The sequence below is a fragment of the Dama dama genome, chromosome 29 (assembly GCF_033118175.1).
Source record: "Dama dama isolate Ldn47 chromosome 29, ASM3311817v1, whole genome shotgun sequence".
In the NCBI taxonomy this organism is placed as follows: Eukaryota; Metazoa; Chordata; class Mammalia; order Artiodactyla; family Cervidae; genus Dama; species Dama dama.
In genome coordinates this window covers 22,898,251-22,970,339 of record NC_083709.1, presented here as the reverse complement: position 1 = coordinate 22,970,339, position 72,089 = coordinate 22,898,251, and the positions used below count along the sequence as shown (strand labels likewise).

Genomic DNA, 72,089 nt, shown 5'->3' with positions numbered 1-72,089 from the left:
CTTTGTTGGCAAAGTAATGCCTCTGCTTTTTAATATGCTGTCTAGGTTGGTCATAACTTTTCTTCCAAGGAGTAAAGTGAAAGTGAAAGTGAAGTCGCTCAGCTGTGTCCAACTCTTTGTGACCCCGTGGACTGTAGCCCACCAGGCTCCTCTGGTCGTGGGATTCTCCAGGCAAGAATACTGGAGTGGGTTGCCATTTTCTTCTCCAGGGGATCTTCCTGACCCAGGGATCAAACCCAGGTCTCCCACATTGCAGGCAGACCCTTTAACCTCTGAGCCACCAGGCCCCAAGGAGTAAGCATCTTTCAATTTCATGGCTGCAGTCACCATCTGCAGTGATTTTGGAACTCCAAAAAGTAAAGTCTGTCACTGTTTCCACTATTTCTCCACCTATTTGCTGTGAAGTGATGGGATCAGATGCCACGATCTTAGTTTTCTGAATGTTGAGCTTTAAGCCAGCTTTTTCACTCTCCTCTTTCACTTTCGTCAAGAGGCTTTATATATAAGTTTCTCTTCACTTTCTGCCATAAGGGTAGTGTCATCTGCATATCTGAGGTTATTGATATTTCTCCCAGAAATTTTGATTCTGTCTTGTGCTTCATTCAGCCTGGCATTTCTCATGATGTACTCTGTATATAAGTTAAATAAGCAGTGTGACAATATACAGCCTTGATGTGTTCCTTTGCCTAACTGGAACCAGTCTGTTGCTCCATGTCCAGTTCTGGCTGTTGCTTCTTGACCTGCATACAGATTTCTCAGGAGGCAGGTCAGGTGGTCTGGTATTCCCATCTCATGAAGAATTTTCCACAGTTTGTTGTGATCCACACAGTCAAAGGCTTTGGCATAGTCAATAAATCAGATTGAATATATTATTTGCAGCCAAAGATGGAGAAGCTCTATATAGTCAGAGAAAACAAGACCAGGAGCTGACTGTGGCTCAGATTATGAACTCATTTGAATGGTAGTCTCAGTCAATTAACTCCCTTTTTGAACATTTTGTATGTTCACCATAATAGAATAGATTAGAGATCACAAAACAAATAGGCATACTCCTATACACTGGGATCCTTGAGAATTTTGAAAACTGCAGACTATCCCCCAGAAAAAATGTAATGATCTATCTATACTCTATTTAATGCTACTTCAGAAATGCATCGTAAGGCTAATGGACTTCCAGTTGGAAAAAAAAAAAAAAAAATGATTATAGAAAACTTCACACATGACAGAGTATCTGGTACTTAACTTGGACTTTTACAACTAGAAATTTGATAAAACATATAAAATAACTGTTTTACAGATATTTCACAACAGACATCATAGTACTATAATCCTTGAGAGAAGAAATAATAAAAACGAGAATATAATTGCCCTAGCTTTCTGCCTAGACAGGCAAGATCTGCCTTTTCAGATCATGTCACAGGCAGGAGAAACCAAAGCACTCCAGTCTTGTTGAATTGAGGAGACAGATGTTGAAGTCTGAGGAGGTCAATGTAGGTGGAATTTAGGAGTAAAGTACTAAAAGAAAAAGTTACATAAATAATACTTCAGAAATATACAAAGGATCCCTTGAATTTTTGGAGGAATCTCAGGCAGCAGACATGTAGGATTTAATTCCACTAAACTGTGCCAAAAAAAAAAAAGAAAAAGTTTCTGGATGCCTGTAAATCTAAACAATTTATAAAGCTCTTGCAAGCCACAGATGTTGAGTATAAACCACCACAATGGAGAGACCTTGTTGCATATTTGGGGCATAGAGCAGAGACCCAAGGAAAGTCACGCCTTGGTAATAGGGACAAATAAGCTCTACAGTAAGACTACTATAAACCCACCTATTAGAAAAAAAAAACAAACACCTTGTAAATGATGCAATGACTAAACTGTGCTCCAGAATAAAGTCAAGTACTGTAAAAGGAAGAGAAAAAACTCCAGACACACATCAATTCATTTTCAGTGTCTGAAATTGTCAATTTCAAATGTCTGCTACAAAATATGCTTAAAAATTATTTTAAAAATTTGATGTTCATTAAAACAGCAAACTTTTTATTTATTTTATTCATTAAAGTAGTAAACTTTTTTAAAAAGCAGTAAACTATGTGATACTAAACTGCTTATAATAATAAGCAATTAAATTATAAAAATAAGGGCAAAAAGCAAAATATGAAAATTATATACCATGCAAACTAATCATAAGACAGCTGCAATGGCTATATTACTATCAGAATGATCAAAGAGAAATTGGTAAATTCTTTAATGAAAGAGTTTGTAAGTCATCAACAAGATATAACAATGCTAAAAATGCATATATCCAATAACAGAGCTTCAAAAATAAATGAAAACTCAACCCAGGAAGTATACGTAAGCATATCCACAATTACAGGAGATTTTAAAACTCTCAAAATTGATTGAAAGATCAACCAATAAGTTAGTAAGAATATACAAGATTTCCATAACTCAAATAAATGGACCAGGCTGACATTTACATAACAACCAAGGGGTTATGGAGCTGGAGTAATTATATCCATCAGCCTTTGGTCAAGAGCTACCCAGGTACGCAAATTCTTCAACAATTCTGGCCTTTTGTGCTTGAAGGCAAAGAGGGTTCCAATAGCCCAGGAGGACAAACCCTTATTAAAGGTATGCTGGTGCCCTCAATTGGAAGTGAAAGCCCAGCAAAAGACTTCGGGGTGAGAAAATAATATATACAGTGAAAGGAGAAGACACTGGCAGTTTCAGAAATGGGATGAGCAGAACCGAGATAACCTCTGGGAAAGAAAGAAAGAAAGGTGCTTATGATGACCAACAGAAGAGAAATCAAGATCCACAAAGAACAGAGTAAGCTGGGAAAACATGAGCATATTTGTTACAGATTAAGGGCAAATGTGTAGAATGTTTATAATGAGAGCTTACAGATAATAGGAGAGCAATTGTGATTCACAAAAACATTAAAATCTAAAGCACACAGAATAATGCTATGATGGACTGAGACAGTGGAAGGAAAAATGTGAGAATGAAGTAGAAAGAAAAACTAGTGAATTACTGGGTATTTACTGTGAAGCACTGGCGGAGGGCATGGCAACCCTATCCAGTATTCTTGCCTAGAGAATCCCATGGTCAGAGGAGCCAGGCAGGCTACGGTTCAGCGGAGTCACAAAGAGTCAGATACAACTGAAGCGACTTAGTACACACACACCATGAAGCACACATCAGACCAGGAACTTTGGATGTATTAACATTGTCACTCCTTAATCTTTCAAGATACATAATAATAACATTCCTGTTTTCCAGATTAAAATTTTGAAATAAACAGAATACAAAGAGTTAAACTGAATCACTCTGGTTGCAGAGTCAAAGGCTTAGCCTACCTCCCCTCATGAATTACATTTTGTCTTAATGCTTCAAACTGGATCTAATTCCTAAGGAGGAAGCCTTGGTGAGCTATCAGAGTAAATTGCTGTAGCGATGACAGGGTCAAAGTCCTAGCAAGAAAGGGCATCAGAGGAGCAGAAGGCTGACCTAAATTTCTCACAGTGGGGTAGTTACTTGGAAAGAAATAGGAAAAGTAAAATGAATGTGAGGAAGGAGATAAAGTGTGAAAAATGGGGATTTTTACATTGAAGCCTGCTTCGTGAGCTTGAAGCACTCGAGACTCAATAGTAAAACAATGCTAACCTCATTTTAAATTTGAGGGACACCTGGTTTGCAGGAGAACGGTACCTTGGAATAGATTAAAAGAGTCTCAGAAAACAATGATTAATACTGCTTGAATGACAAAATCTAAAATATATGAACCAAGTGGAACAGAATTCCTCAGGCTTGGAAGAGTCTTCAGGTTCCATATAAGTCATGGTGAGGCTTCGGTGAGCCCTAAAATCAGCTCTACTGCTCTGCATAGTAGTGTTTCTCATCACCTACTAAACTGCATGCTAAGTCTTTCCTCCAAGCACAATTTAAGACTGTTCTAACAGGAGGTGTGTAAGAGTAATACAGAAGCAGGTCCCTTGAATATTATGATCATAGGCATAATATTTTTTTTTTTTTTTTTGACTGGTAGGGACTGCTCTGCATAGCACACTTCATTCTATCATTCTCACTCTTTGTGTCCTATTCTAAACCCCCTTCACTGCTTTGAGTCTTCACATTGTGACTATAATCTGTTTATATGTGTTTTCACTTAGTGTGTCCTAGAGCTAACTGCAGTCTCTTTCTGTCCAATCAGTTTGGATTTCCTAATGCAAACTTAATTGCTTATTTGTATTTAATCCTTGTCTTCCCCTTTCCTATTGCTATGAAACAGCCATGCTAGGAAATGGCCTTCCCCAAATATTTGTCTGCTCACCAACAATGCCTCTTACCATGTATAAGCTGCCAGGGCACTCAAAACAGATATATGCCAATTTCATTCTTGGAATATCTCACATAGCAGTTACATAGAATAATATATCCTAGATATTTAAATTATTAATACTATATTTTTTAGTGCATAAACATGAAGATGTGACTACTAATAAAACTATAAATTTAGAGAAAATAATTTATTGACATCCAAGGCTATCCATAATGGGAAAAAGGGTATGAAATGGAAATATACTAATTTATAATACTTTTTTCTACTTCTAGGAATAAAATTGATTAAGAGAGTCAATGTAACACATAATTACAAGTAACATTCAGCTACAGGGAAAGAGTACACCAAAGTGAGATTAACAGTACGGATTTTAAACTGCTAAAGTGGGAAGTAAACACGCTTGCACAAACACACACACTTATTTTTGAAAGTTCCAAAAGAGAATAATATTAAGCACTAATACTAAACAATTTAAAGCTTAAGGTTTAATGATATACATAACACAATAAAGAGAAAAAATATATTAAGCACTGATTCTAAACATTTTTAAATTCAGTTTTAATTATGTATATATAAAAAACTGGAAATGTTTCTTATACTGAAATTTAAGCACCAGTATGAATGAATAATGTAACTTGGAAACTACATGCATTATGGATAGTTTTGAAATATAAAAGCATGAATCCTTCTGGATATATCAAATCGTTAATTAAAATTTTGGAAAAAAAGTATGATTAATGGAAGTTATAACAGGAAAAGGTATATGGAAACACAGAATTCAGGATTCCTAAAAATAGGGGAAACACAAATCTAAAAAGAAAGTTACTGTTTACAAGTGAACTTTGTTTTAAAGAAATGTTTGCTGACTACATACATCAAGTGTATCCAATATAGATCTTTTTAGTAATAATGTATGGGGTGGGAAAGAAAACAATAACTGACTAACAATAATTCAAATAAAGGATACTTGTCTAAATATCTAAAGATATCAAAGGATAAAGTACCAAGTGGATTCTCAGGGTTCTTAGGGTTCACAATACAATCCTTTAAAACAATTAGAACTATAGACATTACTTTGTCAACAAAGGTCTGTCTAGTCAAGGCTATGGTTTTTCCAGTGGTCATGTATGGATGTGCGAGTTGGACTATAAAGACAGCTGAGTGCAGAAGAATTGATGCTTTTGAACTGTGGTGTTGGAGAAGACTCTTGAGAGTCCCTTGGACTGCAAGGAGACCCAACCAGTCCATCCTAAAAGAAATCAGTCCTGAATATTCACTGGAAGGACTGATGTGGAAGCTGAAACTCCAATACTTTGGCCACCTGATGCGAAGAGCTGCCTCATTGGAAAAGACCCTGATGCTGGGAAAGATTGAATGAAGGAGGAGAAGGGGACGACAGAGGATGAGATAGTTGGATGGCATCACTGATTCAATGCACATGGGTTTGGGTGGACTCACGGAGTTGGTGATGGACAGGGAGACCTGGCGTGCTGCAGTTCATGGGGTCGCAAAGAGTTGGACACGACTGAGTGTCTGAACTGAACTGATAGAACACGTAACTCTAATGTTCAGTTCAGTCCCTCAGTCGTGTCCGACTCTTTGTGACCCCATGGACTGCAGCACGCCAGGCCTCCTTGTCCATCACCAACTCCCGGAGCTTACTCAAACTCATTTCCATTGAGTGCTGATGCCATCTAACCACCCTATCCTCTGTAGTCCTGTTCTCCGCCTGCTTTCAATCTTTCCCAGCATCAGGGTCTTTTCCAATGAGTCAGTTCTTCACATCAGGTGGCCAAAGTATTGTTCTGATGACCAAACTCTGATGTTCAACTTTAGTTAAAAAGTATTTTTTAATGTAATTAACCCATCTTACTAGGTAACACAGTACTTGCTAGTGACTCAGTCCATTTTTTTTTCCTTCCAGTAAATAAATTTATATTTTGGTATTAACATTTAGTCATCTATTGTACCATTTTATCCACATACACATATCAGCTTGACTCTACAAAAAAACTGAGGTTGTGACACTAATAACATTAATAGGAGGTTTGGAAACCCATTCCAAAGCTAGGAGTGTCCTGGAAATCATCTTTTCTGTGTCATAGACTCCACAGTTCAACACAAGGCTAATATTAAGAGACCTCCATAAAATATGTCTATTGGCTGTATCTTTTTTCCTTAGAAATACCAAAGAACAAAGATGACTTACTACAGTGGGTTAATTGTGTCTCCCCAAGGGATATGTTGAAGTCATAACTTCTAAGGCCTGTGAAAAAGATGAGATCATATGTAGAAATGGGGTCTTTGCTGATACAATCTAGTTAAGATGTCATACTGGATTATAGTGGGCTCCAAATGCAAGTACTGGTGTCCTTATAGGAGATACAGAGACACACATGCAGAAGGATGACAGCTATTTGAAGGCAGACAGAAAGTGGAGAGATGCACTTACAAGGGGAAGAATGCCAACAACTACCACAAGCCAGGAAGGAGGAAAGTGGTAACTTTCTAAGAAAATGTAGCAGAAGCATGGCCTTGCTGACACCTTCCTTTTGAACTTCTGGCTCCCAGAACTGTGGGAGAATGCATTTCTGTATTTTTAAAAACTAAGTTGTGGGAATTTGTTATGGCAATCCTAGGAAACTAATATATACTTGCGACAAACATCTTTGTATTTCTTTGTGTTTTCACCAAAGAATCACATTAGGTCAGAACTTCACTGGTCTTTTGATGTGAGGGAGATAATGCATCATCTTCTTGGATATTTAGTGTCTTAGAAAGGACATGAGCCTAGAGTTTGACGGACTTAAATTTGGTAAGTCTGAGATCCATGGCAACTTGAGCACTGTGTCATTTCTTTTGACCTTTGACAACATGATGCCTCAGTTTCTTTTTTTAACAAAAGGAGGGGCCAATAAATTCTACATTATAAGCTTGAAATATTATTCTTTGTGATAACAGATAATATATGGCATATAAGTAGTTCTTATCTCTTAAAGTGGCTTTGATTTTACTAGGTTACCTTCTCTTTTAGAATATGCAGGGATATATGGCAATAGGGCACATTTCCACATTGATTTCCAGGATAAAATTGACAGCCAAAATCATTTCAGCATTATTTTCTTATTCTCTATGCCCTGTGACAGTTCAATTTGAGGTTCATGTGAGGACTCCAACTCTTATTTTTCTTTATTGAAGAAAATAGGTCCTTTAATCATTTTAGTAAGTCATTCTCATTTGGCCATTCTATAGTCTTTGTACAAAAGTACAGGAACCAATATTCCTCTAAAGTGCTAAAAAGAAATATAAATTAGATGTGGCAGTGATTCTCACCTATAGATACAAAATATACAACATGAAGTTTCCAATTATCATGGTAACACTGTGAAAAGTCTCAAAATGAGAATTCAAAAAAGGCCTAAGAAGAAAGTTATATATGTATATTAATTTTAATCTGGGAATAATTTTTATAATTTTACTTTGTTGAAGAATTAATTATCTGACAGCAGTTCTGTTAAATGTAGCTAATATAAGTAGCCCAGAATAACCTTGTGTGTGTGTGTGTGTGTACTTGTGTGAATGGACACAGTATTTGAGAAAATCCTACTCATGCTTTCTCCACATTAACCCATTAGAGGCCAGATAAATAGAGTAGATTTAAGCAACAGAAATGCTTTATTATAAATATTTTACAACTAGTTCATTATAAAGGTGAGAAGAGAAGAAATGGAAAGAATTTGATAACAATTAAAATAAATTTAACCTACATGGAAAAGGTATGTGCATACTTTGAACTCTGCTTTTATAATTTTCATGCAATATAAGTATAAACATATGTTTTACTATTAATAAACTTCTCTAAAATGGATCTTTATTAATATACCAATAATAATAGTATATCCTTTACACATAGATGAGAGCATAATTCATAAATATAAAACTCAAATAATTTTCACAAAGTAAACATGCTTATGTAACCAGCAATAAGGTAATGACATAGATTTTACCAGTACCCTGAAGTCCCCATGATAACTTTTTTCTTTCACTACACCTCTGTGGAAGGTAATTACTCTCTTGCCTTTCACCTGTTTTCAAAGATGAATGTAATTCCACATAAATGGAATTATACAGGATGTACCTTATGGTGTCTAGCTTCTTTGGTCCAGCTGCACATTTGTGGGATTCATCTTGATTGCTGACTTAGAAATAGTTTGTTCATTATTAATAATTTATGACATTCTATCATTTAAACACAATGCTATTCATACGGCTGTTTCTGGGTTTCCAATTTTCTGCCGTAATGAATAGTGCTACTGTGAACATTATTAGTGAATCTGTTGTGCTGCGCCGAGTTGCTTTAGTCGTGTCCGACTCTTTGGACCCCATGGACTTAGCCTGTCAGACTCCTCTGTCCATGAGATTCTCCAGGCAAGAATCCTGGCATGGGTTACCATGTTCTCCTCCAGGGGATCTGGCTGACCCGGGGACAGAACCTATGTCTCCTGTGGCTCTTGCATTGCAGGCAAATTCCTTACTGCTGAGCCACTAGGGAAGCTTACTAGTGAATATGCATTGGTAATTCTCATTAGGAAATGTCTAGGTGTCTGATTTTAACACAACTACTCATTTCCCTTGGCTTCTTTCTGTGTTCTTATATTTAACATGTGCATCTAGTAATGAATTTATAGTTAAGCTTTTTTAAAGATGTCTGCAAATCTTTGTCTTTGAATTTTTACTTCATTTACACTAATAGGATTCCTTTCATATTCAGCTTTATCCTACTAGTTTATATTTCATTTAAATAGTTTTTCCCTCTTTCTTGCTTCTTGTAGATGATTCGACTTTAAAAGTATGTCCTGCATCTATTTAGCCTGATAATTTACATATTTTAGTATCTATTACGGTTTTCTCAAGTGTGGGAACTGAAACCTATGTCCAGGCTCAGGAAGGAGAAGAGATATGGTTTCTTGATGCAAAGTAGTCTCTGCCACAATGGTGAGGATGAACAGCTCACAGACTGCTAAGCAAAGCTTGAAAACACAGTGTGGGACTTCCTAGCAACACAAAATTCTAAACTATACATATTCAAACTTATATTAAGTTCTAGAATAATTATGAGTTGAGTCGCAGTAGCTGAAAAGAGAATCCATACATGACATTTTGTATTATTTACTTCATATTCAAAAGTATGTTTTATAAATAAAAAGTGATGATACTCTGATTATAAAAGTATTACACAAAGTAATTTAAAAAATTCTCCTTCATTTCACAGTATGATACAGCCATTGCTAATATTCTTTTCTATTACCTACCTATTTTTATTCACATTGTATATACTGTTTATGTTTTACAGTATTAGAATTGGCATAGTAAAAGACATCAAGCTGAACCATAAGAAAATGTTGATATTCAGCACTTTTGAATGATAAAGATGGCTATTTCATATAGCTTAAGGTCACAAATAGTAAAAATAAAGTGTAAATTATATTTATCAGTCAGAAAATTAAATTATTCATGCTTGCCTTTATAATGTTGTAATTAAAACATATGAGGTAGAATAATTAAATTAACATTTGTTAATTCATATTCTTTTATAAACAAGGTTTCTGAGATCATTCTATATTTGTTTTCAACAGTATGAATGAAGGAATTAATTGATAAACATGCATCAATAAATCTCTTTAAATTACTAAATGTAAAGAAAAATATATATTTATTGTGAAGATAATTGGAAAACAACAATTGGATGGGAAGGCCAACTAGAAATAAGCAATTTTTAATGTATATCAAAGCTATTTAAAACTTAAAAATAGCACTTTTACTGGAACATAGTGACTAAGCCTTCAAAAAACTGCTATTTTACAGATAATGATATTTGTGTGTAATGAACATGTTGAAATGTGAAGGGTAAGATAGATGAGCTAATTCTATGCCATTAAAATTGTTGCTTCACCCAAAAGTTAATGATCTTCAAACTTGACAAAGGTAGTAGCTATTTCATTAAGTACTTAATGTTTTCCTAATTTTATGGAATATAGTAGGATGATACGTTATTTTCTCTTATGAGATAAAAGATAGCAAATTACTACCTTAAACAACCTTAATATATTAATTTAGTATCAGTTACTGAAAGACACAATTCACTGAATTAGTACTATTTCACTCAACAAGAGTGTCAATGCTTCAACAAGAATTAGACTTTATTGAAATTTTGTTAAGCTTCCTTTTCTTTCTTAAGTTTCTGTCTAATGTACTGAAGTGGAAATTTTCCATCTTGCTTGGTTGTTTCTGCAAAGTCCTCGTTCTATCATTTCCTTTTCTGAAAAATTATATTTTTAAAATGACAGCAACAAAACAAAGCAAACATCTGGCAGAACTTGAGGTTGTGTATTTTTATCATAAGTATTTTTGTATTTTAGCTATAAAGAAAAAAATACATGAGTGCATACATATATGATGACTTGATAATATATTTCAGAAATTTTGGAGACCTAATAAAGCACAGTCTTTCAGTTAACAGAGGAAAATAGTACATGTCACAGAGCTTCAATGACCTGATCTAGTTTCATTTCTTTGTGACTAGTTCCCTGTCATCTTGGCTTCCCCATTCCAGAAATTTATTGACTTAGGTTTCTTTGTATCTTCAGTTCTCTGCTGGGCACAGTTTTTAAAATTATTTTTAGTGGATTATCCAGTTGGCACTGTTAGTTGAGGAATGATGGTCCCTTATATCTTTCTACAACTGACCCAGAAATGGAAGCCTTATTCACATTATATTTTTGTTTTCATCACAAGTGTTAATCTGATACTAACTATTTGATCCTAGTCAGAAACAAACGTTGTTAACTTATTAAATGGATTTTTCCTTCTAATATAAACTTTGTTTACATTTTAAATACCACATGGTAACTTTAGTTCTTTATGAACATCACTTATTGCTATATTGGATAACCTTTGTCTTCCGTATAGTCTAACCTATTTGTCCTTTTACTTACATTTCACTGTATCTTAAGTTACTCTTATATCTACAATTTAAAGTCTTCCACTTGATTTGTTACTCCAGAAGAACTTTTTAGTTGTATAGCAATGTTCTCTTTTCTTAGGCCAAGTACTTAAACTCTCATAATCTAGATTTAACATTTTATTTTTGATACTATATGTAGGTTGAATCATCATCCTTGTTTCTTTACTCCTTTCCAAGCCCTTTGCCTTTTATAACTTGCAGTATGTTTCATAGACATACAGTATACTCTGAACCACATGATATATTTGGTCATGTGACTTGATTCTTCAAATAGTGTATTAGTAGGCAATGCCAAGAAAGGGCTGGAGATTTGCATGCACATTTGGGTTTGCTCTCTTTTGTGTCTGCCTTTGCCATGAAAGGAGCTCACTCTGGCCAGCTTGCTAGTTCAGGGAGAGTAGAGGAGACTGGGAGCCAACCAGTACTGAACCCTGAATTACCTAGCCAATGTCAATTTATATCAGCAAAGCCACTGCAAGTGATCTGAAGACAACTGATATATACATGATTACTATTTCTTGCCACTGCATATGTCTGTGTGTGTGACTGGTAGTAAACACTGATTGATACACTGATTACATACACAAACTGAATGAATTCATGTTCTCATTATTTTCAACTTTAGCATGGGGACAGCCAAATATAAATTTTCTATTTTCTGTGATGATTTAATTCAACAATTGATTCTATTTGTACTGATGACTTCCTCTCTTTTCTTGCCTCATTTCCTTTTCAAGAAGAATTTATCTTTCAACGTTGTTGTATTCCCTTTTTCTTTTTTCCCTCCATTTTGTTAAAGAAGGGAAGTATGTCAAAAATTACCTAATTTTGGTTGACTGTCCCACTGTTTTGTGAGAACTGTGTTAGCGTCTCCATAGAATCATAGTTAAAAGGTTGAAGAGTGCATACTGTGTTTATTGTAATGTAGTCTGAGGGAAAGGAAAGATCAGCTAAAGCAATGGTCAGTTTTGGTTGGTAGACCTGCTATGTATTCTTTAAGCTCTGATTTTATTAAATGGGCCATATAGGATATATTAGACCTAATAAAAGTATTTTTTTATTCTAATTTTAGGGAAGCCCATTAGACTTTAAAGCCTGGGAACAAGTCATCTTTGGCTACTTTTCCCTGAATTTTAAGTGCCTTTTGTACATCAGCATTCATTCTTCACTCAAACTCAAAACAAGAACATGAAAGTAATAAGTGGGTCTTTGACTTTGTTTACCATTGGAGGAGAGGCGCCTGGGGGAAGGAGAGTTTGAATGTCCCTAAATTTCCACTTCCTTCTAAGACAGTCTCCAATTTTCTTTTTTGTTCTTCCAATGGTTCATGTTGCTTAGGTTTCTTTATTGTTGGGGATAGTCTGCAAGTTTCCCTTGTACTTACTATTGATCTAAATAGCATTAACTTGAAGAATCAATTCTATGATAATTGTTAGATAAATCTACTCTTTGTATTTTTATTATTTTCATATTGAACTGCTTTCCTTCTCTGCTAATTTTAGGAAACTGTTGTTTAAGATTATGCCTCTTTCTTGCTTTCTGTTGTTTAAGATTTGTTAGGCTTTTATTAATTTGTTTGCATTTAGTTACTTACTGTAAAACAATATACTACTATTGGACTTCATCATATCACCTTGAATTTCTGCATACTACTTAGACTTTTCAATTGCTTTTGCAATTAAAACTGAAATTAAAACTTCCTATCATATTTAATGATTTACATGTTCATTCACCAACATTTCCAATTCAGGCTCTAGTATTAAATTTGGAATATAAATCTTTCAATTGTTGGTTTATTTGATACACAGTATACATTTCAATTTTCATTAGTCTTTCATTCCAAATGATTTTTTGCCTTGTATTTCTTTTTACTATGTTAATAGATATTTTTATCTTTGTAGGGTAAGAATGCTTCGCTAAAGTCATTTTTCATAAATGGTAACTACTTTAAACATGTTCAATGTCTTTTCTGTGGCAGCAGGTCAAATTAGGACTACACATATTTGTGTTTCATTTTCTATAATTCTTAAGTTTTGTGTCATTTACAACTGAAACTATATTCCATTCTCTCTATGACTATTTTTTAAATCTGTTTTAGTATGCATTCTTTTCTGTCTCCTCTGCTGAATTCTAGTTAAAACAGGTGGTTACTTTTTCAGACTGAAGGTCTCAAATCTCCAGAACAGTGCATTAGAAAGCTTCAGAAGCATAGTTAATTGAATAATTGAGCCAACTGTACTAATTTCTAAGCCCCGTATTTGTACCTGTTGAAAATTCTCACAAGTGCACATTAGATGAAAAATGCAAGCTCTGCATAGATACAAAAGGAATCTCCAGTCCCTGATGTATTTTTGATTCTCTACAGCAAGAACATAAGTGAATTTGCAAATAATCTTCTTAAATTAATTGATTTACTAATAACATATAATGCTCTCTTTCAAACAATGAACAACTATGAATGCTATGGTGGGAATCACAATCATACCAAAACATAGTTTAATAACAAACACTTTAGGCTTTTCTTACCTACAAAAATACTCAGGTAGATTTTATACCAGATGTTAAGTCTGTTGCCAAAATACACACATTCAAGGAAATAAAACTTTAAAATGACTATAAAGAGAAAAGAATGCTGAGTGGGGCTGTGTGTTAGTGTTCAGCTGTGCCCCACTCTTTGCAACCTCATGGACAGCAGCCCACCAGGCTCCTCTGTCCACTGGATTTTCCAGGCAAGGATACTGGAATGGTTTGCTATTTCCTTCTCCAAGTGGGGGTAAATTATATAATAGAGTTAATACTGACCACTTAATATTCTGCTGTATAGTGATTTAATTTAGATTATTAAGGGAAAAATAAGAAGTGTGATACATTTTTAGTATTTAAAATTTGTATTCAACTATTATTATTTTAATGTTTATATTTTTGTTTGTAACCTAAAATCATATTCCAGTTGATCAATAAAAGTGAAATATGACTTGAGATGTATAAAAGAGAACGTATTTGTAATGTTGCCAAAATGCCAAGGATAGAGTAAATCTTCAAATTTCCCAAAAGATAATACGACAAATAGCTCCAGATATTTAATGAGACCACACTAATACTGTTGTTTCTCCAGAAATGCAAAGGTTAATGTAATAGTGGGGCAAAAATAATAGTTTATTTAAAAGATTGCATATAATTGAGTTGATGAGCTATTTGTTCAGTTTCAAAGCACCTTCTTATACTTCAGTTTGGTTACTGTGGCTGAGACTAGGAAACCATTTCTGCTTAGTCAACTGACATCCTGTGAGGTAAGTCATTAAATATAGTACCCTTAATTTTATACACTACTAGAAAAGAATATTTCACAGTCTACCTGGAAAACCAATGTGGTCCCTTGGTAGATTAGGATTCTAATTTGCAGAAACTCTATTCTATGAGGAGAGACAACAGAAGAAGGAGGATGTGACATTTCAACTGAATATGAATCTTAGAAACACATCATGGACTCAAAGGGAGCAAGGGGTGAAACTGCTTCATGAAGTTATCTTCCTCTCATTTGTCCATTCCCCTTTGAAATCATTCATCCTCACAAAGAGGACCTAACTTGTATATGTCTAAAGTCAAATAAGAAGCAGAGATTGCATACTGAGCAATTGTTAGATATAAGGAGGAGGTAAGGTTTTTAGCAGATATGTGGAAATAGAAAAGAATGAGCGTTCGCTTTTAAAAAAATCTTTTTTCTTTTCTATTTTTTTGGCCACACCTCACAGAAAGCAGGATCTGTGACATGCAGGATCTTAGTTCCCCAACTAGTGATAGAACTTGCACCTGCTGCAATGAAAGTGCAGCAACTTAACCACTGAACTACAAGGGAAGTCCAGCATTCATGGTTGTAACTGTTATCTTTGGAGGGAAAGGTGGCTTCTATTTTCCTCTTAATGGAGTGTATAAAGGTCAGCAACCATCGGAATGCATAAGCCTGAAAATACAGGTGTAGTAATACCATGTTTTCTAATAACTTTGACTCCTTTCCCTCTAGATTTTATCATTCATTAAATTGGGGGGGGGGGAGATCCTTTAAACACACACACACAGAAAGAGTCAATACAATTTTTAGAAGTGATGAAATTATTTCTCAGCAACTCAGTTACTGAAAATACCCTGTAGTGACTTTATTAGCCTATATTGTCCCTGGTTATCAATCCATTTGCTTCTGTGCAATAAGAAGCCTTGCAAAACTCAAAATACTAAATTAATTATTTCTAATATTTACAATTTAAAAAAATTCTATCATTTTGTCTCGACATGGGTCCATTGTTCCCCTTAGTGTTTCTCTTTGCTTTGTCCTTTTTAGAAAGGTCCCCCTGAGACACTATCAAAAATTATCATACTTAAATGACTGTCTTAATTTTTTCCTTCATCTGGTGTTATGCAAGATAAAAGAGGCTAGTGAAAAAGAGTGTAACAAAATTAAAATGTATTTCTACTAAAACTTTTTCTTTTTTTAATCACAGGTCACCAAGTAAAGGAGTGAGAGAAAGTCAAGTCCATTCTTCCCACGAGGCATTTTTTGAGAACTCTTTTTATGCCAGACACCATGTTAGACTGTTTTGTCAAAATAAATGAGATATACTTCTTTTGTTTGATAACTGTAATTTAGGTAGGAATCTACTGTGCTAGCAGATAAATACAGTAATGCTACTGCTATATTAACAATGAAGACATAGGAGTAAAGCCAGCTCAGAACTTGAGATAAAACTTTACTAATTACCAAAAAATGATCTGATAATATTTTTAGGAGTTTAAGATGATTAAGTAGTTAGGCAGTAGATGATTAATGGAGGCTGTTAAGTCAGTCTTACCAAACTAGAATTCTGTTTGGCCATTCACAAGCTGTAAGATAATGGACACACTACTCTCTTTAAGAATATTTCTCTGGCTGTGAATTCAAAGTGATTATGGAACCAATTTTTTTGTACTTTTATAAATATCAACTTCTTCTTGCCACAATTTGAAACTGAAAACTGATGGTACAGCTTTATATCTTTCCAACTAAATGACGGGCAAATGCCACTCAATTATTGCTATGGTGTTTCTTGACATTTTTTTAATCTAAGTTGCAGTTCTGCAACTTGTTTTTCAACTAAATTCTTCCTCTGTACTAGAAATACCACATGACAAACAGTCTTTTTATTTTGGCAACACAATAATACAGCATTGTACCTGAAATTTTGTATTATCAAAGAAATAAACTTGCATATTATTAAACTATCACATTTGTCACATTCTGGGCTTTCCTTGGTTAAAACTGTGTCAGGGGAGATAGCCTGTTTCTCGTGTGAGGAAAAAAAAAAAAGCTCTCCACCTTCAATCTTTAAAAAAAAACATGAAAAATTATCAGAGTATAAAAATGATGCCTCTCAAAGACCTTCTGTTCAAAGAATATCCATATTATCACTTCAGTCTATGATGGCATTGGGTCTCTTTTTCCTTTCTGGGTCAAAATAAATTTTGATTTTCAAAAATATTTTACTGAATGAAACAAATAGAGAGCAAGGGGATGACATTAGTCAAGTTTTCACTCTTTCATATTCCATCTGGTCTCTAATCTTTTGTTTGAGGTGGAAATCTTTCATCTCTAATAGTCCAGAATTTTGTGTTTGGCCAGTTTACTCAGAGATGAGGACAAAGACGATGTCTTGTCTTTTTGTCCTTGGCTTGTCTTTGTCATTTTGCTACAGAGTGACCTCAGATTTGTTATTTGCTACAAATTGACCTCTGATATTATACTTTAGGGGCCAGGCATTGAAGACTAGCTCGGGAGTGTTTCTCAAATGTTTTACTATTTATTCAGGTTGGAAATTACAGGCATATTATGACATCTAAACACACACACACACACACCCTTATTTACACTTTTTCAGATGTTTATTTGTATTTTCCTTAATCTACTATAAAAAAGAAAGTAAAGTTTTCAGTGAGAAATTTGGAAACTTTCACATGACTTGTTAATATTTATATATCTTAATTTCAGATATTTAGATATTGAGAATTCAAATTATCCACAGGAAAGAGGCAAGTTTTCATTCCACTGGAGCTCAGAGACTTTAGCACACTTGATCTAAGAACAAAAGCAAAAATCAGGTAGTCTGTTTTCCTTCCCAGGAGAGAACAAGGCATTACCCAAAGTATCTGTTACAACACAGATTCATTTCCCAAAGATATTCCATAGCAACTGGACAATCTAAATCAGAAAAATCAATATAAATTTAAATTACCTGACCTCTGCTGCAAAGATTAAATATTCTTTTCTCATGTTAATATATATATATATATTTAATGGATAAGCAAGAAACAACACGAAAATCATCACCATAATGTCATGAAGCTAATAGTATATTTTAGAGTTAACAGACAGATCATTATGATATACTACATGCTAGGGTAGAAAGACTACAGAGTATTAAAGTAGCATATAGAAAGTACCAGCTGTAAAAGTAAAGTACACTACTATTTCAGACAGGAGAAACCTATACGTAATGGGACAGACTTTAAAGAAAGTGTGATGCAGTTAGAGATGTAAAGAACATTTAGTATGATTCCATTTTGTAAATGAGATGGTATTTAGAGGTAAACAGAAAAGATACAATGAGTTGAGAACATCTTATAGGATATCATTAGAATCTGGGGCTTTTACCTTAGCACAGTAGGGAATCATTTCAAAGGTTTTATAGAAGAGAGTGACACGGTTATATTTGCATTTACAAAGATCATTCTGATCTCAGTGTGAAGTATGTGTTAGAGGGAAGTAAAACTAGAGATAGTGGGATTGTTTAGAAAGCTGTTGAGTTAGTCCAGGGACATAAATGGTTTACTGTTTTCAGATACATATATGGGAGATGAATAAGTGGGCCTTTGTAATTTATTGATATGATTTGTGATAGAAAAAACTATATGAATGAAAGTAACATAAAGATGGTAATCAATCCTAGAACTTCTGAAAAGGGAAATTCCACTCATTTTTGTAATTGTGATTCATAAAGATTGTAAAATATACAATTGCACCTGGCAAAAAGTTGCTAGACTTGTGGGTTTGAACATCAGTAGAACTATTATAATTGATGTTTACAGCTTGATTAGAGGTCATCAGGGTATAGATAATTGCTGAAGCCACCATGTTACTGAGTGATTATATCCAGGAAATGTAAGATGGAAATAAAGCTTGAAAAGAACTGTGAAGATCAATATTTAAAACAGGTATTTAGGAAATGAAGCCTAGAAAAGGGCACTGGGAAAGGAGAAACAAAAAAACATGGACTGATAGCCAGAATTACATAATTAGTTATGCCAGTGAAAAAGAAAGTTCTGAAGAAGTGGTAAAGAGTTAAAATTGCTAGACAGATCAGGTAGGAGTAGTACAGAAAGAAGTTAATCAGATGTACTAATCAAGAGGACTCTGTTGTCTTAGAGCAATGTGAGTTAAGTACAATAAATCAGATTCTATCAGTTTCGGTGGAGGTGTTAGGTAGTTAGAATAGGAAACAGAAGTCCAAAATGGCGGTAGCTAAAAGACAAGGAAGGGAAAAGCCCGTGAAAATAGAACAAAGGAAAGTCAGAGGACCGGAGTGAGGACCTCAGGTAGAACAAACAGCACTCCTGGCTAAGCCCAATTTGCATAGGGCAGGCCCAGGGGCAGGAAAAAATACATAAAAGGAGGAGCCAAAGCGCGTTCTCTCTCTCCCCGCCCCCCCTCCCATGCGCTGGGGCCTTCTTCTCTTTGCTTCTTTGGGTGGACATGCCCTCACGCCTCGAAGATGGATTTTCCTGCTATTATCTAAATAAAATAGAGCTGTAACTAGGAGCTGTAACTCTGATTTGTCTAAGAGCTATAATACGGTCTGTTCGAGACCTGAGAGCTATAACACGGTCTGTCCAAGACCCAAGAGCTGTGACACGCTGAGGGCTTTAATGTCCATTACTCCAAATCTTTGTTGTGATGGAGACACAACCTAGGAGCATACACTCGCCTGACAGAAGTAAGTGAGTATTTAGAGCAAATATAAACAGTTAGGAGTTAGTACAGTAGTTGTTGTCAACTACAAATTGACACTTACCAAGAGCATTGCCAATGACTGAACAATAAAGACATTTGCCATCTGCCACTATGGAGATTGAACCCCATGCTGCTATAGCTGTTGATCTTCAAAAATCCCTGATGGAGGTCAGGGTGGAGTGAAGCACTCTGTGCTCCAGGGAATCTGGTGGGACAGGTCTTTAGATAGCTGGATGTTTTTAGGAACAGATTTTATGATCTCAATCCTTGCATCTCCTCATATCTAGAGAAGCACTAAATCCCTTCAAGGTGACATCAGATACCATGATTAACAAAAAACCTTTTGTAAATTGAGTGCTTCATAGTATTGAAACCCCCCTTCACCAAAAACTTATATATTGACCTTCCCCCACTGCCACTTTGGAGCAGTCTCTCAGAGCTATCTGAGATGCTGCCTCCCGGGATGCGTCCTCATTTTGCCCCAAATAAAACTTAACTCACAACTCTCAAGTTGTACATCTTTTTTAGTTGACATTGTGAACAGCAGGGTGTTTAAAGAAGAATTCGCTTAAGGTAGAGAGAGTTCAGTTCACTTCAATTCAGTCGCTGTTGTGTCAGACCATCTGCAGGCCTCCCTGTCCATCACCAACTCCCGGAGTTTACTCAAACTCATGTCCATTGAGTCAGTGATGCCATCCAACCATCTCATCCTCTGTCGTCCCCTTCTCCTCCCTCCTTCCATCTTTCCCAGAATCAGGGTCTTTTCAAATGAATCAGTTCTTTACAACAGGTGGCCGAAGTATTGGAGTGTGAGCTTCAGCATCAGTCCTTCCAACGAATATTCAGGACTGACTTCCTTTAGGATTGACTGGTTTGATCTCCTTGCAGTCCAAAGGGCTCTTAAGAGTCTTCTCCAACATCACAGTTCAAAAGCACCAATTCTTTGGTGCTCAGCTTTCTTTATAGTCCAACTCTCACATCCATACATGAACACTGGAAAAAACATAGCTTTGACTAGGTGAACCTTTGTTGGCAAAGTAATGTCTCCACTTCTTAATATGCTGTCTAGGTTGGTCATAACTTTCCTCCAAGAAGTAAGTGTCTTTTAATTTCATGGCTGCAGTCACCATCTGCTGTCATTTTGGAGCCCCCAAAACTAAAGTCTGTCACTGTGGAGAGTTGAGTATGTTTACATTATCACAGGAGACATCTCCCAGAGAGGGCATACTATACAGGAGGAACAGTGAGGTCCAGAGGGTGGTCTTGTCTAGTGGTTTAGATACAGAACACAAGTTAAGGAAGCTGCTTTGAATATATAGGTTCAAGGACATCTACCATAAACAAAAGGAAAGATAATGAATAGAAGTGCAGATACTTTTGCAAATTGAAGAAAAAGTTGAGGAAGTTTCCATGCACTGTTTTTGTTATTCTGTAAAACTAGAGGAAAGATGTCTTTGTATCTAGATGATAACCTAAATGCTCTTATTGAAATACAAACACAACTTATCAGGCACTCTAGGTTACAGTTATTTTTGTTTCTCCTTTTAGCTTATGTCACTATATACTAGGGACAGCAAAAAAATTGAAAAATCCAATAGGTCAACATATAGGTGAGTGAAGTCTAGCCCAAGGCTTTCTAACATGCTGACTACAATATTATAAGCAAAAGCTTCAGAGTTTGGGGCTTTCTTTTACTCATTTGTAAAATGGGTGGCTGGAGGAAATATTCTATATATGATCTTTTATAGCACAACATTTTTTAGCTCAAGTTCATTTTTTAAATTTAGAAGTCTGATTGATCATATTGATTAACTAAACCACATACAACTTCACCAACTTTGGCAGTAAGACACAGCATACAGTCCTGATACCCACTTATTCCATGTAAGGGATTCCAGCTTACAGAAGCTAGTACTTATCATCTGTTAGGTTTTCAAAGCATATTCAATATCAAATAAAATTTAGAAAGGTTTAATTATTCAAGATGTCACTGAAAAACACGACAAAAATAAAAGTACACACTGCAAGAATCATGTCATTTCTTTTATATTAATCGTGAGATGACCGAATAGTCATGAGCTAAGCGCACCCACTGCAGCCAAAGCATATGAGACAAAATTCCTAGAAAATTACTCCCACTGTTTCTTATTAAATAATGAATGCAGATATCAAAATACAGTTTCCTGCAACTGAGAGGAAGAGGAAAGGACTCTCAAAAGGAAAAGATCAAGACTCACATATTACAGTGCAAAATTAATTTATTTCAACTCATCAATAGAGGAAAAATATTTTCATTCATTTAATGCCTTAAAAGGTGAGAAAAACTGAAGTATGTATACAGGAAAAAAAGCACAAATGAAAAATAGGATGTAAGAAGATACCACTTTATTCCTTTTATGTCAAAAGGGTCAGAAAGCTAAGAAGCTATTGTTTCAAAAATATGCACTTTAGGAAATAACATAGCTTGTCATATGGTTACAGTCCTATAATAGTAAGCATTCCAAAACAATTGAATGACAAATCCACTTAATAGTGAAATTCTAACATGATATTGCTATTCAAATAATACTGAGGGTTGATCTAAGTATATTTGTTCCAGAGAATACATTTTTGAAGACTATATATACATATATATATATATGTATATATATATATATATATATGTATATATATAGGAGGAATGTGATGGCTACTAGGAAAAAATATATACATATATATATATGTATATGTATATATGAACCAAGTAAATGAGCAGAGAAAAGAAAGTCTAGTAGCTTTACTAATTTGTATCTGTTCTACATAATTTGAGATGGTCTGTCCACTTCAGTATTACTAAACAAGTGAATTTACGCCAGGGCTTCAATGAGGGTCATACATATGTAGTTTTAGTAAATTTAGAAGTGACTCTCATAGTGTAAATGCTAACTGAAATGGAGTTAGGAAGAAGGAACAGATTAATTGGAAATAAGGCAGGGATATAAACAACCCAATCAAAAAATAGGCTGAAGACCTAAATAAACATTTCTCCAAAAAATACAGACAGATGGCCAACAGGCACATGAAAAGATGCTCAACATCACTTAATTATTAGAGAACAAAACAAAACTATATTGAGATTTCATCTTATACCAGCTAGAATGGCCATTATCAAAAAGTCTATAAACAATAAATGCCAGAGAAGCTGTGGAAAAAAGGGGACCCTCCTACAATGCTGGTAGGAATATAAATTGGTACAATCACTATGGAGAATAGTAGAAGGTTTCTTCTAAAATTAAAATAGAACTACTATATGATTCAGCAATCGCACTTCTGAGCATATACCCAGAGAAAAACTTAATTCAAAAAGACACATGTGCTGTAATGTTCACTGTAGCACAATTTACGATAGCCAGGGCATGGAAGCAAGGTAAATGTCCATCAACAGAGGAATGGATAAAGAACATAAGGTCCATATATACAATGAATATTACTCAGTCACAAAAAGAACAAAACAATATCATTTGTAGCAACATGACTGTACCTGGAGATTATCATACTTAGTGAAGTCAGACAGAGAAAGAGAAATATGATATCACTTATGTACAGAATCTTTAAAAAAAAAAAAAAGATGATGCAAATGAGCTTATTTACAAAACAGAAACAGATTCACAGAGATAGAAAGTAATTTATGGTTACCAAAGGGCAAAAGTGAGTGGGAGGTATAAACTGGAAGTTTGGGACTGGCAAATACATTCTGCTGTACATAACGCAGATAACCGACAAGGACCTACTGTACAGCGCAGGGAACTCCGATCAATATTCTGTAATAACATAAACGGGAAAATGATTTTTAAAATGTGTATGTGTGTATAACTGAATCACTTTGCTCTACACTTGAAATTAACACAATACTGTAAGTCAACTATAGTCCAATATAAAATAAAAATTTAAAAAAAATAAAGGAAAGAAACACCAAGACCATTACTTTGCCCCTCCTGGGTCCTGCCTGCTCACATCTGCATAGCAGTTAGCAGCATATTCATTGGCTCAGCAGGTCAGCCTTGTCCCTCCTGAAGCAACCCCTCCCTCAGTTACAGCGAAAAATTTCCTTGGAATGGTCCATCTCAGTTGGTTTGGGAAAATGTAAGCCATTCCCCTAACCTAGCTTGTGAAAAATGGAGACTCAAGGGAAATTCAGTCCCTTTTCTCTCCATCATACTGATTATTTATGACCTCACTCCTCTACTTTTATAGACAAAGGCCTGTATTTGACTAGTAGAAAGGGAGGCACTCTTAGCATGATAGCTTAGATTGCATAGTCAGAGCAAACACTCCCTCAACAATCCCCAAAAAGCTGATTCTTTACAGCTTCATTTTCTCAATTCTATAATATACAAGGAAATACCTGGAGGAAAAGAGTCCTATATATCATTTTTATATAAAAAGCATGCATTCAAAAAATAAGCAAATGCTACTAATTTCATGTTAAAGATTAGAAATAAATATTCAAATTCCTATTATATAAAATTATAGATTCTTGGGAGAACATACAATATTTCATAAACACTTAAAATATTTCATCAATTAGAGTATTTAGAAGTCATTTTATAGTTTGGAACATCTATAAGGCAATTCCAAAAAATAGCAATCAGGTAACACAACCAACAACACAAGAGAAGACTCTACAAAAGGACATCACCAGATGGTCAACACCAAAATCAGACTGATTATATTCTTTGCAGCCAAAGATGGAGAAGCTCTATACAGTCAGCAAAAACAAGACCAGGAGCTGACTATGGCTCAGATCATGAACTCCTTATTGCCACATTCAGACTTAAATTGAAGAAAATAGGGAAAACCACCCGACGATTCAGGTATGACCTAAATCAAATCCCTTACGATTATACAGTGGAAGTGAGAAACAGATTTAAGGGACTAGGTCTGATGGACAGGATGCCAGATGAACTATGGATGGAGGTTTGTGACACTGTACAAGAAAGAGGGATCGAGACCATTCAAGAAAAAGAAATGCAAAAAGGCAAAATTGCTATCTGAGGAGACTTACAAACAGCTATGAAAAGAAGAGAAGGGAAAGGCAAAGGAGGAAAGGAAAGATATACCCATTTGAATGTAGAGTTTCAGAGACCAACAAGGAAAGATTAAAAAGCCTTCCTCAGTGATCAATGCAAAGAAATAGAGGAAAACAACACAATGGGAAAGACTAGAATCTCTGCAAGAAAATCAGAGATAGCAAAGGAATTTTACATGCAAAGATGGGCACAACAAAGGACAGAAATGGTATGAACCTAACAGAAGCAAGAAGATATTAAGAAGAGGTGGCAAGAACACAGAACTATACAAAAATTATCTTCATGACCCAGATAATCCCGATGGTGTGACCACTCAGAGCCAGACGTCCGGGAAATGTGAAGTCCAGTGGGCCTTAGGAAGCATCACTATGAACAAAGCCAGTGGAGACGATAGAATTCCAGTTGACCTTTCAAATCCTTAAAGATGATGCTCTGAAAGTGCTGCACTCAATATGCCAGCAAATTTGGAAAACTCAGCAGTGGCCAAAGGACTGGAAAAGGTCCATTTTCATTCCAATCCAAAGAAAGGCAATGCCAAAGAATGCTCAAACTATGGCACAATTGCACTCCTCTCACATGCTAGCAAAGTAATGCTCATAATTCTCCAAGCCAGGCTTCAACAGTATGTGAACCATGAACTTCCAGATGTTCAAGCTGGATTTAGAAAAGGTAGAGGAACCAGAGATCAACTTGCCAACATCCGATGGATCATTGAAAAAGCAAGAGAGTTCCAGAAAAACTATCTATTTCTGCTTTATTGACTATGCCAAAGCCTTTGACTGTGTGGATCACAGCAGACTGTGGAGAACTCTTCAAGAGATGGGAATACCAGACCACCTGACCTGAGAAATCTGTATGTAGGTCAAGAAGCAACAGTCAGAACTGGATGTGGAACAGACTGGTTCTAAACCAGGAAAGGAGTATGTCAAGGCTGTATTTTGTCACCCTGCTTATTTAACTTATATGCAGACTACATCACATGAAATGCCAGCCTGGATGAAGCACAAGCTAGAATCAAGATTGCAAGGGGAAAAAAAATCAATAACCTCAGATATGCAGATGACACCACTCTTATGGCAGAAAGTGAAAAAGAACTAAAGAGTCTCTTGAAAGGAAAAAAGGAGAGTGAAAAGTTAGGCTTGAAACTCAACATTCAGAAAAACTAATATCATGGCATCTGATCCCATCACTTCATGGCAAATAGATGGGGAAACAGTGGAAACAGTGACAGATGTCATTTTGGGGGGCTCCAAAATCACTGCAGATGGTGACTGCAGCAATGAAATTAAAAGATGCTTGCTCCTTGGAAGAACAGTTATGACCAACCTCAGTTCAGTTCTGTTCAGTCGCTCAGTCGTGTCCGACTCTTTGCGACCCCATGGACTGCAGCACACCAGGCCTCCCTATCCATCACCAACTCCCGGAGTTTACTCAAACTCATGTCCATTGAGTCTTATGCCATCCAACCATCTCATCCTCTGTCATCCCCTTCTCCTCCCGCCTTCAAGCTTTCCTAGCATCAGGATCTTTTCAAATGAGTCAGTTCTTTGCATCAGGTGGCCAAAGTATTGGAATTTCAGCATCCGTTCTTCCAAAGAATATTCAGGACTGATTTTCTTTAGGATAGACTTGTTGGATCTGCTGTCCAAGGGATTCACATGTGTCTTCTCCAACAGTTCAAAAGCATAAATTATGTGGCACTCAGCTTTCTTTATGGTCCAACTCTCACATCCATATATGACTACTGAAAAAAAACACAGCCTTGACTAGACAGACCTTTGGTGGCAAAATAATGTCTCTGCTTTTTAATATGTTGTCTAGGTTTGTCATAGCTTTTCTTCCAAGGAGCAAGCGTCTTTCAATTTCCTGACTGCAGTCACCATCTGCAGTGGCTTTTGAGCCCAAGAAAATAAAGTCTGTCACTGTTTCCACTGTTTTGCAATCTATTTGCCATGAAGTGATGGGACCAGATCCATGATCTTAGCTTTCTGAATGTTGAATTTAAGCCAACTTTTTTCTCTCCTCTTTCATTTTCATCAAGAGGCTCTTTAGTTCTCCTTGGCTTTCTCCCATAAGGGTGGTGTCATCTGCATATCTGAGGTTATTGATATTTCTCCCAGCAATCTTGATTCCAGCTTGTGCTTCATCTAGTCCAGAATTTCTCATGATGTACTCTGCATATAACTGAAATAAGTGAACTAGACAGCTTATTAAAAAGCAGAGACATTACTTTCCAACAATGGTCTGTCTAGCCAAAGGTATCAAAAGTATGGTTTTTCCAGTAGTCATGTATGGATATGAGAGCTGGACTATAAAGAAAGCTGTATGCTGGAGAATTGATGCTTTTGAACTGTGGTGTTGGAGAAGACTTTTGAAAGTCCTTTGGACTGAAAGGAGATCCAACCAGTCCATCCTAAAGGACATCAGTCCTGACTATTCATTGGAAGGACTGATTCTGAAGCTGAAACTCCAATAATTTGGCCACCTGCTGTGAAGAAATGTCTCATTTGAAAATGCCCCGATGCTGGGAAAAATTGAAGGCGGGAGTAGAAGGACACCACAGAGGATGAGATGGTTGGATGGCATCAGTGACTCAATGGACATGAGTTTGAATAAACCCCAGGAGTTCGTGATGGACAAGGAGGCCTGGTGTGCTGCAGTCCATGGTGTTGCAAAAATAGAGGAGAACATAGGCAAAACACTCTCCGACATAAATCACAGCAAGATCCTCTATGACCCACCTCCCAGAATATTGGAAATAAAAGCAAAACTAAACAAATGGGACCTAATGAAACTTAAAAGCTTTTGCACTACAAAGGAAACTATAAGTAAGGTGAAAAGACAGCCCTCAGATTGGGAGAAAATAATAGCAAATGAAGAAACAGACAAAGGATTAATCTCAAAAATATACAAGCAACTCCTGCAGCTCAATTCCAGAAAAATAAATGACCCAATCAAAAAATGGGCCAAAGAACTAAACAGACATTTCTCCAAAGAAGACATACAGATGGCTAACAAACACATGAAAAGATGCTCAACATCACTCATTATTAGAGAAATGCAAATCAAAACCACAATGAGGTACCATTACACGCCAGTCAGGATGGCTGCTATCCAAAAGTCTACAAGCAATAAATGCTGGAGAGGGTGTGGAGAGAAGGGAACCCTCTTACACTGTTGGTGGGAATGCAAACTAGTACAGCCGCTATGGAAAACAGTGTGGAGATTTCTTAAAAAACTGGAAATAGAACTGCCATATGACCCAGCAATCCCACTTCTGGGCATACACACTGAGGAAACCAGATCTGAAAGAGACACGTGCACCCCAATGTTCATCGCAGCACTGTTTATAATAGCCAGGACATGGAAGCAACCTAGATGCCCATCAGCAGATGAATGGATAAGGAAGCTGTGGTAGATATACACCATGGAATATTACTCAGCCATGAAAAAGAATTCATTTGAACCAGTCCTAATGAGATGGATGAAGCTGGAGCCCCTTATACAGAGTGAAGTAAGCCAGAAAGATAAAGAACATTACAGCATACTGACACATGTATATGGAATTTAGAAAGGTGATAACGATAACCCTATATGCAGAACAGAAAAAGAGACACAGAAATACAGAACAGACTTTTGAACTTTGTGGGAGAATGTGAGGGTGGGATATTTCAAAAGAACAGCATGTATGCTATCTATGGTGAAACAGATCACCAGCCCAGGTGGGATGCACGAGATAAGTGCTCCGGCCTGGTGCACTGGGAAGACCCAGAGGAATCGGGTGGAGAGGGAGGTGGGAGGGGGGATCGGGATTGGGAATACATGTAAATCCATGGCTGATTCATATCAATGTATGACAAAACCCACTGGAAAAAAAATAATAATAATAAAAATTAAAAAAAAAAAATTTGGACACGACTGAACAACTGAACTGAACTGAACACAACCAGGTTTTTGTTAATTTCTGCAAGCAAGTTTTTTTTTCCTTCCTTTCTGTCTCCATTTTTTGTTTATATTACCTATGTGCACACTCATGTTCTCAATTAAACTTGGAACATTGTTTTGTATTTACTGAATTTTCTTGACTGCAAATACAACTTGACTACTGTTGAATTTCAGTACTTCCAGACTCAAGTACTGTACACTATGATTTTTAAAAGAGTTAAAATAAAAAGCAATTTTCATTCTCCTAGTAGATAATATTTTTAAGCATTTAATAGGTAGCTCTGTGTATGTGCGTTTTGTTAGTAGTTCAGTCATGTCGCATTATCTACAACCTCATTAACTGTAACCCAGCAGGCTCCTCTGTCCATGGTATTCTCTACCTATCATTAATCATATCTTTATTATTTGACACTAAAATGGATGATCATGCTAAACAAATACATTTCAAGTGGGCACAAATGTTAAAAAATAAATACAAGGACTACATTTACATTCCTAAATTAGTCACCGGAACTGGAACTAATGTGCAATATGATATGTGGTAAATGCATAACTACAAACGTGTAATTTTTTAAAATAAGGTTTAAGATTTAATCCTAACATTAAAACAAAGTGTCAGTAGATATGGCCCCACTGCTATTCCTGATTTTGCTGAATTTCTCTACTTTGAGAAAGGCCTTCTCCCCAGCTGGTAATGCACTCCTTTTGAGGAATGTTACAGTTAGGCTGCCTTGGGAGGTGTTTAGTTTTATTGAATAATATATCATTGCCAGGTATCTCTTATAAGAAACTTGATTTCTCCAGGAAATGCGTTCATTTGTATGGCTTTTAGATAAATCAGTTTGGTGAATGGTCAAGAGACTTTCAGCTCTTTTTCATTGCTTTTGTTAAAAGTTAAATGGGCAAGCTCACAATTTCACTGAGATGAGTAAGACAGCTGCAAAGATTTCTGAAAATATACGTAAGCCTCTTAGGTAAAACACTGAAAACCTACCTGATATTCAGAATAATATAAAATAATAAGCTTAAGTTCTAAAATGAATTAATGCTATAAGGGAGGAATTAGAACTAATATGTAGGCTTGGGATACAGATAAAGTGCTACAAGAATTCAGAAAACATAGTGGCAAAATATTTACCCTCAACTAGTTCCTCTCCAACAGACGGAGAAACAAGCATCACAACACATCTTTTGGGGAGCAGAGAGAGAGAACAGCAGATTTTATTCATAACTAATAGAACAACAGAAATCCATCTTAAATGAAACTATAGAAAAAAATGCATTCAATGAAATAAGTTCAGTATCAGAATAAAAGGATTAGCATAACTAACCATAAAAGTAGTAATAAATAATAATGCATAAATGTTGATAATATCATTGAAATAAATATTTGATTTACAGTTTTACCAAATGTAACAACTGAAAAAGAAAAGAAAAAATTATAAAATAGTATGATTTATTAAAAAAACTATAAATAATAGAAATTTAATGAATAGAACATGAATCAAGAAATTGAGAAGAATAGATAAACAGAGAAGTCACTTTTTCACACAAGGATAAAATGCAGATATCAAAATAATAAATCAAAATATGCTCAAGATTTAAATATGCTACAAATAATACAAAATTTATCATGCTAGAAGACTAGAATGTGTTTTCTTTCTTTTAATTTTTTGAAAAATTTAAGGGTAAAAGAGATTATAATTAAAGGGACATTTCTCAGGGAGTTAAAGAAGCCCTTTCCCTTTGTTTCTTCTCTGAAAATTCAATTGATTAAAAATGCTAATCAAGAAACATATAATAAGGTTTAAAAGATAAAATTCACTGGTAAATTAAGGAGATGATTTTATTCTGGCTATTGCAAAAAGAAGATGCTCATCAATTTAAAAGTCTCGAAGAATGGAAGGAAACCTGGGGTTTCATAAGACTGGTAAACAAGGGAGTAATATGTAATGGTTAATGTGTCAACTTGTCTAGACTACAGTACTCAATCATCTGGTCTAAAGCCAGCCTAGATGTTGTTAAGGTATTTTTTAGATAAAATTCACATGTAAATTAGTAGAATCTGAGTAAAGCATATACCCTACACACTGTTAGTGGCCCTCACAAAACCAATACATGGGTGTTAATAGTAGCTTCATTTGTAACTGTCCAAACTTGGAAGCAACAAAGATATCCTTCAGTAGGTTAATAGATATGTAAACTGTGATATCTCCAGAAAAATAAATGTTATTCATCTATGAAAATGTAAAACTATCAATCCATGAAAATATATAGGGAGATCTTTTTAAAAAGTACTTTTCATTTGGCTGCACGGGGTCGCAGGTGTGGGAGGCGGGACCTTCACTACCGTCATGCAGGATCTTCTGATGCGGCACGTGGACACTCTAGGGGTGATGCACAGCCTCAGGATTTGTGGCGTGTGGGCTTAGTTGCCCCACAGTGGTTCCCCAGCCCGGGACCAAACCCTCACCCCCCTGCAAGGCAAGGTGCACACCCTACCACCGAACCACCAGTGAAGTCTCTAGGGAGATCTTAAATGCATGTTACTATGTGAAAGAAGTTAGCCTGAAAAGGTCCCCTACTGTATGAAAGATATGCATTTTGCAAAAGGCAAAACTATGGAGACAGAAAAAGATCAGCGGTTCCCAGTGGTTAGAGGGAAAAGAGCAGGATGAACAGGCAGAGTGCACAGGATTGGGGGGGAGGGGGGGCAGACAGTGAAAGTAATCCTATGAAAAGAACTCCTGTATAACAACATAATGATGGACACATGTTGTTATACATTTTACCAAATTTATACAATGTACACAAAGAGTGGGTGATTATGCTCTGACAGTAGAAGTTTATCAACTGTTAAAAAAAAACAAAAAGGTGTACCACTCTGGTGGAAGACATTAATAATGGGGAAGCAATTGGATGCAGGGGTATATAGGAAATTTCTGTACCTTCAGCTCAATTTTCCTGTAAAGCTAAAACTGCTTCAAAAAAATCAGGTTAATTAAGGACTTCCCAGTGGTCCAGGGGTTAAGAAACTGTCTACTGACACAGGGGACACAGGTTCGATGCCTGGTCGGGGAACTAGCATCCTACATGTCACAGGGCAACTAAACCTGAGCACCTCAAATACAAAGCTTGCGCTCTGGAGGCTACTGGCCACAACTACTGAAGCTCACGAGCTCCAGAGACTGTGCTCTGCAACAAGAGACGTGTGCTCCGCAAGGAAAGACCAGCACTCCATGATGAAGACCAAGCACAGACAAAATGAATAAATAAAATAAAAAAAAATAATAAACTTTAAAAAGTCAGTTAAAAAACCCACATCAACACACTGCTGCTGCTAAGTCGCTTCAGTCGTGTCCGACTCTGTGCGACCCCATAGACAGCAGCCCACCAGGCTCTGCCATCCTTGGGATTCTCCAGGCAAGAACACTGGAGTGGGTTGCCATTTCCTTCTCCAATGCACGAAAGTGAAAAGTGAAAGTGAAGTCAAGTCCGTCCGACTCTTTGTGAACCGATGGACTGCAGCCTACCAGGCTCCTCCGTCCATGGGATTTTCCAGGCAAGAGTACTGGAGTGGGGTGCCATTGCCTTCTCCTATCAACACACTATTATAAATAAAATAGGTAAACAACAAAGTTCTACTGTACAGCACTGAGACTATACTCAATATTTTATAATAACCTATAAGTAAAAATAATCTGAAAAGAATAGATTTATATGTATGCATAGCTGAATCACTTTTCTGTACACTTGAACTGACATACCATTGTAAATCAACTATACTTTAATGAAAGTTTAAAAAAAAAGCACAACACCCACAAGAGATATACATTATTTGATATAAACACAATTAAAATCTCATTTCTATCAATCAATGAAAAAATACAATGTTTAAATTATGCTATCATGAGAAAAAATTAACAGTTTTTGAAGTAGGATAAATTAAGACAACTAAGAATGTTCTTAAAAACACTGCTTTCAATGTACTTCATCTTTGTAACCTTTACAGTAACTTCAAAATAATAATAAAAACTTCCGTTATTTAATACTGATTCTTTGCGAGGCACAGAGGTATATTTTATACATGTCTTTTAATCATTACAGCAAATGAGAGAATACCATTTTCCATATTTTATAGTAATATGAGCAAGCCTTGGAGCTAGCCAGAGGCAGCAATAGAGGAGTACCTAGTCTAAGCAGCTCCAAGCTATTCATCGTCACTCTCTTACTCTGTAGAAACAGAACCTTTTATTTCTGATTTCAGTGCAACAACAGTTAATGCAGTAAGAAAATTTAAAAATGGTCTTGTATATAAGCACTAGCTCATCTGTAATTAGGGAATACAATACAAAACCTTACATCCTAATGACTGAAGCATTATTGAAAAGAAAATATGCTTACATTTATGCTCTTTCATAAAGAGAGGATGAGAAACACTGTTGTACTAAAATACATATATTTAAAGGTAAGATATAAAAAATGGAAGATAAATGTCTTTAAAACTGGAAATTATTTTTTACAAAAACACTGGAAAATTAAAAAGAAAAGTCATTGCAAATGCCTAAATTATTTGGTTAATTCCACCACATTTCATAAAGAAACACAAAATACTAATTTAAAAAGAGAACTGTGTGTGTGCTGGTACACACAATAATGGCAACACACAAAATAATATTATATGTCATTATTTGGAAATATATCTACTCTTCATGAAGACATAACAGTGATTGAATAGATAATCTATAGAGTTTTTAAATAGGGGACAGGTCCATTTTAACATACAAGAACATGAAATAAAAATTTTAAAATCACTAAAGACTGTTTTGTCATTTCACAAACTTTCTAATACATAAGATTAATATTTAAATAATCCACACAGGTTTATATTCTCAGACAACTTTCACATATTTACCCTGAAAAATCTGATCAGAAAAGATAAATATTAATTTAAATCCAGCTATTAAATAGTTCTCAAATAGATGGTATTCATAACTTAGAAGAGACATGTTTCAAATTGATTAATTCTACTTTCCATCGCAACTTTTCAGGATGGAAATCACAAAGTTTCAAAATTCAGATCTACATCTTTGCTGTGAAGATTTGTTAGATGTGTGCACAAAAGGTACAGTCTCTTTTCTGATCACCACGACACAGTAAACCATCAATACCACTGTCATGGGAATGGTTAAGCAGCAGCAGTATGGGGGTCGCTATGTCATAAATGGATAAAATCCTGTACAGGTGTTGGTGTCAAGGTGAAGCATCAATTCTGTGTTAGTTCTCAGGCTTAATGACAAAAGAACCTTTAGTGACACAATCTGTAAGAAGAAAAAATAAGAAATCAAGTGCAGGTTAATTTAATCTAAACTTTAAACAAAATGGAAGATCTTCAGAGATCAGTAGTATAAAACTGATTATATCAAGTTTAAGTTGAAGAGATGGATGCTTTGTCCTTATGCTTTGATGTTTGTCTCAGAACAGCAAGTTGTTAGGCTGGGGAGGTGATAATTACACCTAATAATTATTAGAGACTACCTTCTGCTCTGATATTTACAAAAGAAAAGATTAGGATCTGAAGAATCAAGGTTTCTTCAGTTCAAAACAAATGTCACATACTTAGCTGGATGAACTCCAAAGATCTAGAAAATATTTTATAAATCATAGAATCAAAGAATTCTAGAATAGGATGAGAGCATGCAGTGATCAAGCCTAAGCTGGGTGTTTCTTATGTAATGATAACAAGGGTATAAGATGAGGATTAGGTTTGGTTTTGTCACAGTCTATCAATCATTAGTGATTTAAATAAACGTGTGTCTGACAATGGTGATGAGAGATGATGGTGAGAATGATGGGTTCCTGCTGTATTCATTTGAACTATGAAACTAAACCCCTATACAATCCTCATTCCCAAACCTTATCTCCTTGAAAATATTCAAACAACTTCAATCATTGTGGGTGATTTTAATTAAATCATTACTCATTAAGGATCAAAGTGTATAACTCTTCTTTTCAACTAAATAAAATGATGTGCTATGAGACGTTGGGGATTTAAACATTGGTAAGACATAACGCAGAAGCACTGGACCCTGAGTTGGAAGATACTGAGTTAGAAGTTACTGTTCTAGCTCAGGATGCATAACTATAACAAAATAGCTTCTACGCTACTCTGAGAGACTGAACAACTCCTATTTCAATATTCCCTAGTACTTTGTTTCAATATTAAGAAGAGTAAAATTTTGTAACAGTTAATATTCATATATAATCCTATTTATGATTGGCATCCAGATCTCAGAATTTCTGGCCAGCTAGCTTTGCAGCTAGAATTATCATTGACTATTTCATTAGCTCAAAAAAGCATGTCTTCTCATTTCACATAGTAATATTTTATTTTTACATCCTGTTGCTTTGGTTATGTACTGGTGCATAACAAAGCACCACCAAAGCTGTGGATTGCAACAGCAAATCTTTTTATCTCTTATTGGTGACTGCAGCCACAAAATTAAAAGACTTTTGCCCCTTGGAAGAAAAGCTATGACAAACCTAGACATAGTATTAAAAAGCAGAGACATTACTTCGCCAACAAAGGTTTGTCTAGTCAAAGCTATGGTTTTTCCAGTAGTCATGTATGGATGTAAAGAGTTGGACCATAAAGAAAGCTGAGCATTGAAGAGTTGATGCTTTTGAACTGCGGTGTTGGAGAAGACTCTTGAGAGTCCCTTGGACTACAAGGAGATCAAACCAGTCCATCCTAAAGGAGATCAGTCCTGAATATTCACTGGGAGGACTGATGCTGAAGCTGAAACTTCAATACTTTGACCATCTGATGCAAAAAGCCGACTCATTAGAAAAGACCCTGATGCTGGGAAAGACTGAAGGCAGGAGGAGAAGGGGATGGCAGAGGATCAGATGGTTGGATGGCATCATTGACTCAATGGACATGAGTTTGAACATGCTCCAGGAGATAGCGAAGGACAGGGAAGCCTGGTGTGCTGCAGTCCATGGGGTTGCAAAGAGTAGGACAATACTGAGCGACTCAACAATAGCTACGAGGTTCTGTGTAATGACTGGGACAGGCTAAGCCTTTCTTCTATTCTGCTGGGGGTCTCTTTACTGGTTGCAGTCAGATGGCTTCTGGGGCATGACTCACCTGGAAACTAGTACAGAAGGCCCAATGTTTGGGCCTCAATCTCTCTTGTTCTCTCTTCATGCAAATAAAAGACCTCTCTGCCTCTCTGAAGGACCTTATGTGCAGTGTCTGCCTATGACCATCTCAGTAATACAGACAGATTTTTCATATGAGCAAACAGGTACCTCCAGTGTGAGAATCTCAGTGAGCAGAAGCTGACAACTTTCATAACAGCTAGTTTGGAATGGATTCAACATCCCTTCAGATACATTCTACAATCAAAATGAGTCAGGAAAGACAGAGCCAGGTCCAAGGACTGGGTGTTTGGTAGAAGCAAAACCACTTCCTTGTTTTACACTTAATGAGACCATGATGCCTGGAAGAACGGTATCTAAAACAGAAACTCTATAGCATCTGAGCCAGAAACTCTGACCATGAAAACCGTGGAGCACGTGATAGAAATGCACAGATTGCTGATGACCTTCCACATATGGGGCTCAACTAGTAAGGGAAATTTTAAGAGAAAACAGCTCTTTGGAGTGCATGTTTAGTGTCTTCAGGAGACAGATACACAGGACTGGGAGCTGATGCAACCTGGTACAATCCAGACCCACATCAAGCCTCCCGTTGAGAAATATTCCACATCTAATCAAAAAGACACCACTCATTCAAAAGGCTAAAAATAAGATAAAAAGTGGGATCAACAATCCTGAATGGAGCCCCTCGTTCATGAGGACTCTGGTGCTCTTCTCTGAGTAAGTAAATGTCACCTCTAAAGTAAATTGCTTCTTTGTTCTCTTTGCTCCTCAGCCTCAGTGTGTGTGTGTCTGTGTGTTAATTTTTCCCTTATGTTTTGTGTTCTTCATCCAAATTCTTTTGGGTGAATCAAACAAGAGCTTGGACATTTGATAAAGCTTTTCTTGTTTCAACCTGAAACCCAGTAGGACCCTAGGGGGCTCCTGAGCACAGAAGTTTTTCTGTGTTCCCTGCTCCTTGTTTATAGGGGAAATACTTCAGTCTCTATGACCTTCCCTGAGTTCCAAAGGGCGGATTCTAACAGCTGCTAATCAGGAAAGGGAGAGGACACAGAGACAATGGAGGAGCAGGCAAGAAACAATAGTGCAGCCTTGGGGCAGGGTCCTGGTTCTGCCTCAAGGGGTACAGATATTTTTGAGCTCTTTATAGGACTAAAACTCCCAATAAAGGGAAGATGTTAGCATTCTTCATTCCAGAGAAACCATCTGAGGTCAGTTTAAAGGAACCAGAGAAGTTCATCAGGAGATTGTGTGTCCAACTCCTTGGGGTTCCATGGACTGTAGCCCACCAGCCTCCTCTGTCCATGGGATTCCCCAGACAAGAATACTAGAGTGGGTTGCCATATCTTCTTCCAGGAGACTTACTCAGGGATCGAACCTGGGTCTCCTGCATTGGCAGGTGGGTTCTTTACCGCAGAGTCACCTGGGAAGCCCTATTAAGACATTACCTGAGACTAGATGAAAGGAGTGCAGGCCCTGTATACACCTTAACCCTTATCAGCCACCCTGTCCTTGAACAACTGCAGTAACACTTACGATATTGGGTTATAACAGGCAGTTTTTGAAGGGCACAAGTTCACTGTGTCCCCGTTTTTCTGGCAAAGCAATGAAGCAATTTTTTTCCACTTGACACAAAACTGTCTCTAAGATTTGATTTGGCGCCAGCACACAGAGGCCAAGATTTTAGCAACAAACCCAGATTCAGTATGTGAAAGACAATACAAGAGCAGGACTAATGAAGATATGAGACATCATAAGGTCATAGTTGGAGATTAACTGCTATCCCCACTTTAGATTTAAAATGAGAACTTAAGGCATTCTTTATCCACATAATAAGGAAGTGGCGGGGCACTGAGGCACTTGCCTATTGCGTGATAGAGACGGAAATGACTATGAGAGGAAACGCTTAATGGATGGTTTCTGACATTTCCTCTGCTCTCTGCAACATCTGAGGAGTTACTCTTTCCTTTTTTTTTTTTTTTAACTTCTTAAGTTTACATGTGGAATATAAAAAAAAGAAAAAGAAAAAAGAAAAATGGACTTACTTACAAAACAGAAATAAAGTCACAGATGTAGAAAACAAACATGGTTATCAGTGGGGGAATGAGGTGGGGTGAATTAGGAGACTGGCATTGACATATATACACTACTGTATGTAAGGGGCTTCCCAGGTGGTGCTAGTGGTAAAGAACTCCTGCTAATACAAGAGACATAAGAGATGCAGATTCCATCCCTGGGTCAGGAACGTACCCTGGAGGAGGGCATGACAACCCACTCCAGTATTCTTGCCTGGAGAATCCCACGGACAGAGAAGCCTGGTGGGCTACAGTCCATGGTGTGGCAAAAGAGTCAGACATAACTGAAGCTACTCAGCAATGCACTACATGTAAAATAGATAATTAATAAGGACCTACTGTATAACACAGGGAAATTTACTCAATACTCTGTAATGATTTATATGTGAAAAGTATCTAACAAAGAGTGGATGGATATGCATATTTGTAAATGATTCACTTTGCTGAATCACCTGAAGCTAACACAGCATTGCAAATCAACTGTACTCCAATAAAACTTTAAGAAAACAAAATAAAATAATTCTTGAAACATTAATTCAAGGCATTTCTAGGACAATAGCAGATCCAAGATTCATGAGAATTTAGTATAGAGAAATACATATGGAAACAAGCATCTATACTTCAATGTCAAATTTATTTATTTAGTAACAACTATCCTGAGTTAACAAGATTCCATTGCATTCAGGAATAGAAGCTGGTCATGTATTATGGAGGGGGCTTCATAGATAAAAAGTTCTAAGAGCTGACAATACTCTGGAGTTGATGACTTCCCTGAACCGATTAGTCTTTGTTCACCCAGTTTCATTTCTCGTTACCATATATGTCCCAAGTAGGGAGTAGCTGCATATTGGGATACTGCCTACAGGTTATGAGATTTTAACTATGCTATTACTTTCTTGTCATGTTGCTGTGTTCTGTATTCATTCTCACATTAAGTAACATCAATTCTGGATGAAAGCCTGTTATATTTTGCAGCTTTATTGTCAATGTGACCAAGACACTTGGCAGTTGAAAACAATGTGTGTGTACAAAATCCCAAATATTTTGAACGTTCTCCTCATTTAATCTCTTAGACACAAGATAGGGAACTAACCCATTAGGTGGAAGGCTTTCCTTTGTGATGGATATAATTTATAGATTCAGTGTCACTGAAGTATCTTCAAGAATAGCGTGGCTGCATGACTTTGACAGTGTTGGAATGTCTGTGTTGGAGGCAGAGAGAGTGATCTCCCATTATTACTCCCTGCTCCTGTCACTTAGAATCATATCTACATATCATAAGAATCAGGGAAATCAATCTGGAGCTGATATAGTTTCTATTCTGGAACTGATCAGTGCTGCAAGACATCTAATTACTAGCAACTCAACTACTTTAGTCAACCTGGAAAGGAAAGACAATGCTAGGTACTGACAAACCTGCTTCCTTTCCTTCTGGTCAACAGCCGGATCATTTCCTCCAGCTTCTTTGCTTCTATGTTTATCTGCATGACAAAATGTTGCCATGGAATAAGAATGTAAATGATGTGTAACTTCCAGGGTAAATTGATCAAAAGTGAACATATCTTTTCCATTGTCTTATTCCTCATTCCCTGATTGTATTATTCTAGGTCAATCTTGAAATTGCAGATTGAAGTTTGAGAGAGCTTAGGACCCTGAATCAATGTTTGTGGAAGACTTCCTTCATACCTACAACACAGACACACCGTCCCATGCTGAATAATAGCAGAAAGTGAAGAGAAACAAAAGAGGCTTTTGATGAGGATGAAAGGGGAGACCAAAAAAGCTGGCTTAAATTTCAACATTCAAGAAATTAAGATCATGGCATCCAGTCCCATTACTTCATGGAAAATAAAAAGGGAAAAAGTAGAAGCAGTAACAGAGATTTTATTTTATTTTTTTATATTCCAAAATCACTGTAGACAGTGACTGCAGAAATGAAATAAAAGAAATTTGCTCTTTGAAAGGAAAGCTGTGCACTGCAGATGATGACTGCAACCATGATATTAAAAGATGCTTACTCTTTGAAAGGAAAGCTATGACAAACCTAGACAGTGTATTAAAAAGCAGAGACATTACGTTACTAACAAAAGTCTGTATAGTTAAAGCTATGTTTTTTCCAGTAGTCGTGTATGGATGTGAGAGCTGGCCTATAAAGAGAATGAGCATTGAAGAATTTATGCTTTCAAATTGTGGTGCTGGTGAAGACTCTTGAAAGTCCCTTGGACTGCAAGGAGATCAAACAAGTCAATCCTAAAGGAAATCAATCCTGAATATTCATTAAAGGACTGGTGTTTAAGTTTAAGCGCTAATGCTTTGGTCATCTGATGCAAAGAGCCCACTCATTGGAAAAGACCCTGATGCTGGGAAAGATTGAAGGCAAAAGAGGAAGAGGGCAGTAGAAGACGAGATGATTAGATAGCATCACTGACTTAATGGACATAAAACTGAACAAACTCTGGGAGACAGTGAAGGACAGGGAAGCCAGCATGCTTAGTCCATGGGGTTGCAAAGAGTTGGACATGACTCAGTGACTGAACAATAACAACAATGCTGGATAGTCAGTAAAAGGACTTATATATATGTATATATATATGTTTAGGTTTTACAGCTGAAATTTTAGAGTTTATCTGTTCTGGCAACTACATTACGGACCTTAATACAGAAATTACTGCAAGTAATTGGAATTCTGGTTTGACAAAAATTAAATATTTGGCTTTATACTACTGGGCAGCAAGAAATAGATTAGATGCTATAAAGTTAATGATACATGTCTTTAAGATGTTTAAAAAAATATTTAGAAAAATTGTTGTCTGTGAATAACTTAGGAAACAAGCCTCAAGAAGGTAGATCTGATATGGTCTGGCAAAATAGCTAGAATGAAGTTTTAGAGGCTTCTCTGGTGGTTCATTGGTAAAGAATTCGCTTGCCAATGCAGGAGACAAAGGTTTGATCCCTAGTCCTGGAGGATCCCACTTGCCGCAGGGCAACTAAGCTCATGCGCCACAACTATTGAGCCTGCCCTGCAGAGCTCACCTGCCCGTGCTCTGCGGTAAGAAGCCACTGCAATGAGATGCTCTGCGCACTGCAACTAGCGAGTAGCCTCGGCTTGCCACAACTAGAAAAAAAGCACACACAGCAATGGAGACCCAGCACAGACATAAATGATAAATGAAATTAACTAACATTAAAAAAGTTTTAATGCTCACAAGTTATTTTTAGCCACTTGACAGGGTGGTAAAATAAATAGAGGAGCTTAGAATTACTGTGATTTAAGCCAATATAAGAATACACTTGTAGAGTCTAAGAATTTGAATTTGTGATGGTTAGAAAACTCTGAAAAGACATAAAAGCTTGAAAATATTGTTTATTGAGAGAAATTTTCTTAGGTGTAAACAGCAGTAGACGAATTATCACCATTGTACTCTTCATGGGGCAGTAACATTATATTAATAATGAGCAGAACTAAATGTCAGATTCTGTGAGATGATCCCTTCACTCTGGACTGTGGGGTTAACAAGATAAGTGATATCAGAAACATCACTCCCTTTCCTAATGTGATCACACTGGGTTATTATTTTTCAGTTTCTGCAGAAAATGGGACCAGCTTTGTCCTCCACCCTTGTTCCTCCCCTTTAGCATTAATATTCAGAGTTGCGTTTTCTTTACATCTGAGACATTAGACACAATTAACTATTAAGGCACAGAAACAAACAAATAACATTTTTATTTCCCCCTTATTCTCCATCTACAGATGAACTAATTAAAATTCAGAGATAATAATGTTTTCTAAAATTTTTTTTTGGTAGTTTTGAGGGTACTGATGTACCAACCCTGCTTAAATACATCAGCAAGTAACTAATGATCTTCAAATAACGTCACAGCCAAGATAAGCCAAAGAGAGTAAATGTGAAGGTGTATTTTGAGGAGGTCATCTTCTAAAACACTGACTCCCCAAAATACAATATATGGGTTTCCCTTGTTGCTCAGATGGTAGAGAATCCACCTGCAATTCAAAAGACCTGGGTTTGATCCCTGGGTTGGGAAGATCCCCTGGAAAATGAATTGGCAAACCACTCCAGTTTTCTTGCCAGGAGACTATCCAAAATATAATATATAATAATATATATTTCCACAAAACAAACATTCAGGATTCATACAAACCTCTAATTTACTATTTACTATTTCAGCTTTTATTATTAGCTTGTTACAAATATTGGGGAAAAGAGACTTTCTACATGCTTGTTCAAATGTGTCTGTGTCATTGAAGAGTCTATTCTTTGACCCTATAATAATTTTAATAGGAAACAAATTATTATATTAAAAAATTGTAATTTGGAATACTTTTGTATAGTTTCAAGTTGTGTGTGTGTGCATGTGTGTGTGCACCCACCAAAGTTTATTTAATTTTATGACTACTAGATACATTCAAAGTGGTAAGCAAAAAAAGTTTGGAATTTTATTAATTCAATATTGGAGAATTGATGCAATTTTTCTAAATCTTATTTAAATAATTTGATTTTACATACTTATCTCCTATTCAAAGCTCAAAGTAAATAGGATTGTCCACTTTAGTACACTAGAATGTAATTACTTTGCTTATTACTCATTTATAAAAATGAGCCATCTCTACATACAGTGTCCACTCAAAGGAAGAATAAAGAAAGTATAGGGAAATGGGAATAAGCAACTATAAATGAAAACCAAAAACTATTTTAAGAATATTGGATTATTTCATAAAACAAATAACTGAACATCTCTATTTTAGGAACAATTAGAACAAAATCACTATAGATGGTGACTGCAGTCAGGAAATTAAAAGATGCTTATTCCTTGGAAGAAAAGTTATGACCAACCTAGACAGCATATTAAAAAGCAGAGACATTACTTTGCCAACAAAGGTACGTCTAGTCAAGACTATGGTTTTACCAAGTCAAGTATGGATATGAGAGTTGGACTATAAAGAAAGCTGGGTGCTTGAGAATTAATGCTTTTGAGCTGTGGTGTTGGAGAAGACCCTTGAGAGTCCCTTGGACTACCAGAAGATCCAACCAGTCCATCCTAAAGGAAATCAGTCCTGAATATTCATTGGAAGGACTGATGCTGAAACTGAAACTCCAACACTTTGGTCATCTGATGTGAAGAACTGACTCATTGGAAAAAACCCTGATTCTGGGAAAGATTGAGGGCAGGAGGAGAAGAGGATGACAGAGGATGAGATGGTTGGATGGCATCACTGACTCAATGGACATGAGTTTGAGCAAGCTCCGGGAGTTGGTGATGGACAGGGAGACCTAGTGTGCTGCAGTCCATGGGGTCTCAAAGAGTCAGAAATGACTGAGTGACTGAACTGAACTGAAGAACTGGTTTACTGTTGGAGACTTCAGCAGCAGGTATTCCTGAATATTTAAAAATGTCTGGGTTAGTCTAAATTTCTATGTTCCTAAAAGTATTATTGGTCCAGCATGGATTCAGGTGTTTACTCCCAGAACAAATAATAAAACCAGTGATGCTGGAAACCACTTCAGCGGTGAGAGAGGGAAATCCAAAATAAGCAAAGCCTGAATGTTGCCTATTATAGACATAATCTGTCTATTATAGACCCCCAAGACAAAAGGGGTAGGAGAAGAGCAGAAAAAACTTCAGCTAATTCTCTAGGTCTAGGGATTACACACATATAAGAGATAAACTTGCTTAGCTATTCCAACTTTCTAAGTATGTAGGGAAAAAAGCATATTCAGAACTGGTCCATTCACTGCACTACTCTGCATGAAGCATTTTAATCTGGTACTGTATATTAAGAATTCTATGTATGATGGCAAACATTTTTCAATGTTAAAACATTAGTACAATTATGTAGAACACTTGGATAGGTTGTATAATTATGTTCCCTGAATGACTTGGTTAATATGCTAGTATGTCCTTTCATATATTTTATATTCCAATACGTGGTACAGTAAAAATGATTGGGACAAAAATATTACCTATTTGAATTATTTTTTAAAGATCAAAGCATTATCCTCATTTATAATATATGTACATGTTTTTACTATTCAAATTGATACTATATGCCATGGATAAGTTTGTTGAAATAGACTGTGATTAGAGCTATGAATCATATAATTCTGCTGTATTAAAATGATTACAAGACTCCAAGTTCATTTAAAAATATTTACTAGTTCTTTGTTCACAGCTCTTGCAAATTGTTGCCATTTGAGTTTGTTGTCTCATCTTTGGCATATGCTTTTTCTTTTTAAAATGCAATTAAAAATTTTATGTAAAATATTTTAATTACTGAATAGTCATATTTATCAGTCCTTTTAAATAGAAGCTAAATAAACCTTTTACATTTTAAAAGTTCCTTCCATATTGCTAATTAGGACACTATTAAATGCTGTTATTTTTCATTCTCCTGAACATTTCAGCATACTTACTAAAGACTATATTATACTTCTACCAACTGACAGAATCTACTTATACCTGTCTATGTAAAACACACAAACATAAGATTTACCATTTAAATCATTTTAAGGTACATAATGAGTAGCATTTAGTACATTCACAATTTTGTGCAACTATCACCATTACCTAGTTCTAGAACATCTGCATTATCCCCCTAATAAACCATACCTATTAAACACACGCCCCTATTCCTCCTCCCCTCAGCCCTCAAAAACCACTAATCAGTTCCCCATCTCTAAGGATTTGCTGGTAATTCCATATAAATGGAAACATACAGTCTGTGTCTGGCTTCTATCATTTAGAGCAGTGTTTTATTTTTATAAAAGCAAACAAAAAACAAGACACAATGTTCACTGGAATTTAAACATACTTTTTGAAAAGGTAAATTCTTATGCTGACAAAAACTGCAGTACAGATAATAAAGTCAACTGATACAAGAAAATGCTTATTCGAAACATCTTTGTGTGTGTGTGTGTGTGTGTGTGTGTGTGTGCGCGTGCGTGCACATGCATATAAGAGAAAAAGCATTTGATTTATATCTGGTAAACTTGTAGATGTCTTTGTTGTCAGTGACATTGTGGGATAAATTATTTCCTCTTCTTTTCCCCAGTCTTATTTTTGTACCAACCAGGCAGTAAGAAAATAAGAATTCACTTTTCGATGGCTTAACTATAAGGCGCTTTCTAATATTCCTGTCATTGCAAAACCCTACCTATTAGCCATTCACATTTTAAAATATACAAATAAACTGCTTTAAGGTAAAAATGTAAATAGATAACTGATATGCAACTTCTAGATAAATACAAATGAAAATGTCTCAGAAGATGAGCAAGAAATACAGCTCTGTATTTATAAAAAATATGGCTAGCATTTTTCGTGACACTATCTCAGTTATGAAGCAGTAGCCAACCTATATTGTCAAAGAAGTTTGGTAAGTTTTGTTATCTCTTCTAGTTACTTGTTTACTGATCTGATAACTTACTATTTTTGCACTTTATTGATAAGACTGTGTGCTTGTGCATGCCCTCAGCTGTGTCCAACTCTTTGGGGCTCCAAGGACTGTAGCCTGCCCGGCTCCTCTACCCACGGAATTTTCCAGAATTTGGCAAGAACACTGGGACGGGTTGCCATTTCCTACTCCAGGGGTTTTCCTGACCCCGGAATCAAACTTGTGTTTCCTGTGTCTCCTGCATTGGCAGGTGTATTCTTTATCACTGAGCCAACAGGGAAACCAGGTAAGACTGTAATAAAAAAAATAATAGTTTTAAAGTAATGACTATATCCTTTTTTCTACTTTGTGAAGTTATACTTTGCAATTAAAATGTTTCAAAGGCATCAGTATTAGAACAGAATCCAAAAACGAGGTCTGCGTTCCCTGTATTCTTATCCCTAAATCTCAACCCTGAGGATGCCAGTCTTATCCCTAAACACTAAAGTGCTATGTTAAAGTGTATTTCTAAATAATACAATTCACACAAAAGAAAAAAATATAACCACATATGATGAATAATTATAGATGTGGCACAAAAAGCAATTTTCTAGTTTGAAGATAAAATAATTTTGTGAGCCAGATTAATCAAATCAATGTGTGAAACTCTAAGAAAGTTATTTTAGTTAAAATTCATAGAAACGAAAGGTGATATTTCACAAATTAGAAAAATAATATTAAAAATTATTTGAGACAGTAATAAACTCATACTTAAAAAGGGGTTTGTGTAAAAGAAACATCTACCTAATAAATTGCATCAGCAGATTTTAGAAATAATTCCAACATAATACTTTTAAGCAAAAGGCTTAGATAAGGTGGGGTGCTCTATGGGTTTATTTGCAGTCATAATTTTAAATGATACACTAATATGTGTAAGTATTATAGTTTTCCACAAGTCAGAAAAAATTCAGCATGCCTTGTCATCACTTGAATGAAACGTTAGTCAAGATGATTTGGTTCTCTGATTGTTTTGATGTCTTGCTTACTGAAGCAAATAACAACTTTGCCTAATACTCACTTATGTTTTTAATTTAAGCTGATCAGTTTATAAAATTCATATGATTTCTTGAGCTTTGTATTAAACTAAAAGTGTTTAATAATCCTATTGGAATTATCATGGTTCCACTTTTCAGGGGAAGATCCTTTCTCTTCCTGTTGAAGATGAATAGGATATATGCAAATCTGATGGCAACTTCCGCATACATAAAGGGACACTTTTTAGGGATGAAGAGATCATTGAAAACAAGAGAGTGAAAATCTGAGAGAATATGCATTCTCATTGGCATATACAACTCTTAGACTCTATTATTCTATGCCATTTTTCCTTTGGACTCCAAATACAAAGAGCTACCAAATTCCCCATTTATGTAATCCAGGATGAACTAAAGCTGAGAGTGAGATAATTACTTCTCAATGAGTACTTTCACTTGGGCAGAAATTTTGATGTCCACAGCAGTATACCATTGTCTCTTTCCTCTCTCCTGTGTCAAAATGTTGACTAAAGTTGAGTTTTCTTCTCTATCTTGCAGTTAAGCATGGACATATATCTAGGTCCTGGCCAATGTGATACCAGCAGAAATACAATATTGGAGGAGACGGTAAGAACACGTTAAAGAAAGGAGTTCTTATCCTTTCTCCCTTCTGCTTTTTTTGATATGTAGATATAAAGCTACAGCCTTGAGGACACATGTTTTACCTTACTGAAGACATATGGGAAAGGACGAAGCAGTTGTCTTGTCACCAGCTATCATAACTGATTAGATGTTGATTTTTCACATGAGAGGGAAATAAATTTCTACTTTTTATTTTTGAATTTATGTATGGAAAGTCAAAACTGTTCATAGCTTACACTAAACAACAACAAAAACTGATTATTATTTGTTAGTTATTTTAAAAATAGGATTAAAATGTTCTATATATACTAATATTACTATTTATTCATGAGTGTTCTGTACATTTGATTAGTGTGAATCTGTCCAACCACGCAACTCTAGTAGTATCCATGTTCCGAAACTAATCTCCATATTTCAGCTGTGTGACCTTGGGAGGATTCTGAACTTCATTGGGATTTGTTTCCTCATTGTATGGGCAACAATGCATGCAAGCAACTCCTGTGTATAAACAGAATTCCTATGATACATGTTGCTGCTGCTGCTAAGTCGTTTCAGTCGTGTCCGATTCTGTGCGACCCCACAGACGGCAGCCCACCAGGCTCCTCCGTCCCTGGGATTCTCCAGGCAAGAACACTGGAGTGGGTTGCCATTTCCTTCTCCACTGATACATGTTAGATGTTGTTATTTTAAGACTTGGGAGAAAAGCCAAATGATGCTGACTCAAGTGAATTCTTGACCATTTTGAGCAAGCAACTGAAGTTCCACCACAGTTCACACAATTCTAAATTATATTGATTCTAAGAAGTGAAGAAATATGTGGCTCTTTGAGTATTCTGCTCTGAAGTAAGGTATTTTAAAGAATTAAAATATTTTTACTGAAATGTAATTAAAAGATTTAAATATTTTTACTGAATTACTTTGCTATACACTTGAAACTAACACAACACTGCAAATTAACTACATGCATACTTCAGTTAAAAAAAATAAGTATTTTAAATAAACAGTCCAAGCACTTAAATATAGTTCCCAAAATAAGCATTGCAGAATTAATAGCATCTCATACAGAGCGCAGAATATTATGAGGAAGTAAATATTGCTAATAATGGGGTAAAAGTGAGGATAAAGGAGTATGGTAGGCAGATTTCTAAGACTGTCCCTGTATTACTTTCCAGGGCTACTCTAAGAAGCTACCACAAACTGGATGGCTTAAGAGAAATTTATTTTCTCACAGTTCTGGAGGCTGCTGCTACTGCTGCTGCTAAGTCACTTCAGCCGTGTCCGACTCTGTGCGACCCCATAGATGGCAGCCCACCAGGCTCCCCCGTCCCTGGGGTTCTCCAGGCAAGAACACTGGAGTGGGTTGCCATTTCCTTCTCCAGCTCTGGAGGCTATTAGTCTAAAATCAAAGTGTTGGCAGGGTAGGTTCCTGCTGAAGACTGCAAAAGAAAAATCTGTTCCAAGTCAGCTTACAGATGACTGTCTTCATACAAATAAGGCATTCTCCTTGGGTCTGTGTGCAAATATTCCCTACTTGTAAGGCACCTATCATATTGAATTAGAACCCACCCTAGTGAACTTGTTTTGTCTTCATTACAAAGATTCTTTTAATATCTCAAAATAAGGTCACATTCTGAAGTACTGGAGTAGAGTTCAAAATACAGGAATTTTGAGATGACACAATTCAACTGATAACATACAAGATCCCAGTCTCCAGTATATGTGTTCTGCATTAACCCATGCTTTTGACTGTAACATGAGTAGCACGGGATAGCCACTCCCTTTATCAGGTAATATTATATGGCAAAAATGAAGGAACTTTTCAGATCTTCTTGAGGTTTCTAGTTGACTGAATTTAACTTAATCAAAACAGAAATAATTCCATGGGAGTTATTAGGTTAGTGTTACAAAAGAGGATGGAAAATTCAGAGGCAGAGATGCTCTTTTATGAATATTTTAGTTTACCTCAGAAAAGCAAATCGCCGTGTTGTGGGAGAGGGTCAAATGGCCATGAGTGGTGAGCAGACTAGCACCACAGACCTTAGTGTTTTAACTGCAAGAAACGGGATTCTTCCAACACAGACCATAGTGAGAAGGTCCTGAGACTTTTCGAGATACCAGCCTCAACTCACGCCTTGATTTCAGCCTGGTTGGATAATGTGCAGAGCACCCGATTAACCTGCACCTAAGCTCCTGACACATGGAAAATGTGAGACAATACATCTGTGTTGTTTTAAGATGCTGAACTGTGGAAATTTGTTAAAACAAAGCAAAAAGTAAACTAATTCAAGAGAAAACATATGTTGAAAAAGTACATACCATATGAAAGGTCATACATCTTTGAAAACATATTTTACATCAAAATGGATATACTTTACCAGGATATATATACTTTACCAGATGGTAAAGCGTCTGCCCACATTGTGGGAGACTCGGGTTCGATCCCTGTGTCAGGAAGATCCCCTGGAGAAGGGAATGGTAACTCACTCCAGTACTCTTGCCTAGAAAATTTCATGGATGGAGGAGCCTGGTGAGCTACAGCCCATGGGTCACAAAGAGTCAGAGATGACTGAGCAACTTCACTTTCTTACCAGGAAATGTCCTGTTTTCAGCACCTACTGATAAGCCCACAGATTCATGTTCAGAGGCACAGGAGCTTATTCATGTACAGAATAGATTTAGTATGGGAAAGGGGTACTGGGTATTTGGGTAAAAAATTGATGCTTGCTTCATACAATATATTTCATAATTATATCAGATATATATTTTATCTATTTTTCATGGAAAGGTATTTTATTTTACATATAGCAGTTTGTACATGTCAGTCCCAAACTCCCATAATATCCCAAATCTTCTCCCCTGGTAACCACAGGTTTGTTCTCTAAATCTGTGAGTCTGTTTTGTAAAATAAGTTCATTTGTATCATTTCCCTTTAGATTCCACATACAAGTGATATCATATGACATTTGTCTTTCTCTGTCTGACTTCACTTAATATGATATTTTAGATTATAAACAGAATGGGGTACAGGATGATACATACCAACATGCAAACAGAACTTATCTTTGAGATATTAGATAACTCACTGAAAAGTGAGAAGAGAGGGAGAAGATAATGATGATTACGATTATTACTTTTTTGAAACTAAAAATTTGTTCATTATTAATTTGACTAACTGGGAACTCTGTTAGTAGAACTGACTTTAACCAAGTCAAGTACTGACAAAAGAAATCAAAGCTGTAACATTAAAAAAAAAAAAATCTGTACAGTATCACTGAGAAGAATCTTTTTCAAAATCAACCAGATTTTGTTTTTTAGTACTTGATTCTGTAGTAGTACTAGATTCTAAATTTAGTACTAGATTACTGGTTGGTATGAAATTCATTTCTATCAAGTGGCAAAGGAATTAGGGAAATACATAGTATTCCAAGGAATACGATAGGCTTTCCTCAAGTCCTAATTGGCATATGATTTAATTTCACAAACTTTGAAATCTACACTTTAATATGTCACATTTTTTAAACTTCAGTTCAGTCACTCAGTCGTGTCTGACTCTTTGCGACCCAACGGACCTCCCTGTCCATCACGAATCCCGGATTTACTCAAACTCATGTCCATTGAGTCGGTGAGGCCGTCCAAACATCTCATCCTCTGTTGTCCCCTTCTCGCCCTCCTTCAGTCTTTCTCAGAATGAGGGTCTTTTCCAATGAATCAGTTCTTCACATCAGGTGGCCAAAGTATTGGAGTTTCAGCTTCAGCATCAGTCCTTCCATTGAATATTCAGGACTGACTTCCTTTAGGATGGACTGTTTGGATCTCCTTGCAATCTAAGGGACTCTCAAGAGTCTTCTCCAACATGAAAAGTCCAAAACCATCAATTCTTAGGTGCTTATCTTTTTTTATAGTCCAACTCTCACATTCATACATGATTACTGGGAAGACCATAGCTTTGACTAGATGGACCTTTGTTGGCAAAGTAATGTCTCTGCTTTTTAATATGCTGTCTAGTTTGGTCATAAGTTTTCTTCCAAGGAGCAAGTGTCTTTTAATTTCATACCTGCAGTCACCATCTGCAGCGATTCTGGAGCCCCCCAAAATAAAGTCTCTCACTGTTACCACTGTTTTCACATCTATTTGCCAGGAAGTGATGGGACCACATGCCATGATCTTAGTTTTTTGAATGTTGAGCTTTAAGCCAACTTTTTCACTCTCCTCTTTCACTTTCATCAAGAGCCTCTTCAGTTCTTCTTCACTTTCTGCCATAATGGTGGTATTATCTGCATATCTGAGGTTGCTGATATTTCTCCTGGCAATCTTGATTTCAGCTTGTGCTTCATCCAGCCTGCATTTCTCATGATGTATTCTGCATATAAGCTAAATAAGCAGGGTGACAATATACAGCCTTGATGTACTCCTTTCCCTATTTGGAACCAGTATTTTGTTCCATATCCAGTTCTAACTGTTGCTTCCTGATCTGCATACAGATTTCTCAAGAGGCAGGTCAGGTGGTCTGGTATTATCTCTTTCAGAATTCTCCAGAGTTTGTTGTGGTCCACACAGTCAAAGGCTTTGGCATAGTCAGTAAAGCAGAAGTAGATGGTTTTCTGGAACTCTCTTACTTTTTTCACGATTCAGTGGATGTTTGCAATTTGATCTCTGGTTCCTCTGCCTTTTCTAAATCCTGCTTTATGGTTCATGTATTGTTGAAGCCTGGCTTGGAGAATTTTGAGCATTACTTTACTCGCATGTGAGATGAGTGCAATTGTGTGGTAGTTTGAGCATTCTTTGGTATTACCTTTGTTTAGGATTGGAACGAAAAGTGACCTTTTCCAGTCCTGTGGGCACTGCTAACTTATGAAGGCCATTTTATTCTCAAGTTCAGTGAGGGTCATTTCATTCTTCAAGTGTAAGGTTCATATTCTGTTGAGCCTTGATGGCATAGACTGAAATTGGGGGGAAAAAATGAAAATTTCTTTACTCCTTAAATATTTCTGTTAGTTTTCTTATTTTTAATCTTTTTCAATATGGCTGTGGTTCTCAATGGGCTTTGCAGATGGCTCGGTGGATAAGGAGTCCACCTGCAATGCAGGAGACAAAGAAGGCGTGGGTTTGATCCTGGTGTTGGGAAGATTCCCTAAAGGACAAAATGGTAACCTACTCCAGTATTCTTGCCTGAGAACTTCATGGACAGAGGAGCCTGGTAGGCTACAGTCCACGGGGTGGCAAAGATTCAGACATGACTGAGCATACGACACATGATTCTGGTTACTAGTTTTTCAATCCAGTGCACACCTCACCAATACCAAAATTTTACACTCTTTTACACTCTCATACGGTTCAACTTTGGACCAAGAGAGAATGGATAGTTTAGAATGACGTTTTCCTCCCCAATTTCTGCCATGCCCTTCTCCCTGCAAGAGCTAAATGGGAGAGGACGGGACCCAATCATATGTGGAGATGTTTACAAGACTTTGAAGTGATTCTTCATGCTTAGACGTGGGGTAAAAATAATACCGAGTGAAACAGAATAAATGCTATGCCACCTTTCAGGATTTTTTCTCACCTAAAACCTTTATTTTCAATATTTTCAAATACTGTTTCTTCTTAAATTCATCCCCACTTCCCCCATCCCACCCATAGGCAGTCACATTTTTGACCTTCTGGTTTGAGAAAATAATTCTCTTACACCCTTTAACTTTTCTTATAATGTGTGCATACTGGACTCAAGGCATTCCTATTAAAATCAATACACTAACATTTCACAGAATTTGGTTTATAATTTTCACATTTTATTAGAAATAGAAACTCCATCTCACTAACATCAACGATGCTTTAAAAAAAAATAATACAGTAACTAAGCACACTTTTAAATCATCAGCTTTCAAGATAGCGAAAGCTCTTAGCTATTTAAAAAACTTTCCAGCCCATTTTATAGTTGATCAATTTTCCTGGTAACATATTTTCTATTATACCAGTTGATAATTATAACAGTACAATATAACCTTTTAATCACTGACATTAACTGCATACCTCTTCTGGTCCATTCTGAAGTTAATACTACTTAATGCTAATCTGCTCGTATATGTTCTTCATTTCTAAAAGGACTGCATTGTCTTGCTTTATTTCCTTAGTTTCTATAACACTTCTTTGGAAAATGCAAAATTATATCCTTACAGATAAAAACATGAAAGTTCAAATACATACACTACATTGTTTTATAAATTACATTATGATTTAACACTTGAAGTACAAAACATTTTTCTTCAGCTTTCACTGTCTCTTCTCTTTCATGAACAATAATGAAAAAGATAGTCACAAGAATATTTCATTCATTCTTCTTGATTTAAAATCTTATTCCAATTGACAATATAACTGCTAAGAATATAGATAAATCAGAAGCAGTAGGGATATGTAAATGATTTGTCCTTTCTAAGTTCATCTCTAAGTGAATCACCCAGCCTCCAGTATTTTATTGCTAATAGCCATTTTTTGTTTGATATGAATCTTCCATGACAGCTAAGTCAACTAAGAATGGGCATATTTCCCAAGGGCAGTCCAACTAATTTCAAGGGAATCAATTTGTGCTGGTAAGTAAAGAGCTGAAGTGGAAGACTCAGGATCCTTAATGAGCCAGGCAGGAGAGTTTGCAATTTCTTGTAATTAAAATGCCTAAGTAGAACACTGAATAATGTCATTATCATTTATTTAAAATAATGCATAATTTAAAACTATTTGCCTCATGAAAAAATTAAAACTGGAAAGTGTTAGAATCTTTAATCCATTAAGTAGAGTTCAAATGCTTTTTGATTTCTTTTAATGTTAATACTAAATGTTCTTCTTATAGAACACATTTATAAAATACATATATGATAGCTGAGACACAAAACTATTACATATAAGCTGGTATACATAACATATTACATATAAGCTGGCACATACACACACATGTGTATGTGTGTGTATGTGTATATATATATATATAGATAGATATAGATGGATACATAGATGGATCATGAATAGTTTGAAAAGAGTATCTGCACAGAGATATATCCATTACACACTATGTACTTACATTTTCATGCCTTTTCCATTAATGACCTGTAACTAACACATCAGTTTGGCCTGTCCCACAAAGATATTGTCAATTCATCCGGAACAGTGCTCCTTGTCTTATTTCACGACACTAGTTTTTTCAATTTTTAAAATTTCCTTTCAGGTTTCTTTTTCAATAGATAGATATGGTATATATGGCATAAGATCTTATTCCCTATTCAAAGCAAGATTATGAGATAAATGTGTATAGTTTTATAATCTTTCTCTTACCATGTCTTAAAACATATACAATAAGTCATGATGCAGATGTCAGCTGGGAAATTTAAAAGCAAGAACATCAATCAGTTAAGGATTGTTGAATCATAGCTTTAAGCCAGTATTCTAGCAGATGTAAGAATTCTTATGCAGGAAAAAAGAAGTATGTTGAGATAGTATCAAAATGTTGGGATTACAATAGAGAAATAAGATGGCAATTAAGAAGCATAATAGGTGGAATAAAAATATTCATCTTGCTCTGCAATGCACTTCAATTTTTTCAAACATTTATCATGCACATATAAAAAGCCTTTTGTTGCTTTGACTGAGTACTGGAAACCTATAATTTATATGAGCAATCCTCTATTGGTGGACATCTAGATGGGGTTCATCTAAATTCATGTTACAATAACTACTGTACACATACGACACTGACGTATGTACATACGTCAATGTCTATGACTGAGGCTATATTTACAACGATCCATGTCTGTACTTACATACAGTAGGACAGTATCCATGATCCATATTCTATTTGCTCCTATTTAACTTTTTCACTATTTCCTGACACTGCTGTAAAACAGATTCTTCAGGATAAAATTGACTTTAGGAAAAAAACTGATAAATAGTATAAGACATCAGCTTGGAGAAATCATCATCCTTGGTAAAAATAACCTTTAAGCACTCAAAGTCTATAATTACCACTAATTTGTTACCATAGTAGTAATATTTAAAATAGCATCTATGTTTAACGAAAAGTATCATTAGTTGCATGTTTACTTGGTAAGCCAGAAGAGGATTATGGTCTTTTTTCTCTTTTCCACATGTGTGACATCTGGAAAGGATGGGCTCATAGAAATTAGTAATAGATGTCTAGAAGATATGAAGTTTAGTAAGAAAAGTAAACGTAATTAAATTCAGATAGATTGGAAAAAATTCCAAAAAATGCCTTAAACCAATTACATTTCTACTAATAGTACTTGAGGAGGTACCCTTCCCACACTCATAAGTACCCTTACACTATATGAAGGGTACATAAGTACCCTTCCCAACTTATGTATATGTATGGCTGAGTCACTCTGCAGGACACCTGGAACTATCACTACATTGTTAATCAACTCTATTCCAATACAAAATAAAAGGTTAACAAATAAATCAAATTTAAAGATTTAAAGAAAAATAAATCAGGGAAGGTTTTTGTAGAAACTGTGAGTATATTTGTCTTTGTTAAAGGCTTTAAAATAGATATATTATCAGAAATAAAGATGTGATAAGAAATAAATCAGTAAAACATAATATGATAGAAACCAAGAGAGGAGAAAGCTAAAAGCAGCAAAATGCATTTGACAACGCAGTGGAAGAGACAAGTGGATGAGACATGGATTGAGAAAAGTGTACTGAATTCAGCAATTTTTAGGCTGTTCATTAAGTTAAGGGATAATATCTCTTTTCTGGCAACCTAGATACTAGACTGAAAGAGATGAAAAGCAAATTTAAAAGTTAGACATATATATTTACATGTTTATACATATATATGAAAACTTTTTACAGAAGCATAACTTACATACAGAAAACTGCAGAAATTATAAGTATACAATCAGAAAGCTCCCCTTGTATCCTCTTCAAATCATTACCATTCTTTTTAATCAAAATTTAACTGCTCACTACTTTTGACTTTAAATGCTAGGATTTGTTTTTCCATTTTGGAATTTCATATAAATTGAAAAGGACTACATATATTATTTGATGTTTGGCTTCTGTTCCCCAATATTGTAAGATTCATCAGTATTTTTGCAGGTAACATAGATTGTTTGGGGCATTTCTGGTAGCTGAGATGATAAAGGATCTGCTTGCAATGCACGAGACCCAGGTTTGATCCCTGTGTGGGGAAGACTGTTTATTTTCATACCTGTATAGTTTTCCAGTCTATGAATGCCTTGTAATTTGCTTTACATTGTATCACTGGTGGACATTTAAGTTGTTGAATGGCACATACCTTCTCTATTTCCCCTCAGATCATCTAAGTTTTCCTGTGCTTGTAAACTGTCTCTGGTTTGCTAAAGATTTATCATCTTGAGCTCCTCAAATTTGTATTTCTTCTCTACTAGAGGGCCTTCTGTGACACTGAGGGAACTTGCCAGCTATGTTCAGACCCAATCTAGGAATGGAGGGAAACATCTGCCACTGGAGCAACTCTCAAACCTTGGGGAGTGGAAGCTAGTAGAAAATGCCCCAGTTTTCTTATCTTTCTGAGGAATAATTCTGAGCTATTACCCACATGTCACAGAGGGTCCCCAGATGGCTGGTTTCTAGTGTTTACTGTTCTAAATTCGATTTGCTTTCCTTTCTTCCCTCTCTTTCACCATGCACGCTCACATTTGTGTTTCATAAGTAATCTGCCTCATCCATGTCCTTGACAGTGTGTCTGGTTTGGTGCTGGAGAGGGTAGGGCTCGGGGTGCGGGGGGGGGCGACTAAGACTAGAGCAGCTAGTTATGGGACTTTCCTTAGAAAAAGGACATCACTATTTGATTCTGGAATTTTGAGGATCAAGTGGGAACAAAAACACACTGCTGGTAGAAGTCAGATTGACAGCAATACCTGGCATTCTGTCACAATACTATCCTTAAGACTTTCAATTTTGGTGGACAGGGATGAATAGTAAGTGGACAAGTGAGTATTTGTTACGCAAAAGTTCTGGCAATAACAGATTTAAGGCAGAGGGTAAACTGGCTGACTGGCTTTTGTTAACTTCTCCAAAATCTCTGAAGGAAGAGAATGCTATGTGTTAACTTTTTTCTCATATTATTTTCTGCGCTTCCCACATTTTTGTCTCTATTTGTTTGAACATGAGTATTTAACTACAAAATATTGCTCAAAAGACTAATTTTCTCTTTAGCTGTACTGAAAAGGTACTAAACATATATTATATAAAGTTATTTTCTAGTTCTTAAATTTCCATTTATCTTTGTAGTCCTTATTTTACTCCTGAAATTCTCCACCTATGTTTTACTTCCTTGATCACACTATTTCAAAATCTGTATCCCAAGTCCTCATTAGTTTTATTCCCTTTGAGTGTCAAATTACTGTGATTTTCTTGAATTGTTCAAGTTCTCTTGCATGTTTCATGGGTTTTTGATTCATGGTTTCAAAAGGTATATGAATACTTTCATACATCGTTTTAGTTCAGAGAAGAATATCCTTTTATATTTTATTAAGAAAGTTAGACTAGGTGACAAGCATCTTAAGCCAATCAAAAACTGAAATGATGGTGACCTTGATTTCAGTTCTTGTGAGAAATGGCCTATTTCACAGATACTAGTAGAACATTCCTCTTCCAGATCCTTGCTAAAAACATAACATGATTTGCTAGCTTCTGCAAAGATCCTTCACTTCTTTGTTTCCTATCTGTATGAGAGTGCAGAAATATCTGCTCAAAGTATTCTTGCCTTGAGAATCCCATGAACATGTAATATATTTATATATTTGATATGAATGATATTGCCCTTGCTTTTATTGCAGATATTTACAGACTGGTAGCTTTTCTTACACATCTTCATAAAAAATCCTGTATGATAAACTCTCAATACTATTAATATATTGAAAAAAACTATATTTTTGTTGTTTTTGTGTATTGTTGTTTTTTCCCTTGATACTCTTAAGCTAGTGCTAAAACTGGATGTTTCAATTTAGCTAAATTTTTCTTGGTAATAAAAATGATTTATTTTCATTTTACTGATCGCTTCTCACTTTCCTGATTTGCACAGTCATATAATCATATTTATCAAATTATAAAATACATTTGGATGGCTGCAATATTTGCTAATAACATCCTACAATGATATCTACCACATTTGACTCACTTGCAAATTGTTTTTCTTATATAAAATATTGTATTAATAATAGCCTAATGCACCCTAGGAAGTACAATTTAAGGGTTACTGTTTTGTATTCTGAGAGGTAAAATTATTCCACTTTCAGGTTCCAGGCAGTGCCTGATGCAATCACCTGAAACTTTAAACCTACTGGGTTTTATTATCGAAAAAAATTATCCAATTCTTAAATAATCTGAAGAATATAAGCATAACAAAATTAGAATTGATAACTGCTGTTCTAAGGACAACTAGCTTCTACAGCCTTTCAACAAAGGAACATGTATGTCAGTATGATATTCTAAAATTATTAAAATAAGGCTAAAAATACCCCACAAAAGATATAGTTTTATATAAATTAAATGTTTAAGAGTAACTCAACAATGTTAATTTTATAACTTTCTTTAAAAGAAAGATATTTTTGAAATATTTTTATACCATATAAAAACATCTTTCATCTTTAATAAATTTAGATATCTAAGATACCAACCTAAACTTTTTTCTGCCTTAAGACATAAACTGTACGTTTTATACATATTTCATGTAATTTGAGGTGAGATATATGGGATATCTTTCTCTTAAAAGATCTGCTTTAAAGGTAACTATTAATAACTAAATATTTATTTTATTAAAGTCACACCTTGTCTTCAAGGTAAATTGCTTGGATATATTTTTAAATAAAATTTCTTTAAGCATAACTTATTATACCAATTTTAAATTCACAGAGCAATACATTTTAAAAAACACATTTAGCTGTTTACTACTGCTCCAACTTCTCTGTAGGCTATTCCCTTAGTCCCTTTGTAATCATTCAACTCTAGTCTATCAATGATCTGCTTTATACCTTGATAAATTATAGTATGTCCTCTCTAGAATTTTCTAAAAATGATATTATGTAATATACACATCTGCCGTCTTTACTCAACTTACTGTTTTTGAGGGTAAAACTCTGTTTTAAATGTTATTATTTTAAATACTCTACTAAAAATCTTTCAATAAATACATTAATTATGATATATACCTTTCCATACTCAAAATATGGAAGAAGGAAATGGCAACCCACTCTGGTATTCTTGCCTGGAGAAACCCAGGGACAGAGGAGCCTGGTGGGCTGCCGTCTATGGGGTCGCATAGAGTCAGACATGACTGAAGCGACTTAGCAGCAGCAGCAGCATACTCAAAATAAATAAGTTAGAACCAAACACAGATCAACAGACTGGTTCAAAATTGGGAAAGGACCGCATCAAGTCAGTATATTGTCACCCTGCTTATTTAACTTATATGCAAAGTACATCATGAGAAATGCTAGACTGGATGAATTACAACCTGGAATCAAGATTGCTAGGAGAAATATCAATAACCTCAGATATGCAGGGCTTCCCTTGTGGCTCAGCTGGTAAAGAATCTGCCTGCAATGCAGGAGACCTGGATTTGATCCCTGGGTTAGGAAGATCCCCTGGAGAAGGGAAAGGCTACCCATTCCATTATTCTGGCCTGGAGAAGTCCATAGACTCTATATTCCATTGGGTCACAAAGAATCAGACATGACTGAGCGACTTTCACTTATCACTTCAGATATGCTGATGACACCACCCTATGACAGAAAGTGAAGAGGAACTAAAGAGCCTCTTGATGAAGGTGCAAGAGAGTGAAAAAGTTGGCTTAAAACTCAACATTCAAAAAACTGAGGACATGGCTTCTGGTCCCATCACTTCATGGCATACAGATGGGGAAACAATAGAAGCAGTGACATTATTTTCTTAGGCTCCAAAATCACTGCAGGCAGTGACTGCAACCATGAAATTAAAAGACTCTTGCTCCTTGGAGGAAAAGCTATGATAAACCTAGACAGCATATTAAAAAGCACAGACATTACTTTGCCAACAGAGGTCTGTGTAGTCAAAGCTATGATTTAGCCAGTACTCATGTATGGATGTGAGAGCTGGACCATAAAGAAGGCTGGGTGCCAAAGAATTGATGCTTTTGAACTGTGGTGCTGGAGAAGACTTGTGAGTCCCTTCGATTGCAGGGAGATTAAACCAGTGAATCCTAAATGAAATCAACTCTGAATATTCACTGGAAGGACTGATGCTGAAGTTGAAGTTCCCATACTTTGGCTACCTGATGAGAAAAGCGGACTCATTAGAAAAGACTCTGACACCAGAAAAGATAGAAGGTTGGAAAAAGGATTTACAGAGGATGAGATGACTGGAAAGACCCTGATGCTGGGAAAGATGGAGGACAGGAAGAGCAGGGGACGATATCGGGTGGGATGGTTGGATGGCATCACAACTCAATGGACCTGAGTCTGAGCAAACTCCAGCAGATGGTGAACAACGTGGAAGCCTGGCGTGCTGCAGTGCATGGGATTGGAAAGAGGGGGGCACAACACCACCACCACTCAAAATATGAATTATAATATTTAGCTACTTAGAACCCATTTGTTTCTTGGTTAAGGACACATGCTGACTTGTTTGATCACAATTCTACATTTTTATATTTTATTTTTACTATATATAGTCTTTCTCAACATATTTTATTTTCCTTTCTTTTGGCATATATTTTGTCATGCAAGATATATTTTAAAGTTTCGTGCTTTGTGTATGTACATGTATTCATCCAAATATACAAATTATAATTAGTATAATTTTTCTGAACTAAATTACAGATATAGGTACATTCACCCCTGATCATCTAGTATATATTTCCAATTTAAAAAATTAATATTTTCTTATTTATAATGTCAGTTAAAGCTCCACAATAGAAAAAACTAACATTGAGATAATACTTTTACTAACATATGATTTATATTTAGATATTAGTAACTGTCTCTGTAATGGCCTTAGTAAATAAAAGTCAAAGTATATTTATAGTTTGCTGTTTTTTTTCTCTAAGTATAAGAGCAAAAGAAAAATAAACAGTATTTGATCATTTGTGCAAATACAGGAAGACAATAAAAACATAATGAAGTAGGCTACATGAAAGAAGTAAAAAGACATAGCATTAAAACTATATCAGGAAAAAAAGAGGATGCAAGAATAATCTTTGGAATATAGCTTTCTCTATATTTCTGACTTTTAGAATCATGATAATCTTCCATATAATGAACTTATAATGAAAACAATATGGACACCACAAATAAATGCTGGAGAGGATGTGGAGAAAAGCTAACCCTACTTACTCTTGATGGAAATGTAAATTGGTACAGCCACTATGGAGAACAGTATGAAGATTCCTTAACAAACTAGCAATAATTCTACCATGTGACCCAGCAATCCTGCTACTGGGCATACACCCTGAGAAAACCACAATTCAAAAGGACACAAGTATTCCAGTGTTTATTGCAGCACTATTTACAATAGCCAGGAAATGAAAGCAACTCTGATGTCCATTGATGGATGAATGAAGAAATTGTCATGCATATATACAATGGAATATTCAGTTCAGTCGCTCAGTCATGTCCGACTCTTTGCAACCCCATGGACTTCAGCATGCCAGTCTTCCTTGTCCATCACCAACTCCCAGAACTTGCTCAAATTCATGTCTATTGAATCTCATCCTCTGTCATCTCCTCCTCCTCCTGCCTTCAATCTTTCCAGGATCAGGGTCTTTTTCAATGAATCCATTCTTTGTACAGGTGGTCTAAGCTTTGGAGTTTCAGCTTCAGCATCAGTCCTTCCAATGAATATTCAGGACTGATTTCCTTTAGGATGGACTGGTTGGATCTCCTTGCAGGCCAAGGGACTCTCAAGAGTCTTTTCCAACACCACAGTTCAAAAGCATCAATTCTTTGGTGCTCAGCCTTTTTTGTAGTCCAACTCTCACATCCATACATGACTACTGGAAAAACCATAGTTTTGACGAGATGGACCTTTGTCAGCAAAGTAATGTCTCTGCTTTTTAATATGCTGTCTAGGTTGGTCATGGCTTTCCTTCCAAGGAGCAAATGTCTTTTAATTTCATGCCTGCAGTCACCATCTGCAGTGGTTTTGGAGCCCAAGAAAATAAAGTCTGTCACTGTTTCCATTGTTTCCCCATCTGTTTGCCATGAAGTGATAGAACTGGATGCCATGATCTTAGTTTTCTGAGTGTTGAGTTTTAAGCCAGCTTTTTCACTCTCTTCTTTCACTTTCATCAAGAGGCTCTTCAGTTCCTCTTCACTTTGTGCCATAAGGGTGGTGTCATCGGTATATCTGAGGTTATTGATATTTCTCCTAGCAATCTTGTTTTCAGCTTGTGCTTCAGCCAGCCTGGTATTTCACATAATATACTCTTCATAAAAGTTAAATAAGCAGAGTGACAATATACTGCCTTGATGTACTCCTTTCCCAATTTGGAACCAGTCTGTTCCATGTCTGGTTCTAACTTTTGCTTCTTGACCTGCATACAGCTTTCTCATGAGGCAGGTAAGGTGGTCTGGTATTCCTATCTCTTGAAGAATTTTCCACTGTTTGTTGTGATCTACACAGTCAAAGGCTCTGGTGTAATCAATAGAGCAGAAGTAGATGTTTTTCTGGAATTCTCTTGTTTTTTCTATGATCCAGTGAGTGTTGGCAATTTGATCTCTGGTTCCTCTGCTTTTTCTAAAATCAGGTTGAACATCTGGAAGTTCCCAGTTCATGTAGTGTTAAAGCCTGGCTTGGAGGATTTTGAGCATTACTTTGCTAGCGTGTGAGATGAGTGCAATTGTGCAGTAGTTTGAGTATTCTTTAGCATTGCCTTTCTTTGGGATTGGAGTGAAAACTGACCTTTTCCAGTCCTGTGACCACTGCTGAGTTTTCCAAATTTGTTGGCATATTGAGTGCAGCACTTTAACAATGGAATATTACTCAGCCTTAAGTGAAATGAAGTGAAGTTGCTCAGTTGTGTCCGACTCTTTGCGACCCTGTGGACTGTAGCCTACTAGGCTCCTCCGTCCATGGGATTCTCCAGGCAAGAATACTGGAGTGGGTTACCATTTCCTTCTCCAGTGGACCTTCCCAATCCAGGGATTGAACCCACGTCTCCCACATTGGAGGCAGATGCTTTAACCTCTGAGCCACCAGGGAAGCCCAAGAAGAAAGGCTTCCCTAAGGAATGAATTTGAATCAGTTGCATTAAGGTAGAGGAATTTACAGCCTGTTATACACTGTGAAGCAAAAAAGAGAAAAATAATATTGTAAATTAGTGCATATATATGGGATCTAGAAAAACAGTATTGATGAACCTATTTAGAGAGAAGAAATGGAGATACAGAGATAAAGAATAGACTTGTGAACACAATGGGGGAAGGAGAGTCTAGGAGAAATTGAGAATGTAACATTGTCATATATACACTATCACATGTAAAATAGATAGCTAGAGGGAAACTGCTATATAACACAGGGAGCTCAGACTGGTGCTCTGTGATGACCTAGAGGGGTGGAATGGGAGTGGGGGAAGGCTCAACAGGGAGTGAATATATAGATGTATATTATATATATATTTTGTGTGTGTGTGTGTGTGTGTGTGTGTGTGTGTGTGTGCACGTGCATGTGTAAACTAAGAGCACAACATCTAGTCCCATCACTTTATGGCAAATAGAAGGGGAAAAAGTGGAAACGGACAGATTTTAATCTTGGGCTCCAAAATCACTGCAAACGGTGACTGTAGCTACAAAATTAAAAAATGCTTGCTCCTTGGAAGGAAAACTATGACAAACCTAGACAGCATACTAAAAACCAAGAGACATGAGATATTACTTTTCTGACAAAGGTTTGTAGAGTCAAAGTTATGGTTTTTCCAGTAGTCATGTAGAGATGTGAGAATTGGACCATAAAGAATGCTGAGGGCTGAAGAATTGATGCTTTCGAATTGTGGTGCTAGAGAAGGCTGTCAGAGTTCTTTGGACTGCAAGGAGATTAAACCAGTCAGTCCTAAAGGAAATCAACCCTGAATATTCATTGGAAATGAGGGAGCTAATTGTTAGGTAGGTTGATAAGGAGTCCAGGGCTCTCAAGGAGGAGAAAAGGGTCTGGGACTCTTGAAAGGAGAAAGGGACAAACTTTTTTTTTTTTTCCCCTACATTCCTTAGACTTTGTCACATAAGATTTAGTCACACATTCTCTTTAAGCCCAGAGCTAATGATTACACAACAAAACTCATCTTGCTCAAGGGTTTGTTTTTCCTTAAGCTCTGTACTGATGATTCTATAACAATTTATCTTGCTCGAGGATATGTTTCTCCTTCTTAACAAGAATCTTCTGACTCATCTTGTTCTATTAAGACATATGTTGTGGGAGTGGGTCTGGTAAGGCCTTTCTACTGTTAGTTCTAATCTTGTTAATTTAAGATGTATCTTGTGGGAGTGGGCCTGGTAAAAGTATATAAGGCCTTCATAAGACTAGCAGGTGGGGCACTCTCCATCCCCCTTCTGATGCCTATGTCAGAAGCTTTCTTTGTCCCTTTTATACTTCAGTAAAACTTTGCTACACAAAAGCTCTTGAGTGATTAAGCCTGGTCCCTGGTCCTGAAGCTAAATCTTCTTCAGAGATCACAAATCAGACACCATTCACCATAAGCTGTCAGGACTGATGCTGAAGCTGAAACTCCGATAATTTGGCCACCTGCCATGAAGAGCCAACTCACTGGAAAAGATCCTGATGCTGGAAAAGATTGAGGGCAGGAAGAGAAGGGGGCAACAGAGGAAATATAATTATGAATTTAGTAGTTTAATATAAATGTATGTAGAGAGAAATTCTATATAGAATTGTTTATGTATATGCATAAATTCTCATATACCTATTTATATGTTTCAATGTATTAAATATACACATGTGTATGTGTGTGTATATATATATATACACACACACACACATACATTTGATTATGACTATACATGGATATCCCTTGTCCCTGAGGGCTCAGAGGTATAGAATCTACTCAGAGGTATAGAATCTTCTACCAATGCAGAAGATGCAGGTTTGCACCCTAGGATGAGAAGATGCCCTGGAGAAGGAAATAGCGATCCATTCTAGTACTCTTGCCTGGACAGAGAAGTCTGGTGGGCTGAAGTACATGGCATCACAAAAAAGAGTCAAACATGACTTAGTGACTAAACAACAACAATAAATATATGGATAAAATATATGGATAAAGAGTGTCTGAAAATTATATTTTTTAATTTTTCTAAGCTTGAAAATATTTTAAATGAAAAGCTTTTAAATATCCTATTCAACTCATATTATTTTAAAATATTCTTCAAATTCATTTTCCCTTTCTATGCAGATTCTTAAGCAAAAGTGAAATATAAGCCCCCCTTTTCTTTCCTTCAAAATATTTTGCCTCTTTTAGTCTGTTCTGTGATGAAGCATTTCCTGTAGTTTCTCAGATTTTTGTTATTTTTCTTTACAACAGAACATATTTGATGAGTTCAAGTAAAATGAATGATTGAGGCTAGAAAAACCACCACTTCTGTCACAATAATTTTCATCTATTTATCAACTGAATTACTATTCATGTCTCCAGCCACTTTTTGCTATAAAATTTACTCATTAAGTTTGAGCCATGTCATACTGTGACCATTAAAGTTAAGTATACTTGATATCATTCAGCGAATATAATGACTTTAGAGTCCTAATATCTTCTTGTCAGTTATGACCAAAGTGACACGACTAAATATGCATCTTGAATGCTGCATTTTTCTTCCTGATACACTGTTCTACACTTAATAAATACATACAATCTCAGTTGTTTGTAACTAACAATTATAGGACTTATCCAACAGTTTCATTTCTTCAAAACGTCAATAGCTACTCAATTTTGTACACAAAATTTTGTAATACTTTCCACTGCATTTATAGATGCTTATTACAGATACAGGTAAGTGAATTTAATGGTGTGTTGGATCTGGCTCATAGTGGCTCTCAAGACCTGACTGGGTATAACTCTTCCCAACTATCAGCAGATATCTCATACTGACAGCTTAAAAGCACCATGGTGAGCATATTGACAATGTAGGAAGTGGTAAATGGTATTGACCAGCCCCCACCCCTGAACCACCTGCCCAGGAAAAGTGAAAGTGTTAGTTGCTCAGTTATGTCTGACTCTTTGTAACCCCATGGACTATTACCCACCAGGTTCCTCCGTCCATGGAATTCTCCAGGCAAGAGTACTTGTGGGAGGTCATTTCCTTCTCCAGGAGATTTCCGTGACCCAGGAATTGCACATGGATCTCCTGAATTACAGCAGATTATTTACTATCTGAGCCACCAGGGAAGCCAAAGGAGCCCTTTGCTATATAATATTAGCATCTTATTGCTCTAAAATCTTGTAGGAATATGAAACATTCCATATTCGTAAACTTTAAATGGAAATCTAGAAGTCTCCTTTTCATTTCAGCTTCAATTACACAGTTTTTGCTGCTTTTCTTAGAAAGTGAAAGTCGCTCAATCATATCCGACTCTTTGTGACCCCATGGACTATACAGTCCCTGGAATTCTCCAGGCCAGAATACTGGAATGGGTAACCTTTCCCATCTTCAGGGGATCTTCCCAACCCAGGGATTGAACCCAGGTCTCACGCATTGCAGGCCAATTCTTTACCAGCTGAGCCACAGTGGAAGCCATTTCTTAGGAAAGTAGGCTCTAAAAGCAAGACTTCTACACTTGCTGTGTCCTCTGCCTGGAATAGTATTTGTCCAGATAACTGCTAATGTGTTCCTTCACTCCCTTCAGTTCTGCTAAAAAGGCATCAGTGAAGCTTCTCCTGTACCTTATGTGAAATAATTTCCTGGTGTACAAGCCTTTAGTAATCCTCTCCCCAAACAATATAAGCTTTATTTTAATCAACAACAGGTAACACAATATGAAGTATTCCTTATCGATTTGCCATTCATTATTACTTATCACCAACCTAGTCAGCATATTAAAAAGCAGAGACATTACTTTGCCAACAAAGGCCCATCTAGTCAAAGCTATGTTTTTTTCCAGTAGTCATGTGTGGATGTGAGAATTGGATTAAAAAGAAAGCTGAGAGGCAAAGAATTGATGCTTTTAAACTGTCGTGTTGGAGAAGACTCTTGGGAGTCCCTTGGACTGCAAGATCAACCAGTCAATCCTAAGGGAAATCAGTCCTGAATATTCACTGGAAGGACTAATGCTGAAGCTAAAACTCCAATACTTTGACCTCCTATGCAAAGAACTGACTCATTGGAAAAGACTCTGATGCTGGGAAAGATTGAAGGTGGGAGAAGAAGGGGACGACAGAGGATGAGATGGTTGGATGGCATCATCGACTCAATGGACGTGAGTTAGAGCAAGCTCTGTGAATTGGTGATGGACAGGGAAGGCCGGCGTGTTGCAGCTCATGGGGTTGCAAAGAGTCAGACATGTCTGAGCGACTGAACTGAACTATCACCAAAACAATGCAATCTCCATGACAACAGACTTACTAGCAATTTTCCTTAAATTTCTATCTCTGAGGTATAAAAAATAAGTCACATAAGTGATACTCAAAATATATGTTGAATGAATAACAATAATGAGAATAAAACTGTGAGTAGTTTAAAAATATAAATTATTTTTATAAAAATAGTTCAGAAGTATATATATTACTAAAATTGGTACTTTAATAACACATATAATTTCTGTTTCTTATTTATTTCACAGTATCATCATATATGTTTTCTTTAGCTACTCCTTTATCATGACTTTTTATCCATATTACTAGATATAGGTATTACATAAATAGACTAGCTATTATAAATGTCACATTGAAGAGTTGTTTTGTTCATAAACAAATTTAGGTTTTATGCATATAAAACTTTTGTGTAAAAAATACATTACTATGTGTTTTTATGTGTAAAAGAATTGCTAACACTTTCAATACATGTTTTTTTAATCGAGAAAACATTTAAATTTTTCACTAATTGGTAAGATTATATAATAATTTATAGTATAGTATGTTATTATATGTTCATTAATTCTTTCAACAAACTCTCATTGATTAAATACCTTAAACATAGTTTCCTTGTACTAGGAACTTAAAATTTTTATTTACATTTTTTATTAATACTGAGGCCACAGAACTGAAATTACATAAATTTATCATTTTATAATTGATCCCTACAATGGGGTTTAGTGTCCCAAATTTATAGGTGATAACATCAAACATCTCTTGACATATGAATCTGTTTTCCCTGGGGACAAGATGTCTAACTGACTTTCATTTTCCCAGATAATAACATCATAACTGTTAGATAATACGTGAGAGTTACTATGAACAAATGAGTGAGTGAATAAATGACTGAATTAATGAACAAATTTTCAGGATACTTGTATTAGAATTTCTCAGAAGGTAACTTTTTTAAGTTACAATGTTGGAAAACAAAGGACTCTTTCTTCAAAGGTATATAGGAAACAACCTGTTTTTTCTTTCTTAATTGAAAAAAATATAAATACAATTTTTAGAGCAGGTTTAGATTCACTGCAAAACTGCAGCAAAGGCACAGATTTTCCATAAACCTCTTGACCCCGTGCATGCATACCCCTCTACTTTATGAAAGCTCCCCACTAGAACAATATATCATTACAATTGACAAAGCTACAGCTACACATCATAATCACCACAGTCCATAGTTCACATTACCGTTTACTCATGGTAATGTGCATTTTTTGGCTTTGGACAAACTTATAATGACTTGTGGGGCTTGCCTGGTGACTCAGTGGTAAAGAATCTGCCTGCCAAGCAGAAAATGTGGGTGTGATCCCTGGGTGGGGAAAGAATCCCTGGAGAAGGAAATGGCAACCCACTCTAATATCCTTGCCCGGAGAATTCCAGAGATAGAGATACCTAGCAGCCTACAGTCCATGGGGTCATAAGAGTCAGACACAACTTGGCAACTGAGCACACACAGAGCATTTTACTGCCGTAAAAATCATCTGTGTTCCGCCTGTACATCCCACTGTGCTCTCCTTCCATCTTATAGCAATCACTAAGGTAGATTATTCTGATCATAGAAGGAAGACAACCAAGGACAAGCTATTAAATTTACCTAAAAAAGTACTTATGATGATTCCAAACTCCCTGCCAAAGAGAATAAAAAAAATTTGCTAGGTCAGTTCTATAAATGTCACCCAAACATCATTTTTGAGTATTTTGGGGACTGAATTTCTAATGTTTATATAACTTGTGTATTTTAACAGGAAATTTTGTATTCCAAAGAGCCAATCACAGTGTGATTCTGGATATTCTTCTGCATGTGAAATTAAACTTAATACAGCTTGTTTATATAAAAATAAAATCATACCACATCAAAAAATAAAATATGTAGGAATAAACCTAAACATGGAGGTTAAAGACCTAAATGCTGAGAACTGTAACACACTGATAAATGAAACTGAAGATGATGCGAAGAAATGGAAATAATATCTGATGCTCTTGGATTTGAAAAACTAATATTGTTAAAATGGCCATACTACCAAAAGCTATCTAACAATTTAATGTGATGCCAATCAAATTAACCATGACATTTTCACAGAACTAAAATAACAATCCTTAGAGTTTATATGAAACTCCAAAAGACTCAGAATTTCCCAAGCAATGCTGGGGAAAAAGAGCAAAGCTGAAGGCATATCCAGCCCAGATTTTAGACAATAACACAAAGCTATAATAATGAACCAGCATGGTACTGGCACAAAGATATAGGTCAATGAACAGAATACAAAGCCCAGAAATATACCCACATGCCTATGGTCAATTAGTCATCCACAAAGGAGACAAGAATAACAATGGAGAAGACAGTATCTTCGGCAAGCAGTGTTGGGAAAGCTGGACAGCTTCACATAAATCCCTTATACTATATACAAAAATAAACTAAAAATGATTTAAAGACTTAAACTCAGGCATGCATGCTAAGTCGCTTCAGTCATGTCTGACTCTTTGAACCCTATGGACTGTAGCTCGCCAGGCTCCTCTGTCCAAGGGATTCCCCAGGCAAGAATACTGGAGTGGGTTACTGTGCCCTCCTCCAGGGGGATCTTCCTGACCTAGGGATCAAACCAACATCTCTTTATGTCTCCTGCACTGGCAGGCAGGTTCTTTATCACTGCAGTCACCTGAAAATACAAGAAATGAAATCATAAAATCCTAGAGCACTGGCAAAACATTCTCTGACATAAATTATAGCAATGCCTTCTTAGATAAGGCATAAGAAATAAAATTACAAATAAACAAATGGGGCCTAATCAAACTTAGAAGCTTTTGCATAGCAAACAAAACCACAAATTAAACAAAGAAACAAACAAAAAAATCTAATGGACTTCCCTGGAAGTCCAGTGGTTAAGACTTTTCCTTCTCATGCAGGGAGTGTGGGCTTGATAGCTGGTTAAGCAGTTAGGATCCCACATGCCTCATGGCCAAAAAGAAAAAGAAAAAAAATCGTAAAACAGAAACAACTTGGGCACAAATTCAATAAATAAAGACTTCAAAAATATATGATGGACTGGGAGAAGACATTTGTAAATAATATGACCAACAAGGGCTTAATTTCTAAAACACACAAATAGTTCATAGAACTCAGTACCAAAAAATAAATAAAAAATAAATAATCCAATAAAAAATTAGGCAGGAGACCTAAACAGGCATTTGTCCAAAGATGACATGCAAGTGGCCAAGAGGCACATGAAAAGATGCTCAACATCCCTAATTATTAGAGAAAGGCAAGTCTAAACTACAGAGATACCACTTCGCGTTGGTCAGAATGGCCATCATCAAAAAGGCTATAAATTATAAATGCTGGAGAAGGTGTGGAGAAAAGGGAACCCTCCTACACTGTTGGTGAGAATGTAAATTGGTACAGCCACTGTAGAAAACATTATGGAAGTTCCTTAAAAATCTAAAAATAGATTTACCATATAAGCCAGCAATTCACCCTTGGGAATATATTCTGAAAAGATGAAAGCTTTAATTTGAAAGGATACATGCATCCCAATGGGCTTCCCTTGTGGCTCAGCTGATAAAGGATCCGCCTGCAATGAGGGAGACCTGGGTTTGATCCCTGGGTTGGGAAGATCCCCTGGAGAAAGGAGCGGCTACCCAGTCCAGTATTCTGGCCCGGAAAATTCCATGGACAGTATAGTCCATGGGGTTGCAAAGAGTTGGACACAGCTAAGTGACTTTCACTTCACTTCATGCACCCCAATGTTCACAGTAGCACTCTTTCTAATAGCCAACACATGAAAGCAACCTGTGTCCATCAACAGATAATGGAGAAATAAGATATGGTATATATATACAATAGGATATTACTTGACCATTAAAAGTAATGAAATACTGCCATTTGCAGCCACATGGATGGACCTAGAGAATATCATACTATGTGAAGTAATTCAGACAGAGAAAGTTATTATATGTATCACTTATATGCGGAATCTAAAAAATAACACAAATGAACTTATTTACAAAACATAAACCGGCTCACAGACGTGGAAAACAAACTTTTGGTTATGAAAGGGGGGAAAGCTGGCATGAGAGACATTTTAACAATATTAATTTTTCAAATCCAGATACAAACCACTACATAAAAAATAGATAAAACAACAAGGACTTACTGTATAACACAGGGAACTATATTCAACATATTTTAATAACTGAAAATAGTAAAGAATCTGAAATAAAAAATATGTGTCACTTTGCTGTATATCTGAAACTAACAAAATATAAAAACAGAAATTTGTCACTTTGAGCCTCAGTTTCTTCATCTAGAAAGGTTAGTTTGGACAATCCTCTTTTTAAAGACTTTTCTGAGAAATAAATTGCCATAAAATTCAATTGCATGTGAAGCATACTCTTTGATCTCTTACTAGGCACTCATTCAATTTGGGTTCCCATTCTACCTTCACATTGATCACCCTCAGGATTCAAATTTCCAATTGATTTTAGTTTAGCTTTAGTTTAAAACATGTATTATTACAAAGAGTTGTTACTTGTTACATAGTTCCATGTTACTTGTTTATGAGCCTTAAGCCAACTGCAGGAGACACACAGAGAAAGTCACAGGAGACATCTCTTTCCATTTAATAATTTAGACCAAAATAAATGAAAAGATTTTAGAGGAATTATTTAAGACACAAATATCTCTATGGTTTTTGTTGGAGAAGGCATTACTAATTTGCTCTGGGAGAAGCTGCACTTTATTGGACATGATCTTTTTCCCTGTGCAGATTTCCTCTTGCTTAG

General features: G+C 36.1%; 1 long non-coding RNA gene across 1 annotated transcript; it reads left to right on the top strand.

The window, feature by feature from the left end:
- The first annotated feature begins 40,718 nt into the window (after positions 1-40,718).
- On the top strand, positions 40,719-46,702 carry LOC133048602 (uncharacterized). Its single transcript, XR_009691070.1, has 3 exons — positions 40,719-43,047; positions 45,147-45,351; positions 46,634-46,702. It is a non-coding gene; the product is annotated as an uncharacterized LOC133048602 (long non-coding RNA).
- The last annotated feature ends 25,387 nt before the right edge of the window (positions 46,703-72,089 follow it).